Here is a 58702-nt window from a genome sequence, read left to right as displayed (position 1 = left end):
TTGTCCAGCTGTGTCTTCCCTCTGGATTGGAGCCCTAGGGTCTGGGAAGGTCTTTCAGGGCCTGCGAGTGACTCCCTTTGTCCAGCTGTGTCTTCCCTCTGGATTGGAGCCCTAGGGTCTGGGAAGGTCTTTCAGGGCCTGAGAGTGTGGCCCCTGCACCCTCCCTCTCCTGCACCTATGGGCCCTCCACCCCCGCAACCGAACCCTGCTTCTTCACTCCCCCCTCGCCTTCCTCCTGCCACCCTGCTCATGGACTGGAACTCACCCACTTCTCCGTGGCAGTCTAGGTTTAGGTCTAGGTCCTTTGTCCTGTGTCCTCTTCCCTGTCCCAGGCACCAAGTCTCTGGGGGAACCTCCTGGGGACTGACTTCAGGCCACAGAGGTCTCACATGTGCATGGTGAGGTCCAAGAGAGGAGCCCTCCTGTGTCCTGTGAGGGTGAGGCCTGTGTCCGATGAACCCTCGTGGGTCTCAGGAGCCTTCTGTGTGAAGCTGGAGGGGATGTGATGGAAACAGCCACAGTGGCTTCTGCTGCAGGTTGGTGGACCGAGTGTGGCCCCTCCTGTGCCACCACTGTAAGGAAAGGGGAAAGGAAATCCATCAAGAGAAGGGATAAGGATAGCATGGGCATGGGCAAGGGATGGCCTTTACGCCTTTACTGTCGAGGAATTTTTGATATTTCTAGAACAGAGAAAGTAGGTGGGTCACAAGGAGGAACAAGTGGAGACAGACAAAAACACTATTCAAATATAGTTCGAGAGGCCAAAACCATAGTACAATGAATAGGGCATTTGCCTTGCACATGGCCGACCCAGGTTTAATCCCTGACATCCTATTTGATCCCCCCAGTACCACCAGAAGTGACTACTGAGCACAGAGCCAGGAGCAAGCCCTGAGCACAGTTGGATGTGGCACCAAAACAAAACAAAATAAGTACTGTGTGAAAGTGAGAGAGAGAGAGAGAGAGAGAGAGAGAGAGAGAGAGAGAGAGAGAGAGAGACTCAAAGGCCAGAGGAAATGTGGAGAGTAGAAATGAATCCTGAGTGGCCGGAGAGATAGCACGGAGGTAGGGCATTTGCCTTGCATGCAGAAGGACAGTGGTTTGAATCCCGGCATCCCATATGGTTCCCCGAGACTGCCAGGAGCGATTTCTGAGTGTAGAGCCAGGAGTAACACCTGAGTGCCATTGCCAGGTGTGATCCAGAAAGAAAGAAAGAAAAGAAAGAAAGAAAGAAAGAAAGAAAGAAAGAAGAAAGAAAGAAAGAAGAAAGAAAGAAAGAAAGAAAAAGAAAGAAGAGAAAGAAAGAGAAGAAACAAAGATAGAAAGAAAGAAAGAAAGAAAGAAAGAAAGAAAGAAAGAAAGAAAGAAAGAAGAAAGAAAGAGAGAAAGAAAGAGAGAGAAGAGAGAAAGAGAGAGAGAAAGAGAAAGAAAGAAGAAAAGAAAGAGAAAAAAGAAAAAGAAAGAAAGAAAGAAAGAAAGAAAGAAAGAAGAAAGAAAGAAAGATAGAAAGAAAAAGGAAGGAAGGAAGGAAGAAGAAAGGAAAGAAGAAAGAAAGAAAGAAAGAAAGGAAAGAAAGAAAGAAAGAAAGAAAGAAAGAAAGAAAGAAAGAAAGAAAGAAAAAGGAAGGAAGGAAGGAAGGAAGAGAGAAAAAGAAAATGGATTCTGAGTGACAGCTGTCTCTCCAGCACCTATTGGAAGTGCCCTTCATGAGTGCCAATACCAATCAGTGCCCTTTGTTCATAAATATGAGTTTGTCAACAGGTCACCATATCAATAGGAAAATGAACAAAAAGCAAATAATGAAAGAAAGGTAGAGATGCAGAAGATGTCTCAATGGCTTAATGTGCTTACCTGGCAAATGCAAAGCCTGTAAGTTCAAACCTAGGTGCCACCACAATTATGAGGCACTCAGAAAAGCAGGTTGTTTCAATCCTGTGTAAGAAGATGACTCGGTGTCTTAAAGCGCTTATGGGACCACGAGTTCAAATCCCAGCACCTCCCACGAGAACTGAACCAATCTTGACTGCATGACTGGAATCCACAGGACAAAATGTCACCGCCACGGTCTAAAGTAAGCTTATCAAAAGGCCCGCTGAGAGGCCTCCCCAGTGCGAATGGCCGACCAGTCTTCCCTGATAGTAAGGCTGATATTTCTCAATCTTAGTTACAAACATTTATTCGGCCTAAATAGGAATCTTCCTTCTGCTGTACTAAATATGCATATATTTGAGCATTTGCCTCCAGTTATAAGAATTAATACAGGCAAATTAGCCTTGATTAAATTTCTCCTTCCCTGGAAAGCTCAGCACCAAGAGATACATAAAAACAACTTTAATCCTCATAGTCTTTTTAGAAGCCCTGTAGCTATAAGCAAACTGTTCTCTCAAACGAAAAGAATGTTTGTTTTGGGACATCTCTAAGGGACTCCCAGTGACTTGCTAGTTAATTTTTTACCTTGATGTAACATCCAAAGTTTTGCCTGGAAGTGGCCATCAGTTGTTAAGAAAGCTTTTACCAGGTAAAGATTTGCATCTCTTTCAAATAAGTTTGTCTCTTTTACTGACCCTTCTAATAAAAATTGTTTCTTAGTCAGACTTAGGAAGTTAGTTATCTGCGAAAGCCCTAAAAGCAAAAAACCTGTTCCCTCAGATAAAAAGGAACCTTGATAGGAAAACCTTGATAGGAAAATCTTGATAATCCTTTAATCTACATTGGATTTGACACCTAGGGCCTGACCAGAGAGGAAAAACCTTGATATGTTAAAATTTACCCTCTTTTGGACCAGAGAGATAGCATGGAGGTAAAGCATTTGCCTTACATGCAGAAGGATGGTGGTTCGAATCCTGCCATCCCATATGGTCCCCGGAGCCTGCCAGGAGTGATTTCTGAGCATAGAGTCAGAAGGAACTCCTGAGCGCTGCCGGGTACGACCCAAAAACAAAACAAACAAGCAAACAAAAAAAGAATAAAAAAAAAACAATAAAAAGTTGTGACTGGCAAAAATCCTGTATATATACCCGATGTATGTTGAATAAAACAGAACACTTTCTCCCGCACAACTGTGTGTGATTCCTGTCATTTATCATCTGCCAACTCTGTGCTACCACTTTCCTAGGGAACCCTGAAAATTCCCTGAAGTGTCCGGACCAACACGGTCGAGACAGCAAAAGGACCCAAAAGTGACTCTGTGGCATTGAAAGTGCCCGGGGCAAGTGTGAGGTCTTGAGCTCAATCCTTAGTTCTTGGCATGTGCCCAGGGAAGCCTGACCACCCCAGGGAAAGACATGTCTGGTAAGGGAAAGAAAAATGTAAATTGTTTTTGAGCCTGGGCCTGGCAGTATTGTAAACATTCAGCATTGCCTAGCTCACTTAATAACCATCTCAGCTAGGCACTGCTCTACCTCCAGTTTGCAGGAAAAGAAGAACAGAACTTTACAGCTTAGGGCTGCAGAGACAGTGCAACAAGATAGAGCTCTGTATTCAGGAGGCCAGAATTTGGTCACTAGCCTCACATGTCCCAAGAGCATCATCAGAAGTGATCACCAAGTACTGAATGGAGGGTACCCCCTTAGTAGTAATTTACTAAGGGGCAGAGAAAGGAAAACAGGTAAACTGTTTCCTGCACTGTCCTCTAAACCACTCAATGTACTCTTTTTTGTTTGGTTGGTTGGTTTTGTGTTATTTTGGGGTTACACCCAGTAGTGATCAGTGGTTACTCCTGGGTCTATGCTCAGAAATCACCCCTACCAGACATGGGGACCATATGGGATGCCAGGATTCGAACCTCCGTCCTTCTGCATGCAAGGAAAATGCCTTACCTCCAAGCTATCTCTCTGGCTCCAGTTCTTTTTGTTTGTTTGTTTGTTTTGGGGTCACACCCGGCAGTGCTCAGGGGTTACTCCTGGCTCTACATTCAGAAATCACTCCTGGCAGGCTCAGGGGATCATATGGGATGCCAAGATTCCAACCACCGTTCTTCTGCATGCAAGACAAATGCCCTACCTCTATGCTATCTCTCTGGTCAATGTACTCTTTAGTAAACTAGATCAAAGGTGAGTAAACTGAACCCAGAGGGGAAAAAAAACTAATTCAGTGAAAAAAAAAAAGCCCATTAAAAGGCAGGGGCTGTAGTAAGAGCACAGTGGTAAGGTGTTTGCCTTGCACGTGGCCAACACAGGATAGACCCTGGTTCGAATCCTGGCATCCCATATAATTTCCCCAGCCTGCCACTGGAGACTTCTGAGTGCAGAGCCAGGCATAGCCCCTGAGTGCCACCAGGTATGACCCCAAATCCTAAAAAATAAAAAGACTATAGGGCAGAGAGTGGCTAGAGAGAAAGCATAGTATTTGCCTCGCATGCAGCCGAACTAGGACAATGGTGGTTTGAATCTCGGCATCCCATATGGTCCCCCGTGCCTGCCAGGAGCAATTTCTGAACGCAGTCAGGAGTAACCCCTGAGCACTGCCAGGTATGGCCCCAAAACAAACACAAACAAACAAAAACCATAGGGCCAAAGAGATTGTACAGCAGGAAAGGCGCTTCCTTGGACATAGCAGATCTGGATTTGATTCCCATCATCACTACACATAGTAGTGTGTAGCTGCCCCCTCAGCACTACACATAGTCCTCTGAGCATCTCCAGGAGTCATACCTGAGCACAGAGCTAGGAGTAAGCCCGGAATATTGTTGTGTGTGACCCCACACCTAATTATAATAAAGAAAACCTTCTGCTACTATATTTATAAAACAAGAATTATCTATGAAACTAAAAGGAGAAATAACTCTGCAAATTTAAACTAGAATCAGTAAAAAAAAATAAATCCAAGAGCCAAAGAGATAGTACAGAGGTTAAGGCACTTGCCTTAATGATACAATAGTTTGATCCCAGGTACCAAACATGATCCCCTGAGCTCAGCCAAAGCCAGTGCCCTTCTCCCCAACAATAAATTCAATACAAAGGAGTGTAAGCATCTATAGTTGGAATGCCCAAACTTAACTCATTCTCTTTGGGTTAAAAAAATACTGTTTTGCCAAAACCTGCAGCTTGGGTTTTGAACTGACCCTCATTTCTATTGGTTTCCCCAAAAGACCAGACAGTTCACTCTAATACTGAGGGCAGAGAGAGAATACAGAGAATTCTGGGTGTTTTATTACATCCCTGGAGCCCCTGGATCAAGCCTACCTGAAGCTCTCTGTGTTCCCTGACCAAATCATTTAGGACTTTCATTGTCCTCACTTCAACTGTTTGTCTAGTCCTCAGAGGAGTCACCGTCAACGTGACCACCAACCCTTCAATAGTAGTCCCCCCCCCCCCAGTACTGAACTAGAGGAACATATACCTCACCCCTCTGAGGACAGAGCATCCGGTCCCCCAAGAGAAAGACCGGAGAAAGGAGCATAGCAGCAATGTGAGAGTAAGCACCTCTCACTAGACACACAAAGGCCTCTGCCTGGGAGGGCTGGCCGCAGACACTGGTGGTGACATCATAGGGATCACATCTGTTTCTTCTTTTAGAAAGCAAAAGAAAGTCAATTAGAAAACCAGAAACAACAAAATCTATGCCAGGGCCTTGAGATGAAGCAAACACATGTGTAGCTGGATCTTGAGCCATTAGTAGAGTGTAAGAAAGAGAATCCGCTTGACCTTCATTCACATCAGAGAGGGCAAAAGTGTTTCTGCAGGCAGCAGGGGAGAGGGGAGATGGGGGAAGGCCACAGTTCACCCTTCCCAGAGGAGCTGGTTTATTTCTTGGGTCTGCAGTCAATACTATTTATTTGATTGGAAAATTAGTTTGTTTTTCATGTTTCTGAATCAACCCAAAGATAAAGGTGCTTTAGTTATAATTGCAAGACAGAACATAGCTGTTAGAATTGTTGACCTTGGGGAAATGGAAAGAAAGCAGCAGCAGAAAATGAGGGTGCGGTGGCAGATAGCATTTGTGGAATGAATAGGATTGGGGGATTGCTCTGAGCCCATCCCTTGTTACTCATTGGTTGGAAACGTCTTTGAATGTTGCACCTTGGATTGGTGTTTAGACCATTGGTCCCACCTTCAGGTGTGTTCATTTCCCTCAGATTAAACACTTGGATTTTGAGGAAAATGCTTTCTTGGCATTTCTGGACCTCCATGGAGCTTGCTATTTTTTAGGAAATAGCAAAGGGCAAACGTGTGGGAACTCCTGAAAACCCACTTCTTCCATGCGTGTGCATATGAATTATTCTCTAGACCGCCATTTGCTTCCAGACCAGCATCTTTCCAGTGTTTCGGTTTTAGAACCTGAGTATTTAATTCTGTATAATTTGAAATTGGTCAGTATATTGCTGGTTAAATCTGTGTTCTATCTGCATGAATCTTTTTGTTTTGTTCTAAGCCCCACTACAAACAGAAAAATTTGTATCTAACATTAGTGGTTTAACATTAGTTTGCACGTTTCTGGGAAAATGCATACTATTAGAGTTTTAAAAGAGTTTTCTCAGTTATCCTAGTGAATGTTTCCCAATTTTTAGGATGTTTTATTGTGTATTATTATGTAGCAATTTATTCTCAAATTATGTCTGCAAAAATGTTCTAATCTCTTTGTCCACAGAAATCAATGAAAAGGAACTTGAATACTATAGACTCTTATTAACAGTGCTCATTATAAGAATGAAGAATGTTTTAGTAAACTTATTTTCAAACTATATATATATATGTGTGTGTGTGTGCATGCAGAAATGTTCTTGTGATTTTGTTTAGCAAAGTTTATGGAAAGGAACTTGGATGTTCTAGACTCAAGTTACATATAGTGCTTGGTGTCAGAATGTTTAAAAATTTTCAGATTGGGACTAGAGAGATAGCACATCAGTAGAGCATTTGATTTGCATGCATCCAATCCAGGACAGATGGTGGTTTGAAGCCCAGCATCCCATAGAGTCCCCCATGCCTGCCAGGAGCGATTTCTAAGCATAGAGCCAGGAGTCAGCCCTGAGCGTCACCAGGTGTGACCCAAAAACAAAACAAAACTAAACAAAATAAACAAATTTTCAAATTGAGTGTATCTGCAGAAAAGTTCTTTTTTTCTTTTTTTTTTCTTTTCCTTTTTGATTGATGCTCAGGGGTTACTCCTGGCTATGCCTCAGAAATCGCTCCTGGCTTGGGGGACCATATGGGATGCCAGGGGATTGAACGAAGGTCCGTCCTAGGCTAGCACCAGCAAGGCAGACACTTTACCATTCCATGCCACCGCTCTGGCCTCTGCAGAAAGGTTCTAATGTTTATGTTCAGAGAAGTCTAAAAAAAGTTTTGTGATATGTATAAAATATGGAAGGATATGAAAAAAGCTGATTGTTTTGAGAATGATGTATACAATTTAAACTTTGATGCTTTGTGTGCTGATCTGAAGTTCCAGCCTCTAGTGGAGAAAAGTAGAACAAAAGTTTTGTAACTTTTCTCATTTTTTTTTTTAATTTTGGGGTCACACCTGGCAGCGCTCAGGGGTTCCCTGAGCACTGCCGGGTGTGACTAAAAAATAAAAATGAATAAATTAAAAAAAGAAAAGAGAAGAAAAGGTGAAAATGTAAGGTGATACTACCAGCCCTAAACAAAGGTATTCCCCCAACTTCCTTTTTCCTTAAATCTCTTCTTTTGGTATATAAAAGCCCACCTGGATTACAGGACCTTCTTCTACTCTAGTGAATCTAGTTCTAGATAATAGAGAGAGAGAAGTTCTGGCTTGAGAAGGGGCAGAGAGAGTACAAGGCAGAGAGGCCATGAGCAAAATGTAGGCTGACTCCAATGAATATCTTTCTTCACTGCCTTGGTATTATTTCTCCGCTGCTACCCTCCTCCATCAGACCTGTCCACTAAGGGGTTAGAAACATAGTGCCTGGGATGACCTCACAACCCTTGGATTATTATTTTACATTCATTCTCTTCACATGGTATTGGAGATCGAGACTATCTTGGGTTTGATTCCTGATACCACATATGAATTCTCCAAGCCCCAGCAGAAATGATCCCTGAGCATAGAGCCAGGAGTCAACCCTGAGCACTATCAGGTATGGCCAAAAAAATCAAACAAGGGCCTGGAGAGATAGCACAGCGGCATTTGCCTTGCAAGCAGCCAATCCAGGACCAAAGGTGGTTGGTTCAAATCCCGGTGTCCCATATGGTCCCCCGTGCCTGCCAGGAGCTATTTCTGAGCAGACAGCCAGGAGGAACCCCTGAGCACCGGGTGTGGCCCAAAAACAAACAAACAAAAATAATCAAACAAACCAATTTTCCTTAAAGCTGGTGGGAGAGAAACTAAGTTTTACTTATTTATTTTTATTTATTTAAACACTGACTTATCTTGTTTCAGGCATTAACTGTTCCAATACCAACCCCACCACCAGTGTAACCTTTCCTCCACCGATGTCCCCAGTTTCCTGCCCACTCCACAACCCTCCCCCTTTAGCAGGCACAAAGAAATTTACTTCATATTGACTAGTCCAACAAAATGGCCAATGAAATCATCAGAAAATAGATCAATACTAGTCAATGCTATCATTGTTGTATCTCACAAAAATGTTATTAAAATCAGAATCTAGGAATTTACTGAGCTGGTTATTCCCGGTTGAGCCTTCTGTGCCTTTTTTTATTTTGTTTTGTTTTGTTTTTTTTTTGGGGTGACACACCTGGCAGCACTCAGGGGTTCCTCCTGGCTCTATGTGCCTGGCAGACTCGAGGGACCATATGGGATGCTGGGATTCGAACCACCGTCCTTCTGCATGCAAGGCAAATGCCCTACCTCCATGCTATCTCTCCAGCCCTTGGTGTGCTTCTATACAACTTTCCCATCAAATTTTTTGTGCACCTACAGGCCGTCGGTACTGTGAATTTTGGAAATGTTGATCCACATACTCTGGGAACTGTGGGGCTAGAATGAACCATTTAGATGTCAGAAGATGTCAGGCGTGGCAGGTAGCTGGTGGTATCTCCTGAGCCTAAGCCAGGTAGAAAGGGAATCTGCCCACCGCCATTGCGAGAAGGCCACAAAGTTTTCAGCCTGGAGTTCCACCTACCAGGGAAAGTTTGGTGGTGTGGTGGCATGATGAGGCTCAGCTGCAGAGCCGAGCTGTTTCTACCAGAGGAACTAAGTATTAAATATAGATTGTATAGAACTCGGAATAACATCAACATAGGACTTGGATAATAATACAGCAAAGAGCATGGGAGGGAGCTAGCAGAGAGCTTTAATAAGGAGGTATGCGCAGTTGCTTTTCTGAGTTGCTAAATCAAGAAACAGGTAGGTAAAGATTGTTCTTGAGAACTAGAGTGTCACAAACCTGCAGTTCAATGTAAGGGCCTGGGGAAGTGGTGCTGCTCAGGCCCTGCAGAGCCAGGGTTTACCAGGGCCACCCCAGCTGTGATCAGGGCCTCAAGGCTGCTCCTAGTGGTGCTCAGGGGACCATGTGGTGCTCGAGATCCAAACCCACGTTGGATGTGTGCTCAACATTCATCTTAGTCACTACACTATCTCTTGGTCCATGCTTTTCTGGTTTTGTTTCTTTTAAATACAAAGCACATCCATCAGTGCTGGGGATGTCTGTGGGACAACCCTCACTGCACGGTTGGCCTGATAGTTCAGAACACTTGAGCCATCTCCCTAACCTTGCTTTCAGTTGTACTCCCTCTATATAGGTTGGGTTTCTCTTTCTTTCTTTCTTTCTTTCTTTCTTTCTTTCTTTCTTTCTTTCTTTCTTTCTTTCTTTCTTTCTTTCTTTCTTTCTTTCTTTCTTTCTTTCTTTCTTTCTTTCCTTTCTTTCATTTGTTTCTTTCATTTGTTTCTTTCATTTCTTTCTTTATTTCTTTCTTTCTTTCCTTTCTTTCTTTCTTTCTTTCTTTCTTTCTTTCTTTCTTTCTTTCTTTCTTTCTTTCTTTCTTTCTTTCTTTCTTTCTTTCTCTCTCTCTCTTCCTTCCTTCCTTTCTTCCTTCCTTCTTTCCTTCCTTCCTTCCTTTCTATCTTTCTTTCTTTTTCTTTCTTTCTTTCTTTCTTTTTCTTTCTTTCTTTTGGTTTTTGGATCACATCCGGCAGCACTCAGGGGTTTTTCCTGGCTCTATGCTCAGAAATCGCTCCTGACAATCTCAGGGGACCATATGGGATGTCAGGATTCGAACCACCAACCTTCTGTATGCAAGGCAAATGCCTTACCTCCATGCTATCTCTCCACCCTCTATAGGTTGAATTTCTAGACCTTCATTCAGCACCCACTGACCTACTGTATTAACACACAACACTATTCCCACCACCTTCTGGTTGGTTGGTTCGCTTGTTTGGTTTTAGTGCTGCAGAAGTTAGAAAACTAAATTTGTACTTCCCAAACACCCTGAGGATTCTTAATTAGTTTCTTATTTCACCAAACTAGTCTCCCCACATCAAGACTAAAAGACACATTTAGCACCTACTTGTAACTGGACTGAGTGCAAATAAATTTAATAGCTGTGGAATGAGTCTATGCATAGAGGAAAGAATAAGTGAATATAAATGAATTCAACAGCAATTTGAGAGGGCTCAGAGAAATAACACAGTGATTAAGGCGCTTACCTTATATGTGATTCAGAATCTAGCACTGTGTAGGTCCCCTGAGCACTACCTGACCATAGAGCCAAGAATAGTCCCTGGGCACCACCATGTATGGCCCGCCCATCTCCCTACACACATGCAGAATGAGCAGAGAGATAGCCCCAAAGGGTTGAGAAAATGCTTTAAATGTCAAAAAAATCTGGGTTCAATTTCTGGCATCCTATGGGTTTTCCAAGCACCTATTGGGCGTATCTACCAATCACAGAGCTAGGATTAGACTGAACATCACCAGATGCAAAAAATTTGTTTATAAAGAGAATTTTTTTTTTTGGTTTTTGTGTCACACCTGGCAGCGCTCAGGGGTTACTCCTGGCTCTATGCTTGGAAATCGCTTCTGACAGGCTCGGGGGACCATATGGGATGCCTGAATTCAAACCACCATCCTTCTGCATGCAAGCAAATGACTTACCTCCAAGCTGTCTCTCCAACCCCTAAAGAGAATTTTTTGGGGGGTCATACCCGGCAGTGCTCAGGGGTTACTCCTGGCTCTATGCTCAGAAATCACCCTGGCAGATACGGGGGACCATATGGGATGCCAGAATTCAAACCACAGTCCTTTTGCACACAAGGCAAACATTCTACCTCCATGCTATCTCTCCAGCCCTAAAGGAAATTCTTTTTTTTTTTTTTTTTTTTTTTTGGTTTTTTGGGCCACACCCGTTTGATGCTCAGGGATTACTCCTGGCTAACTGCTCAGAAATTACCCCTGGCTTGGGGGGACCATATGGGACGCTGGGGGATCGAACCGTGGTTCGTTCCGTGGCTAGCGCTTGCAAGACAGACATCTTACCTCTAGCGCCACCTCACCGGCCCCCTAAAGGGCATTCTTTTTTTTTTTTTTTTGGTTTTGGGGCCACACCCAGCATTGCTCAGGGGTTACTCCTGGCTGTCTGCTCAGAAATAGCACTGCCGGGTGTGGCCAAAAAAAAAAAAATCATTCTGCAAAGAAGGAAGGAAAGAAGGTAGGAAGGAAGGAAGGAGGGAGGGAGGGAAGGAGGGAGTGAAGAAAGAAAGAAAGAAAGAAAGAAAGAAAGAAAAAGAAAGAAAGAAAAAGAAAGAAAGAAAAGAAAGAAAGAAAAGAAAGAAAGAAAGAAAGAAAGAAAGAAAGAAAGAAAGAAAGAAAGAAAGAAAGAAAAAAGAAAGAAAGAAAGAAAGAAAGAAAGAAAGAAAGAAGAGAGAGAGAGAGAAAAAGAAAGAAAAAGAGAAGAAAGAAAGAAAGAAAGAAAGAAAGAAAGAAAGAAAGAAAGAAAGAAAGAAAGAAAGAAAGAAAGAAAAGAAAGAAAGAAAGAAAGAAAGAAAGAAAGAAAGAAAGAAAGAAGAAAGAAAGAAAGACAGACAATTCATATTTTTGTTAATCAATAACAGGTTTTAGAAACAAATTCTAGGGATCAGAGAGATAGCACAGTGGTAATGCGTTTGCCTTACATGTGGCTGACCTGGAAGAGATCCGGTTCGATTCCCAGCATCCCATATGGGCCTCCAGCTTGCCAGGGACAATTTCTGAGTGCAGAGCTAAGAGTAACCCCTGAGTGCCACTGGATGTGGCCCAAAAACGAATCAGTCAATCAATAAATTAAAAAAAAATAGAAACAAATTCTAGAGGTCAGAGAAATACTGCAGGAGTTTAAATATTTGCCTTCTACACAGTCGATCCTGGTTCAGTCACTGAGCCCTATCAAGAGTGAGTCCTGAGCACAGAAAAACCAGGAGTAAGCGCTGAGCACCATTGGGTGAGACCCCAAACTGAAAATAAATAAATATTAAAATAAATTAAGGAGGGCCCGGAGAGATAGCACAGCGGTGTTTGCCTTGCAAGCAGCTGATCCAGGACCAAAGGTGGTTGGTTCGAATCCCGGTGTCCCGTATGGTCCCCCGTGGCTGCCGGGAGCTATTTCTGAGCAGACAGCCAGGAGTAACCCCTGAGCAATGCCGGGTGTGGCCCCAAAACCAAAATGAATGAATGAATTAATTAATTAAGGAAATAAAAATAAATTTCTTTTTATTTTTCGGGCCACACCAGTTTGACACTCAGGGGTTACTCCTGGCTAAGCACTCAGAAATTGCCCCTGGCTTGGGGGGACCATATGGGACACCGGGGTATCGAACCACGGTCCTTCCTTGGCTAGCGCTTGCAAGGCAGACACCTTACCTCTAGTGTCGGCCCCAAAATAAATTCCATTTTAAAGTTAATCAGCAGCAAGATAAGCACTTAGTGATATGCAGAGAAGAGTTCTTGCAGCAACAGAGGAAGGGAAGAAGATAGGGACAACTCCCTGGACACTGATCTAGTTCCATTTCCATTTTCAGGGTCTAGTGAAGCTCTGATGTAGAGCGTATGAGAGCCTGTGTCCTTGTCTTTAGAACCCCATGCTCAGCTGCTCAAATGAAGATTAGGTACTTCAGGAACTCACCCATAGCCATCATCCAAGAGGACTGTGAGTCTGGCAAAGTGATCACATCTAGCAACTGAAAAGTGATGCCAACAAGTGTCAAGTTCCTTGTTTCTTTGAATCCTCAAAGGAGTTCTCTCATGTAGCACATAATAACAGCGCACTCCCCCTTTCTTCTCTTGCTCCTTTCATTCCGTTCTAGGAACAAGAGACCTAGTTCCTTCCAGAGATACTCATATAACTCTCTCTTTTAAAAGAGTGGGTAAGGACTAGGGAGATAGTACAGCAGATAAGGTTCTTGTTTTGCACATGGACAACTTGGGTTCAACCCCTGACACTTCATATGTTCAAAAACAAAAACAAAACTAAATAAAAATAAAACAACAAAACTCTGCAAAATAATTTCCCTTGCTTCTAGTCCACACAGTTTTGGGGCCACACCTGGCAATGCTCAGGGGTTACTCCTGGCTCTGCACTCAGGGATCACTCTTATTTTTGTTTTGTTTTTTGGGGGGGGGTCACACCCAGCAGCACTCAGGGTTTACTCCTGGCTCTACGCTCAGAAATCGGTCCTGGCAGGCTCAGGGGACCATATGGGATGCTGGGATTCAAACCACCGTCCTTCTGCATGCAAGGCATGCCCTACCTCCATGCTATCTCTCCAGTCCCTCAGGGATCACTCTTGATGGGCTCAGAGAACCATATGGAGTGCCAGGAATAGAACCCAGTCTATTGGCAAATGTCTTATACATTGTACTACCTCCCTGGCCCCTAGCCCATGCACTTCTTATCTTTTTTTTTTTTTTTATATATTCCTTCCTCTATCCTGATTCTGTTTCATAAAAGCTAAAGCATGTTCTGGGGAGGCAGAGCCCTTTTGGTTAGAGAGGGGTAGAGGAAATCAAGTTCTGAGGCCAGAATCCACTGTGAGGATGAGGTGCACCGTCTCTTCCCTTCCCTCAGACTCTGCACACTCTCCTGGAGTCTGATCTCATCTGCTCTTGTGGCTCCAATTACTTCATCTGTGGGGAGGACTGCCAACTTTCTACCCACAACCTCCAAATTGGTTCCCACTCTACCTCTGTGTACCACCTACCTAGTCAACATTTCTACTTGAGATCCAATCAGATACGATTATGTTCTGCCATAAGCAACAGAGGATATAGAGTCCTAAGCAAGAGTATAGACTTCTTTTACATGTAAAAGTTTTGAAAGGACGCAGCCTGGGGTGCTGGTGAGGGAAATTTGCCCCAGGGACAACCTCTTTGTGGTCACTGCTCTGCTACTGCTAGATGTGTCTTTCCACCTTATGGTCCAAAATGGTGACTAGGGGGCAGGAGAGAGCATGAAGTAAGGCATTTGCCTTGCATGCAGAAGGTCGATGCTTCAAATCCTGGTATCCCATATGGTCCCCCGAGCCTGCCAGGAGCGATTTCTGAGCATAGAGCCAGGAGTAATCCCTGAGCACTGCCTGGTGTCACTCAAAAAAAAAACAAAAAACAAGCAAACAAAAAAAATGGTGACTAGTGCTCCAGTCATTCCATCAGCTTTCTAGGTAAAAAAGTGAAGAGAGGGCCCGGAGAGATAGCACAGCGGCGTTTGCCTTGCAAGCAGCCGATCCGGGACCAAAGGTGGTTGGTTCAAATCCCGGTGTCCCATGGGGGACCCCCCCCCCCCCGTGCCTGCCAGGAGCTATTTCTGAGCAGACAGTCAGGAGTGACCCCTGAGCATCTCCGGGTGTGACCCAAAAACCAAAACAAAACAAAACAAAAAGTGAAGAGAAGCAGAATAAGGAGCAAGGAGCAACAGTCATATACCAGCATGGTTTAAGGCTCAAAGACATACCTCACACTGCTTATATGCCATTTGTCACAGGGCTGCAAACAAAGTTGAGAAATCTATCCAAGCTGAGTGGGCACATGCATTGTCAAAAAGAGATTCTATTTTTTTTTTTTTTTTGGTTTTTGGGTCACACCCGGCAGCGCTCAGGGATTACTCCTGGCACTATGTTCAGAAATTGCTCCTGGCAGGCTTGGTAGACCATATGGGATGCCGGGATTCAAACCACTGACCTTCTGCTTGCAAGGCAAATGCCCTACCTCCATGCTGTCTCTCCGGCCCCAAAAAGAGATTTTATTATTAAAATAAAAAAAGAGTAGATGCCAGTGGGTAGGGCACTTGCCTTGCATGTGGCCAACCTGAGTTCAATCCCCAGCACCCCATACAGTCTCCTGAGCTCACCAGGAGTGATCCCTGAGAGAAGAGCCAGGAGTAACCCCTAAGTATCTTTGAGTGTGGCCCAAAACAAAAAGAAAAGAAAAAGAGAGTAGATGGGCCAGAGTAATAGTAGATCACCTTGAAGCCAACCTCATTCAATGTCTGGCACCACATACAGTCCCTAAGCACTCCCAGAAGTGACCCCTGAGTCTAGAATCAGCAGTGTGGACCAACGATGTGGTCCACAACACACACAGCATAGAGTAGCCTGGAGAAAGAGGGAAGCCAGAATTGTCTATACTACAGGCCCATCATCTCTTTCAACTTTTTTTGGGGAGGGCACACCAGGCAGTGCACAAGGGTTACTCCTGAATCTGAGCTCAGAAATCGCTCCTGACAAGCACGGGGGACCATATGGGAAGCCGGAATTCGAACCACCATTCATCCTGGATTGGCTATGTGCAAGACAAACACCCTACCTACAGCAATCTTTTTCAACTTCTCTTTCAACCTGATGAGATGGCACATTATCACCCCATTGTTGTCTTTTCCCTTAGAGACTTGGTCCTTGTCTGCACCCACATCCTTAGCAGAGGGGCAATGCTATAGGGCAGGAGCTAGAATGGAATATTGTACAAGTCAAGTGAAGGGTAAGCAGAGAAAGCATTCTGCAGCCAACTCAAACAGCCAGTGCTCTGGAATAGACCTAAGAACCTCCCTCTCCAAACGAGTACCCAACCAGAGCAAGTGGGTAAGTTACCAGCAAGAGTCTTCTTTGTAATGCTTGCTGATCTGGGACAGGACAGATTGTCCTTGGAAGCACCAGAATCAAGCAGGCTCAGCTCTGCATCCAGCTGGCAGCTAAGCGTGTTGATTCCAATCCACCTCCAAGTGCTCCACCCTCCAAGTATTATCTGCAGGCTCTCTCCTCAGAATGTCCTCCTCATGTTCTGTGGGGTTTATTCTCACAGTCATCTCTCAGGGGTCACCTCCTCTAGGAAGGCCTGCCACATTCATGATCCCATCACACAGGCTCAGAAGCTGAGAATGCGATGGTGTTGACGCAGAACTCCTGAGATAGCCTTGCTTCTGGTGCTGATTGTTTGGCTCTGTGTGTGTGTGTGTGTGTGTGTGTGTGTGTGTGTGTGTGTGTGTGTGTGCGTGCGTGCGTGCGTGTGTGTGTGTGTGTGTGTGTGTGTGTGTGTGTGTGTTGTTGCTGGGGATTTAACCCAGAACCTCACACATGTCATCCCCGTGCTCTCTACCACTCAGCCACTTCTCTCAACCCTGGGCTTTTTTAGTGCCTAAGAGACACCTGCGGCTGGGCAGGCGGAGACAGAGGACACCAGTCAGGAGCAGCCTAAAACTTTTGGCATTAGGCTGGCATTAGGCTAGCCTCACCCACCCTCTTCTCCATTGAGAAAAATAATGCTGACTGAGGCAGTGGGCCCTGGAGGGAAGTTCAGCTGGGCAGGGCAGGGCAGGGGGAGTAATTCCTGGAAGGAAACAAATGTGCACCTCTCAGGAATTCAGTAGAGGAAATTTTTGGAGTCCCAGGAGCCACCCACTTCCCCCTGTCCACAGGAAGGGAGGGACAAACATGGTACTGGGGTGCCTCTGAGAACCCAGACACCATCCTCCCCTCACCAGCTCCTGCCTCTTATGCTGTCCCTGGTCTGACAGGGCAGGGCACTGCTCTCACTAAGCATCAGGTTGACCAAATGTGAATGAGAGTTAGCCTGGGGGGGTCAGGGCAGGTTTGAGCACCCTAGAAAATGCTGTGCATGTCCTAGTGTGCATTTTCCAGTGGAAAAACATCAGGCACCACAGCAGTTATTTGCACCTGGCTGACCTAGGTTCAATCCCAGGCATCCCAAATGGTTCCTTAATACAGAAATAAGCCCTGAACATCACCAGATGTGGTCCTAAACAAACAAGACCAGGGGAAAATCTTCTGCCCACCTTTTCTAACAGCACTGGTGCTGGACTAGGTGAAGGCCTCAGCCATAACCCTGCTTCTACCTTACAAAGACACAGAAACTTCCAGAAGGATTATGGCCCAGGGGCTCTTCAGCACCCACAGTACCCACCACAGAGCACCTGTGCAAGTTCTTCACACTCAGGCCTGAGGAAGAAAAAGATGTTACTAAAGGCCAATTGTGCCCAGTGAGGGGGCTAGAGGTTAGGGCTGAGGCCCAGAGGAAACCATGGAGAAGAGAAATGAGGGTGATGGAGGCAAAGGGTAGAGTCGGGGCAGGGGTACTGGATGGGGCCCAGCTGGGAGTGAAGGCGGCACCCAGCCGAGAGAGAAGCTCCTGAGCCATTGCTGAGGAGAGGACATCCAGAACCTGGGAGGACCCACATAGAGGCCTGACCTTCCCCATGAGAAGCAGGAAGCCATGAAGTCAGTGGGTGGACCAGGCCTGGAAGGGGGAGAGGGGAGAGGAGGGAGGTGCTAGGGCAAAGGGGACAGGAAAGGACTTTCCTGTCATACCCACCTGCGCCCAGGCCTAACGCAACTGAATCGCATTTCCTCCCATCTGGAAGTAGAATTGGTGTGACTGCTGGCTGCCCATCTTTTCTGTCATGTTGGAAGTCACCTGGAACTGAGAGGGCGACCAGAAGGAGGTCATGAAGGGCTGGGAACCCCCACTCCCACACAAAAGCCCTCAGTTCTGATCAGAGCTGCTCCAGACCCTCAGAACTCTGGAGATGAGGGTGGAGGGAAACATAGGATCAAAGAGAAATGGAGGGGCAGGAGTAATAACATAGCAGGTAGGGCATTTGCTTTGCACATGGCTGACCTGGGTTTGATCTCCAGCACCTCATATCCATATGGTCCCCTGTGCCTGACAGGAGGAGTGATTTCTGGAGCACAGAGTCAAGCATAACCACTGAGCATAGCCAAGTGTGGCCCAAAAACCAACAGAGAGAGAGAGAGAGAGAGAGAGAGAGAGAGAGAGAGAGAGAGAGAGAGAGAGAGAGAGAGAGAGACATAAGCTGGTGGGTGCCAGAAGACCAGATTCTTGGCTCCATCTAATTATACACAGACAGTCCCCTTACGGACAGTCCACTTCACACAGATATTCCTGTAATATAGCTTGCACCAAATCTCACCTCCATTTTTTTTTATTTTAATTTTCTTTTTGGGTCACACCCGGCAGCACTCAGAGATTACTCCTGACTGTGCTCAGAAATCGCTCCTGGCAGACATGGGGGACCATATGGGACGCAGGGATTCGAACCAACCACCTTAGGTCTGCTGTGCTATCTCTCCAGCCCCTCCTCACCTCCATCTTAAGGCAAAAGCTTCTAGCCACTGTCACACTTGACTCACGCTCACACACACACACACACACACACACACACACACAGCCAAACATGTACACTGACCCAGTGACACACTCCCAGAATTCACAGAAACACTCAGAGACAATTACAAGCAGGTCAACAACTGCACAATCACACACGGGGCAACAGAGACAGAGATGGACCAACAGATGCACGCAACAGATGCACACATGAGAAAACACACACGGCCACACCAACACAGTTACACGCAACTACTCTGCATGGACACACAGTCCCACGAGGAAACACACCAATAGACAGATGCATACAGATGCATCAACAGGCGCACACACACAGGTTTACTGCACGAACATACAGTCACAGACACACAAAAACACACAGTCGCACCAACAGACACATAATCACCCGCACATAGATACATTTTATGGACACACAGTCACACAAATTTAGTCGCACCAACAGTGCCTACATTTCCACACTGGCTGCTGACTTGGGTGGTGGTGGGAGGGTACCAACACCCAGAAATGTCGGGGGCCATGCACTCCCCCATCCTTGAGCCTCTCTGAGCCAGGGCCTGAAGTAAGGGGTCAGAGAGTAAGGAGTCCACCTGGGAGAGCGGACATTAATAGGAGAGCCCTCAGGATGGACAGAGAAGAGGAAAAGTCTTCCAGGAGAGGAACATACACAGAATGGGGGTCACCGTGGGACTCCAAACATGGTGGTGGGGGGCTGAGAAGGTGCAGGCCTGAAGAAGAAAACCATGTGCCAACCCTGAAGTCCTGGGATGTGGGGCGCAGGGCCAGGGGAGGTTCTCTGCGCTGCTGATTTTGCAGGTCCCTGGATGGGGTGGGGACTCCAAGGGGCTCTGTCAATACCGTCCTCCAGGACGCAGCCCCCGTCCGGACCCCCCTGGCCTTGCCCACCCAAGTCTCCCCCTTCTGCGTGGCCTCAGGTGCGGAGACGCAGGGCAGGAAGAAGGCGGAGTCTCCCCCCAAGAACTGGGGGCGCCTTGTCTTCAGCGATTCCCCCTGCGAGGGGCCTCAGCGCGGTGAGCAGCACGTCCGAGGACCCCCGACTCGGAGCGAGGGGGGGAGGACGGGGCGCAGGATCCTGCCTATTTGCAGGATCGGGCCCGGGGTGCCGGGGAGGGCGGGCGTCTGCAGGGCCTGCGAGGGTCCCCGCGTCCGGGCCAGGGCCTGACCGATCGGGGTGGGCCGAGGCTGCGCCCCGAAAGTGGGCCTGCGGGGCGGGACCCGAGGGTCTGGAATTCCTCTTCCCCGCCTCCTCCCCTGCGCTCCGGGCGGGGGAGCGCGGGGGGCCCGTTGGGGACCCGCCCGCCCGCCCGGCCTCGCACATCTGGGCCATCCGGCGGGGGAAGGGGCGCGGCGGGGCGGGACGCACGTCGGGGCGAGGGCTGCGGGCCCGGAGCGCAGCCGCTGCACCTCCCGAGCTGTCCCCGCATCTGTCCCCGCGAGCAAGCCGGCGCGGAGGTGAGTCAAGGGCGGGAGGGGACCCCTCAGTGTCGCTGGGGACCCCCCCAGGCACACACTTCCCCGCGATGGCTGGAGTTGGCGGCACCCCTTTGCGCCCCTCTTCTCCACCCCGCGGAGCCTCCGTGGACTCGGGGAGGCAATGGATCCGGTCGTTCTCTGGGGATCCCGTAGGCTCTCCGGGTGGGTGGGTGGGTGGGTGGGGGGCTGGAAAACACGGCTGTGCGGTGAGTCGGGGGCTCCAGGAAGCCAGTGTGGATGGACACGGGGTGCCCACTCCGAAGTGGAGGTGGAGGGTCTGTTGTGTGGGGTTCTGGAGAGAGGGTCCCCAGAGCATGTGGCCTGCAAAGTGGGAGAGCGGAGGGTGGACTGATTTGGGACCCAGCCAGGCACCTTTGGGTTCTCTGTGAGGCCAGGTGGGGTGGGGGTGTGTGTGGAAAGGATGTGAAGCAAACTTATGTGGGGGCTAGAGATGGATTTTTGGGGTGTGGGAGCTCCCCGAAACGTGGTCGCAGCAGCCCAGAAGGTGAGGAACTGAGTGTGGGGGTGGCGGGCAGCAGGAGTAGGGCAGCCCACCAAGATTGTTGTTTGTGTGCTCCCTGGCTGGTCCATGAGTCCACCAGGAGGCCAGCAGGGTGGGGCAGGATGTATGGGAAGAAAATTAGAGGCAGGGAAGGCTTCGGGGTCTCATACTGGCCCAGGGCTGGATGAAATAGACCACCACCACCATTACACACACACACACACACACACACACACACACACACACACACACACACACACACACCTGCGAACCTTCTGAAACAGCCTGGGCCAGGGCTGGATGAAATAGACCACCACCACCATTACACACACACACACACACACACACAAGCGCGCGCGCTAGCACGCACACACACACACGCACGCACACACACACACACACACACACACACACACACACCTGCGAACCTTCTGAAACAGCCTGGGCAATCCTTTCGGGCTGTGAACCAGCAGCCTGTGGCTCAGAATAGTGCTGATGCCTCTCTGGGACGTGCCCAGTGGGGTGCCCTGTAGAGAATGCTGGAGGGAGGGGTCCACTACAGCCTTGGGGGACGGACAGGAACAGGTCTGGGTGGGCTTTTTGTCCCCACAGAGGACAAGTGTGAGTGGAGCCCCGAAACTCTGCAGCACCACCGGGCCCCAGAGCTAAAGTATGGGGGCACTAGTATACAACTTTTATCTGCAGGGATAGATAGCTAGTGAGTCCATGCTGGGGTGGGGGGTAGGGTCTCAGGTCCCTGCTCAACCCATCTCGGTCCCCAATGACTGTTAGGTCATGCCTTTAGGGGAGATACCAGGGCAGAGGGCCACAGGGTGCTGAAGATCAGAGGTCAATCCAAGGCCAAGGCTGTGTCGGACTGTACGTAGGGTTAAGGGCCCAGCTGGGAGCAGGAGAGGGTCAGGTTAGGGCCAGCATGTGTTTGTAGCCAAAGAATGAAGTGACTTTGTGTGTAATTCACTCTGCCCCACCTAATTATTCACACACCCATCATCCTCCCCATCCGAGTTTAGGGCAAATCTACTGCTATTGGCTTCCTGCTGCAGACTCTGCCCTGGACATATCTTTGTAAAGCTGAATTTTCTCTGAGTCCCCATGATTAGCCTTTTCCTTCCATGTTTCTGGGCGAGTGGGGAGTGTATGTATGAGTAAGGGGTATCTCCAAGACCTACTAGATGTGATTGCTGTTGGTACGGCTGCTTCCCTCTCCATCTCTCCAGGAATAGGCAGGTCTTCCTCTCTCCCCAAAGAACCCCAAAGAACTTATGTATCTATAAGACCAACCATTTCTATAGAAAATTCCAAAATAAAAAAAGAAAGAAAATTCGGAGGTCAGAGCGATAGTACAAGGGTGTGCATGGTACAAGATCGTACAAGATTGTGTACATTTGCCTTGCACACAGCCAACCCAGGTTCCATCCCTGACATCCTGGTTTTCTGATCACTGTCAGAGTGATCCTGAGTGCAGAAGTAGAAATAAGCCCTGAGCACTGCCTGGTGTGTGTGTGTGTGTGTGTGTGTGTGTGTGAGAGAGAGAGAGAGAGAGAGAGAGAGAGAGAGAGAGAGAGAGAGAGAGAGAGAGAGAGAGAGAGAGAGAGAGAGAGAGAGAAGAAATAAAATTCTGGATCCACCCATGAATGGAAAGCATAAATCTATTCTCAACCCTGCCTTGGGTTTGGGGGAAATGGTTCAATAGACTGGGGCAAAGCTTTGCATTTGGGAGGTGCAGGTTCAGTCTCTTGTCATCACATGGTCCCCTTAGCACACAGAGCTGGGAGTAAATCCTGGGCACCAATGAGTGTGGCTCCAAACCAAAAGCAAACACAACACACTGCCTCTTTCAAACACGTTCCTTCCCTGGATGTAATTCTCACCAGTTTCCCCATGTGACCCATTTTACAAGAAAGGGCACTGAGGCACAAAGAGGTGACATGATGCACTGCAGCCCTGAGATTCCCATTAGGACACTCATGTATCACACACTTGGGACACACTTGGAGGGGGCAGACACCAGGACACGCTCCAGACTTTGGGAAATGACAGCCACATTGCTTGAATGGGGAGTCCAGGTTATGTGATGACTCCTGAGTTTCTTTTTCCTGGTGGCTTTAAATTGTTTCTCTTCCCAACGCAATAAAGTAGCCTTGGTCTAGAAAATCCAGTCAAATATTTCCCCAGCACTTCGTAGAGAATCTGGCGCAAGGAAATGGGCTTTTGCACAAGAATCCAAACAATGGATAAACAGGATTGCCAACTTTTCTCTGTGGTCTCTATTGAGTGACTGGTCGGCTGGTCTATGACAGCCACTGTCCCGGAAGGATAAACCCTCACTTGTAGTGCTGGGGTGTCACTATTCCCACCATGGCTGGTTTCAAGATGCCAGTATCGAGTGCAGCTTTCTGAAGTGGCATCCAGAAAACATGTTAGCAAGCTGGAGGGAACCACCCCACACTGTCTACTTTATCCCAGCTGAGCTCCTGCTCCTGCCTCTCAAGGCCCAGGCTCTCTCACACATTTGTTTTCCCCTTTCTCAGCACAGCCAACCTCTCTGTGAGTATCCACACAGCCCTCTCTACCAGATTCTGAGAAGACAGCAAAATTGACTGTCTGGAAATCTTCATGGCGATTCTCCTGGGAGTCTCCTGGGCACATCTGGGCTTCAGTCCATGATGGGATTAGGTTTTGTGAACAAGGGTGTGTGTGTGTGTGTGTGTGTGTGTGTGTGTGTGTGTGTGTGTGTGTACACCTCTGTATCCACCACTGTTCTGTTCACACTACTTTCTGAAAGGGTCACTAGCCACAGAGAGGGAGGTGGGTGGTTCACTTTTGTTGAGGGAGCCACCAGACCCAGTAGTCTTGAATTGGGTCCAGGGCCTGAGTTTCTAACAAGCCCCCTGAGCCCCAGACTGGGCAGGAAGTGCCACCATGCCTCCTATCTGCACACTGTGGGACTGAGGACAAATGCAACTGTTTTGAGGTCACACTAAGATCAAAGTTCCCAGTGACCTGGAGAATGCTGCCTCTAGCCTGGTGGCCAGAACTTCACAGAACTTCAGACAGCAACTCCAGTGAACTCCAGCTTAGAAACGAAACTAAAAACCTATCTCTCCTTGGCGTTTTCCCTTCCTCCAGCCAACTCCTTTCTCACCTACCAACTCCTGATCCCAGGCTGATTTCTCAGATGACAGCCTCGTTCCCTCCCACTCTGCTGACACTCCTCTAGGTAGACCTAACTCCTGTCTCTCCTGTCTCCACCAAAATGCGGCCCTGTCTAGGAAATTGGCTATATCCAGGGGCCAGAAAGAGAGCTATATTGTTAAGGCTACATGAAACATGCAGCATGCAGTAGGACCAAGTTGAAACTCTCACACACCCCCATCCCCTGAGCCAGTGAGGTGTGACCATGGGGTCACCCACAAAAAAAATACTGGCAGGATGATTTGGTGGTCCCTGACACCTCATCCCACGCAGCACTGCATTCTCACACCCTTCTTCACATTGGACCACCCAGCCCGGTTGGCTGAGTAGAGGATTAAAGGCATGGTCCAGAGCTCACTGCGCACCACGCAGTTGTCCCATCTCGTTAACATTCTCCAAGGTATCTCACTTCCCATCTTTCTCTGATCTTCATGGAAACCCAGATCTCAGTTTCTTTTTTTTTTGGGGGGGGGGTCACAACCGGCAGTGCTCAGGGGCTACTCCTGGCTCTACGCTCAGAAATCACACATGGCAGGCTCGGGGACCATATGGGATGCCGGGATTCAAACCACCATCCTTCTACATGAAAGGCAAACACCTAACCTCCATGCTATCTCTCCGGCTCCAGATCTCAATTTCTTGGGGTAGTGCTACTTCTTCTGCCCACCTGCATCCTCCCTTCCATTCCTCACTCTTTGCTCATCTTCACCACATATGACAGTGTATTCTCAAATACACATTACCTGCCTTACTGCGCCTCTCTCTCTCTCTCTCTCTCTCTCTCCCTCTCCCTCTCTTTCTCTCTCTCTCCCTCTCACTCACTTTTTTTTTTACTGTCTCTTTGAACCTGGGCCACACAGCATCTTACTCCTTGGCATGTTCTCTGCTTGGTCTCTGTATTTGGGGACTGTCTTCCTTGGTTCATCTCCCCCACCCCCCATATACTCCATCATATGCCCCTCTCAACCCTGTTCCTTCTTTGAGCAAGACAGTTTTACACAGGGGCCATCGAGGTGGCGCTAGAGGTAAGGTGTCTGCCTTGAAAGTGATAGGCCAAGGAAGGACCGTGGTTCGATCCCCCGGCATCCCATATGGTCCCCCCAAGCCAGGGGCAATTTCTGAGCACTTAGCCAGGAGTAACCCCTGAGCATCAAACGGGTGTGGCCCGAAAAATAAAAAAAAAAAGACAATTTTACACAACCCCAGAGCCTCTCCACATGTTCTCCAGCAATCCTGCTAGGACTTTTTTTTTTAATGTTGTTGGTTTTGTTTTGTTTTGGTTTGGTTTGGTTTTTGAGTCACACCCGACAGTGCTCAGGGGTTACTCCTGGCTCTATGCTCAGAAATCACTCCTGACAGGCTCGGGGGACCATATGGAATGCTGGGATTTGAACCACCATCCTTCTATATGCAAGGCAAATGCCCTACCTCCATGCTATCTCTCTGGCCCCGTATTGTTGTTGTTTTGATGAGGAAATTTAATTTGGGGAGGAGGGGAGAAGATTGGGCTACACTCAGTGGTGCTCAGGGGTCACTCCTGGTGAGGCTTGGGGGACATATGGGATGCTGGGGATTGAAGTGGGGTTGGCCACATGCAAGGCAAGCACCCTACCTGCTGTACTTTCTGTCACTGTCCTACCGATGTGAATCTCTAACTGCGTCCTTTGGCCTCCACTCTGGCTGAAGGTAATCAAGCTCCTGTCACTATCACTTAGATCTCTGCTGAAAGAACCCTTATTTCTATGTTGTCCTGAAAGCCCACCCACAGGGTCCAGAAGGATTTTTCAGATGCAGTTAATCCAGCCCTTCCCTCAACTTTCCCTCCTTGAACCTTTTTAATGAAGGCTGAGGGGCTTACTCCTGACTGTGCTCAGGGATCACTCCTGGATGGTGTGATAAGGGAGGGTGCTAAGGGTCAAAACAGGTTGCCTTCATGAAAGGCAGGTGTCCTACCCAATGTACTATTATTGCTTTGGTCCCTCTTCAAGCCTTGTCTTTTTTTTTTTTTTTTTTTTTTTTTGGTTTTGGGTCACAGCCGGCTGCGCTTAGGGGTTACTCCTGGCTCTATACTCAGAAATTGCCCCTGGCAGGTTCTGGGGACCATATGGGATGACGGGATTCAAACCACAGTCCTTTAGCATGCAAGGCAAATACCTTACCTTCATGTTATCTCTCCGGCCCCAAGCCTTTTCTTAATTTATTTTGTTTTGGTTTTGGGGCCACAACTGGATGTGTTCAGGTCTTACTCCTGGCTCTACACTCAGGAATCACTCCTGGTGGTGCTTGGAGGGCCATATGGGATGCCATGGATCAAAACCAGGTCGGTTATGTGCAAGGAGCTCTGGCCTCTCTTCAATCCTTTTAAGATGTTGTGTTGTCCTTCATGTAATAGTGTGTGCAGGGTGAGCCCAGCCCAAGCTAATCCCACTCTGCAGCTTATGATCTGCTCCTCTTTCTGTGCAGCTGGGATCCAGCTGTGACCTCCACAGCATCTTCTGTCACCTCAATTCTCTTGTGTGATCATCCACCAGAGTCCCTGGGGCAAGAGCCAGTGTCTCTTGGGGTCACTGGTGTCTGCCAGCATCTGGCCCAAAACAGGCACTCGAAACATTTCACAGCCTCCTGATCCAACACACAAAGATATCATTGAGACACACTGTCCAGGACAGCAGGATGGGAGTCTGAGATGGGATTAAGGGATTATTGCTCATTTTGGTGATGGGGGCAAGTTTCTTTTAAAAGTAGTTGTTAGGGAGTCAAATTGAAGAATTTACAAGATAAACAACACAAAGCCTGGGAGGTGCTTCAAAGGACTCCGGCCAAAAGTAAATAAATAGAATAAATGAACATTCAGTAAGGACATGAGGGAGCCAATCAATGCCATTCTGCCTGTTTGTTCCCTCTTCAGAGACAGGGCCTGCAAGGATGCTGGCTGTCCCGGAGATGGGCCTGCAGGGGCTGTACATCGGTAAGAGCCACTTCCATACTCGCCCATCAACTCACTCAGGTTGGCATGGCAGCACCCTTGGTCTGTCCAGGGTAACTGCCCCAGAAGTCCCTGAGAACCATTTTGTGTGTGTGTGTGTGTGTGTGTGTGTGTGTGTGTGTGTGTGTGTGTGTGTGTGTGTGTTTTCGGGGGCTGTGTTCACAGGATTGTGCATAGTCTGCATTCTTGAGTTGCGGGCGTGCGTGCTTGCCTGACTGTGGCCAGCCTGGGATCAGCTGTGGGCGATCTGTGGGGTGGGAAGCCAGCGGACGCGCCTCAGGAAGTCCATTCACAAAGACCTGGCAGGCTGGGCCCTTCCTTCCTGCCTCCCTTCCCAAGCTCATGCCGTGGCCACTGAGCCTCCCAAGCTGGACCTGGTGGCTGGGCCTAGGCCTGCACCAGCCATCTGAGAGCAGAGCACCCTGAGACTGGCCTTTCACATTCCTGCCTCTCATACATGTTCCCAGGGTGCGCCTAGGCCATAGAGGATGAAGACCTCTCCAAGGTTCAATGGCTGGGCCCTGGCCAGGGCCTGAAGCCAAGCAGGCCTGTGATTGTCTGTGGTCTTTACGCCAGACCCTATTTGACCTCCTGTCCTGCAAGAGAGGGAACCCTTTGCTATGGGCCTTAGCAAAGCCTACAGTGGGGGCATCAGCTCTCTGCTCTTGCCCTCCCCCTCAAGTCAAGGCTTGCTCCCACCAGATAGCTGCAGGGTTCACTACTCTCAGAAGCTTTTGAACACCCCTCGTCTCAGGACTGAACTGGGGGAGAGCCCCCCACCCCTGCCTCTTGATCCTCGCCAGGCTGCCAGCTGGGCCTGCCGTGGCCCCTGTGGAAAGGGAAGTGGGGACTCCTTCAGGTTCTAATTAGAACCATGTGGCTGAACTGGGAGGGGGCTGCCCCAGCCCCCACCTTCTCCTGGTTCCTTCAACCTCGACCCCCATCTCTCCTGCCTTCTCTCTCCGGACTCAGTCCCCTCCCACCAATGTTTCCCTCCTGCTGGGCTGGAAGGGTACCTGGGGAAAGAAGAAGAGACCCGTTTAAGGGTGCAGTTTCCCCTTCCAGGTTTCCTCTAAGTGGTAACAGGCTTTCAGAACCCCTGCCACTCCCCCTTCCCCAAAAGGAAAGCCTGAGGAGCCTTCTCAGGACCAGACCAGGGCCCCCTTCTAAGCCCCCACCCAGAGTGGCTTGTCCTGTATTTACAGGCTCCAGCCCAGACCGATCCCCCATCCCCAGCCCACAGGGCTCCCCAAGGACCCAGGACAGCTGTGGCATTGCCCCCCTCACACCTTCGCAGTCTCCGGTAAGTAGGGCTAGGGTTAGGGGGAGGTGTGGGTGGCTTGGATGGGGGTCCTGCTGTTCAGACAGAACCAAAAAGGCCACCGCCAGATTTCTGGCTGCTGTTTCCCAGATTTCTTAACTTGAGGTCAGCTCGGTTCTAGGGGTGAAAATTCTCCTAAAGGGAGCCCAACACTCCCCTCCAGGGACCATGGCTACTGATAATCTCAGGCAGATGTACTTATGTTTTCTAGGGAAAAGACACACCCAGTAGTGCTTTGGGGCTCCTCAAATCACACTGCTCCTTGGTGGCATGTGAGGGTTGGGGGAGTCTGCCATGAAGTGCTCTGAGGGAGGGGTCTCTGCTAGAATGTCTTCCCTGCCCACCCTCTTGCCACAAGTCTCTCTGGGAAAAACTTCAGTTTGCTCCAAAGTAGATTGGAAACAGAGGTTGATGTTTGGGGGTGATAAGACAGAACACCCCCTCTTCCCTGGGTCTCCCCACCAGGATGGCCTTCCCCTAGTGATCCAGCTTTGTCCTTAGGGGATCCAGGCCTGGCCTAGAGATGGCAGGGACCTCTCATCCGGGCCCAAGTTGCACTGAGGGGCCAAAGCAATAGTACAGAGGGAAGGACACTTGCCTTGCAACACAACTGACTGGGGTTTGGTTCCGGGCACCTCATATGGTCCCTGAGCACTACCAAGGGTGATTCGAGTGCAGAGCCTGGAGTAACCCCTGAGCACCTCTGAGTGTGCCCCAAAATCAAAAATTAAAAGTTGGATAGAGGCTGCTCAGGTCACTGGGACTTAGAACCACCTAGACACAGGCCTGTGTGTTTCCAGGGTTCCTGGGCATCAGTAAGGAAGTGACTTAAGGCTGAGGCTGAGGCAGCCCACACAGAGGGCAGGTAGAAGACAGGAGCTTCAACTCCAAACAGCATGGGGTCACCTGAGGGTTCAGCCTGGGAGTGAAGAGGGGGATCCAGGCAGGCAGCAGTGGAGGTGAGCTACACTGGTCCCAGGGTAGTCAGTTTACCCTAGCTCACTGGCCACTGATTCTAAGCCTTGCCCTTGCAGAAGCCTGAGGCCCGAGTCCCCCAGCCACCCCCCTTCTCTGTGGTGGTGGCCATCGACTTTGGCACTACATCCAGTGGCTATGCCTTCAGCTTCACCAGTGACCCCGAGGCCATCCACATGATGAGGTGAGAGCAGTCGGGCTGGGAGTCTGGGGAAATCCACATACTCTGGGCCTGGTCCCAGAAATATTTTATCTTAAAACTCCTTTCAGTCTTGGGTTCCTGAATGCAGACTAGAGCCCCCAGCCTTAACTGGATCAGTTCCCTGAGAAAGTGTGGCCTTTAAGATAGATAGATAGATAGATAGATAGATAGATAGATAGATAGATAGATAGATAGATAGATAGATAGATAGATAGATAATTATTAAATCATGGTGAAAAACAGTTAAGAAGTTGTTGAATTTTAGTCATACAATGTTCCAACACATCCCTTCACCAGCGTTCATTTCCTGCCACCAATTTTCCCAATTTCCTCCTTTCCTCACCCCCACCCCCAGCCTACCACTAGAACAAACCTCTCTCTCTCTCTCTCTCTCTCTCTCTCTCTCTCTCTCTCTCTCTCTCTCTCTCTCTCTCTCTCTCTCTCTCATTTTCCTCCAGTTTTTCCTTTTAGGCACTGTGGTTTGCAATATTGTTTCTGAGGGGTATCATGATGATCACTTTACTTTTTTTCAGCACCAGTTTTTATCCAGAGCAGTCATTACCAACTATTATTGCCAGTGGTCCCTTCTCTGGGTAGATTTCTTTTGTGTTCTTTCGTTTGTGCGAGGTTATGCCTAGGAGTATTCAAGGGCTACTCCCAGCTGGCTTGGTGTTCAGGGATCACTTCAGTGGCACCCCAGACACGATGGTACCAAGATCAAACCCAGGCCTCCTGCATGCGAGCATGAGCTTCCTCATTCTGAGTCTTGCCCCTGGCCTCTGGGCTTTGTTTTTCTTTTTATTTATTTATTTATTTATTTATTGTTTTTTTGGGTCATACCCAGCGGTGCTCAGGGGTTACTCCTGACTGTCTGCTCAGAAATAGTTCCTGGCAGGCACGGGGGACCATATGGGACAACGGGATTCGAACCAACCACCTTTGGTCCTGGATCAGCTGCTTGCAAGGCAAACGCCACTGTGCTATCTCTCCGGGCCCTATTTTTTTTATTTTTAATAGAAAAATATAACAGTTTGGAGAGATGACTCAAAGGGCAGAGCCCATTCTTTGCCGTCAGGAAGCCCAAGCTTGAGCTCTGACACTACTGGGGCCCATAAGCATCCCTGGATGAGGCCCCAAAAACAAAACAAAGAAGACAGAGGGGCTGGAGAGATGATATAGTGGGTAAGATGCTTGCCTTGCATGAAGCTGATTCAAGTTTGATCCCTAGTATCCCATATGGTCCCTTGAGTCCAACAGGAGTGACTCTGAGTAAAGAGCCAGGAATAAGTCCTGATCATCACTGGGTATGGCCCCCAGATAAAAAAAAAATAGACAAATCTCATTCTAGTTTATACATAAACACATATACCTATGTACATAGTTTTTAATTAAAGTGGGATAGCCACCTTGCCTTATTTTGCAGCTATTTTATATCAGTACCAGAATGTTATGACTTTCGAACAGCTGATTCAGTGTCTCCATTCCATTGCCCAGAGTTTAGGGTCTTAACTGTCCTCTAAATTTTCCACTCTTACACAATACAAATTCTTCTGTGTATTACTCAAAAATAAATAACCTGCTTTGAAAACTTGTGCTGGGGTTTCCAGGGGGCATTCCCAATGTGCAACATCTCAAAAAAAAAAAAAAAAAAAAGGAAGAAGAATCATAAGATCAGAAGGTGCACTGAGAGAACAGCCACCAACATTTTTGGGAAAAGATGTTTAAAAAACCATTTTCGTGAGGCTGGAGCATTAGCACAGTGGTAAGGTGTTTGCCTTGCACGCATTCAACCCCAGATGGACCCCGGTTCAATTCCTGCATCCCATATGGTCTCCCAATGCTGCCAGAAACGATTTCTGAACACAGAACCGGGGGTAATCCCGGACCATCTCCACCAGGTGTGACCCAAACCCTCCCCCATCAAAAAAAAATCTGAGGGTTTGGAGTGATAGTAAAATGGGAGTATAATGGGTAGAGCAATTGCCTTGCACACAACTAACTGGGTTTGATACCTAGCATTCCATATGGTCCCCTGAGCACTGAATGTGGAGCCAGGGTTAACCCTTAAGCTTCACCAAGTGTGGCTCGAAAGCAAGAAAAACAAAAACCCACTCAATGCTATTTAGTTTTGTTTTTTTTTTGTTTTGTTTTTGTTTTGTTTTTGTTTTGTTTTGTTTTTTTGCTAGTTTTGTTTAACTTATTTATTGGGGTTACAACCTCTCAAGCAGTGCTCAAGAGGCCAAGGTTGTCAGTGCAAAACTCTGAGGATGGGATGCTGCCTGGGTCCTGAGGTGCCAGGAATACCCAGGCTACATGATGTTGGTGGTGGTCTCCAGGGCTGCCCCTAGTGATGGTCAGAGGTCCATGTGGTAACAGGACTGGAACCCACATAGAACTGTGATACTATTTCCTAGTCCCATGAGTTTTGTCCCCCTGAGACTTTTTGTTTGTTTGGCTGTTTTTTTTTGTTTTGTTTTGCTTTGTTTTGGTTTGGTTTTGGTTTTTGGGCCACACCCAGCGGTGCTCAGGGGTTACTCCTGGCTGTCTGCTCAGAAATAGCTCCTGGCAGGCACGGGGGACCATATGGGACAGCGGGATTCGAACCAACCATCTTTGGTCCTGGATCGGCTGCTTGCAAGGCAAACACCGCTGTGCTATCTCTCCGGGCCCGTTTGGCTGTTTTTTATTTGTTTGTTTTTGGGGCACACTCAGCGGTGCTCAGGGGTACTTCTGGATATCTGCTCAGAAATCACTCCTGGCAGGCACAGGGGACCATATGGGATACCAGGATTCGAACCACCTTTGGTCCTGGGTCATCTGCTTCCAAGGCAAATGCCCTACCACTATGCTATCTCTCTGGACCTCTCCCCTGAGACTTTTAATGTATCTGATGGAACTGCAGTAATAGAGATGTAAAAGATCCCAGAGCTCCCAACTCAGACTGAAATCATGGACCTTCCCTGGGGCATGGGAGATTGTTGACAAGAATGGAAAGAGAGATTGAAGGGTCACTGTCTCCAGAAGATACTAGGGGCTTCATTTGCGTGAGCTTGGCCTGTCCTTTCTCTGCTCCCTTCACATCCACCAGGAATTTGCAACCCTCAAGGAGCAGCTGGAAGATCACACACACACACACACACACACACACACACACACACACACACACACACCAGCATGGTTGTCAGCACACAAAGCTGAAGCCAAGCTGTGGGGGTGACAGCACATGGGAACTATTGTCACCTCTTCCAAAGCCCTGCCTTCCAGCCTGACTAGCCAACATGTCCTGTTATTTCAGTGTCCTTAATATCTCTGAATCATGGGCCAGAAAGATAGCACAAGAGTAAAACCCTTGATTGACATATGGCTAAATCCCTGAGCACAGAGCCAGGAGTAAGACTTTAGTATTGCAGGGTATGCCCCCCCCCCAAATCTAGAGATTTCTACAACAATCACCCTTCAGATCAGCCCCCATCACTATCCTGGATCGGTGGAATATCCCCCATCTACTTTTCCTTCTACTTCTTCCCTCCTCTACAGTTTGCTTCAGAGGGTACCAAGGATATTTCTAAAGGCAAAAATAGTCAGTCACACTTAAAATGCACCAAAACAGAATTCAGATTCACCTTTCAGGGGTCTCCTTATCTGTTATTAACATTCCTGTCTTCCTTTTTCTCCTGCTGCACACGGAAGCAACCTACAACCAGTCCTCCCTGCTGGTATCTTCCATACCTCTGATCTTTGACACATGCTGTTTCTCTGCCTGGATTCCCAGCTTGTGCCACCAAAAGTAACCACTTGGCTCGGAGTGTCTGGGTATCAAAAAAGGGAAGGGTTTACCAGGACATGGAGCCAGGTTGGAAACTCTGAGCAGGGGCCTCGAAGATTCCTATTGATAAGGAGGTTTGTATTCTTAGGTTTTGGGGCCCTGCCAAGAGAAGCAGTGAACTGGAGAGGTGGGGGAAACAGTGATTGGGAAAAGACAGGAAGGAAGTTGTAAGGGCAAGAGCCCTAGAGGAGGGTGTCTGGTTGGCTGGGGATCCAGGCTTCCTTTTCTAGTAAAGAATTAGGGAGATGAACTCCAAGAAAGTGAGTACCTCACAGAGGAAGGAGGAGTGGGGTGCCGAGGAAAAGGGTGTGTGTGTAGAAGGGGTCCCCCTCCCAAGCATCATTTATGGACATCTAAGTAGACCTGAAATGCCATCTTCAAACATTTGAGTCCCACTTTATAGTTGGGAGGCTGGAGGCCAAGCAGCCTGTGCACATCTACAGATCTCTGGGTCCGCGCCCCAAAAGGAAAAATATTGTCAGCACTGACCATCCGCTCGGTTCGCGCCCTGTTCATCCGCAGGAAATGGGAGGGCGGGGACCCAGGCGTCGCCCACCAGAAGACCCCCACCTGCCTGCTGCTGACCCCGGAGGGCGCCTTTCACAGCTTTGGCTACACCGCCCGCGATCACTACCACGATCTGGACCCCAAGGAGGCCCGGGAGTGGCTTTACTTCGAAAAATTCAAGATGAAGATCCACAGCGCCACTGTGAGTTCCACTGCGACTCGCTGGATCCAGGACTTGGCCAGGACCTGGGAGCAGCAAGATGTCAGGGCTCCCCGGGTGGGCGGGGCTCTTGTGGGCGGGGCTACGGGAAGAAGGAAATCTGGTTGGGCGGTGCTGTGGATGGGGGCGGGTCTTGTCTGGTTATGGGCGGGGCTTGGTCCACACTAGCTGGCAATGCAGATGCTGGGAGTCGACAGGATGGGCATCCCTGGGAAATGGGGCGATTTTATGAGAGAAGCCAGAAAATGGAGGAGCGTGACAGCCTCCTACTACAGAGCCCTCCTGTATCCTCCACCAGGATCTCACCTTGAAGACTCAGCTGGAGGCAGTAAACGGAAAGGAAATGCCTGCCTTGGACGTGTTTGCCCATGCCTTGCGCTTCTTCAAGGAGCATGCCCTCCAGGTGCGTTGCCCAGGTGGGCTGCACCCCCAGATTCCTTTGCACCTACCCACTTCTGCTCAGCTCAGCCCCTCAGCCCACTTTCATCCGTCTTCTGGCTATCTGCTGTCAGAAGTCATCTACAAGTGGGACTCTTCCTACCTGTCAGTGCCCATATCACTCCATACATAGGGGTAGAGGGAACTGTGAAGAGTGGAGGGGCGCTGTTAGAGAAATTTTTTTTTTGGTTTTTGGGTCACACCCGTCAGCACTCAGGGGTTCCTCCTGGCTCTACGCTCAGAAATCGCTCCTGGCAGGCACAGGGGACCATATAGGATGCCGGGATTCGAACCACTGTCCTTCTGCATGCAAAGCAAATGCCCTACCTCCATGCTATCTCTTCGGCCCCCCGTTAGGGATTCTCTCGACTTAGCTGGGAACCCCCACCCAGGACTTGATAACTTCCCTTAGCTCCTACAAAGGGCTAGAGACACCCCCCCAAAAAACCAAGTCAGCAGTTGTCCCTAACTGACCCTTCCTGGTCTAGGAGCTGCGTGAGCAGTGCCCATCACTGCCAGAGAAGGACACGGTGCGCTGGGTGTTGACGGTGCCCGCCATCTGGAAACAGCCAGCCAAGCAGTTCATGCGGGAAGCTGCCTATCTGGTGAGGCTCTGCACTAGATCTGTGACCTCTGCTCAGGAGGGCCCTGAGAACAGACCCCACACCCTATTGCCCTTGAGACCAGAGTCATCCTGAAAAGTCCTCCAGGTTCTCCTCACCGGAGGGATGTTGCCATTCAGAGAGGTGTGGAACCTGCAGGAAGAGGTTAACAGGGCAATGGGTGCAGTCCTGACCAGGTTGGCCAGCACCTAAGCCAGCTGCAGAGCCCAAGAATAGTGGGGTGGGAAGATTCTCATCCTGTGAACTCTGGCTCTAACAAGAAAGGAGAATAATGGGAGCAGGACAGGAGAAAGAACTGAGTGGGGCTATGGTCTCAATCAGAGACTAACCTCGTGGAGCGCTAAGGGGGTTGGCCATAGTAAGGTCAGGGAGAAGATTTCTGTGTATCTTTACCAGTCTGTCCTGATTACTGGCAGAGCTGATGAAGGCGAATGAGGGGGCCTCTCCAAGCTCCCCTTCAGCTTAGAGTTGAAATTCTCCAAAGAAGGAGTAGCTAGGAGTCCCTGGCATCCTTCACTCCCAGTGGCTGTGTACTATTTATGACACTAAAATACCCGCTCCTCTGGCATCTGTCTTCACAGGAACCCTGCCAGGACAGGGAGTGGTGGTGGAGGAGGAGGGAGGGCCATGCCCTGGAATTTCTTGGGCAGAGAAAATAAGACCATAAAACTATGCAGGGAGGAGACTGTCATCGATATTTGTTGGTCTTTCTGCCATCAGAGCTGTCCCAAGGTCTCAAGAAAAGAGGGGTGCAGCTCAGTCACCCTGTACTCCAGGGGACTTAGGGGTAACAGGTAGGAGATAGAACTTTCCAAAGCAAGTCTCAGTGCTGGGTTATTCTAGGACCTCCTACAGGAACCTCAGGCCTCAGAGGACCCCTGCCCCCAAGGACATCAGGACCTCAACCCTCCATCATATACCTGTTGGCTAGGCATACTTCCTTCAGAGACCAGGATGAAAGCAAGGCTGTGCCCCACTAGAACAAACACTGCCCCCCTCAGTGCTCTCCAGCCAGTGTACCCACCCTGCTTCCTCCCACACTGTTCCCTGCCTGTCTGCTCAGGAAGGGCTGGCCTTGGCAGGAAGTGGACATGCCCACCCCTTCCCATCCTCCACCTGGTCTGGACCTGAGGATGACAACAGTCATGACTACCTCTCATGAGGGTCCCCCCCCCTTTACCTGGAACAGAATCTATGCCTGAGAATCTCCTCCTCATGGGTCTGTTGTGGTGCTGGGAATTTCCCCTTTTTCTTCATTTTCTTTCTTCTTTCCTAGAATAGTGTCCTGACAGGGAAGGCCAGACACACCCCAGACCACACTGTTTAGGGTTTTTAGTTTTCCCTTGACCACACACTGCAGTGCTCAGGAGTTACTCTGACCTTGTGCTCAGGGGTCACACCTGGCAGTATTGGGGAGACATGAGGTGATGATAGAACTGGGGTTAGCTACATGCAAGGCAAGCACTTTAATCTCAGTACTATCTCTCCACCCCCTGAATATTATCAAATACAACATATTTTTATAGGGGAAGAGTTAGAGGGACTACACTTTATGGGGCTCAGAGTTACTCCTGGCTCTGTGTTTGAGGGTCATTCCTGGAAGAATTCTGGGGATCATATACAGTGCAAGGGAATGGGACCGACATCAGCTGCATGCAACTCAAGTGCCTTAACCATTGTTGTGTCTCTCCAGCCTGCCCAAGCAAACACTGTACTAGTCTCTACCCTCTGCCCAACTGTACTTTGCTGGGCCCTGACCCCCCCCCCACTGAACTTTTGGAGGGGCACTGTAGGTTTTCACTATGTCCAGGGCCTCTTCCTGCTATGTGCCATCCTTGGCCAAGGTCATGGCTCTCCCAAGCCTTTTGCCACATTCAGTGATGTAGTCTAGAGGGCTCTGAAATGCCCAGGATGGCAGGGTGTGCTGCAGGGAAAGTGGGGCCCCAGAGACCTCGGTCCCAGCTTAGGCAAGCATCTTAGGAGTAACAGCCCCTAAAACTCCATCTCCCTCCCCCCGGCCCCTCATCCTCAGGCTGGCCTAGTGTCCAGAGAGAATGCAGAGCAGCTCCTCATCGCACTGGAACCCGAGGCGGCCTCTGTCTACTGCCGCAAACTCCGACTGCACCAACTCCTGGACCTGAGCAGCCGGGCCCCGGGCAGCGGGCGCCTGGGTGAGCGCCGGTCCATCGATTCCAGCTTCCGCCAAGGTGAGCTGCCCCAGGGCCCTGGCGAGACTGGGGGTGCAAAGAGGGGCACAATGTCACAGAGACTGGTTCCTGGTATGCAATCTGAAGGAGGAGGCACAACCATAATCTGGGCAGTGGGGTGGGATGGGGATATCTGATGGTGAACCTTTCTCAACGGGACCACTATATGCACAGTGAGATTCAGTCTAGCGCAGAGTCTAGGAGTGAGGAGAGACACCCCCAACCGTGGAGTGAGGCGCCAAGGTGCTGATAGAGGGGAACTGGTCCACACTCAGCCCAGAGAGATCTCCAGTTTATCTCCCCCACATTTGTTTCATTTGGGCCACTCGCAGCAGTATTTAGGTTTAGAGATACCTCTGTTTTCAGGAATCATTCCTGGCCGTACTTTGGGGACCATATGGGGTGCTGGAAATTGAACCTACATTGGCTGTGTGCCCCATACTATCTCTCTGGTCCCTCCAGTTTTCCCTTAAACAGCCCCAGAATTAGCTGCCCTGAGCACCTAGTGCCAGGACCTTCGTACAGCTCTGCCAATCCTGGTCACTTTCATAGCTACCCTGCCACAGCACCTCCAAACCCTCCTTACCTGATTGGCCACAGCCTGAGCCCTCTTGCATTTTGTTTGTTTGTTTGTTTGTTTGGGGACACACACAGCAGTGCTCAGGGGTTACTCTTGGCTCTGCACTGAGAAGTTACTCCTGACATGCTCTAGAGACCATATGGGATGCTGGGATTGAACCCAGGAAGGCAGCGTGCAAGGCAAAAGCCCTACCTATGGTGCTATCGTCCGGCCCTGCTCTCCTGCTTTAAGATAAGGTTGGACTGGGCCAGAAAAATGACTGAATACATGCTTTTTGCCTGTGGAACTCCAAATTCGATTTCCAGCATTGATTATGATTCTTTGAGCACCTGGGAGGGGCCCTGAGCACCACACAGCAGGTGTGACCCAATATTTAAAAAAACAAAGGAAGGGGCCCGGAGAGATAGCACAGCGGTGTTTGCCTTGCAAGCAGCCGATCCAGGACCAAAGGTGGTTGGTTCGAATCCCGGTGTCCCATATGGTCCCCCGTGCCTGCCAGGAGCTATTTCTGAGCAGACAGCCAGGAGTAACCCCTGAGCACCGCCGGGTGTGGCCCAAAAACCAAAAAAAAAAAAAAAAAAAAAAAGGAAGGAGCAGGTATGGCATTTGCCTTGAACATGGCAGATACGGGGTTGCTTTTTTTTTTTAAACTTTATTTACTTATTAATTGATTAATTGATTGGTTTCTGGGCCACACCCAGGGGCACTCAGGTGCTACTCCTGGCTCTGCACTCACAAATCACCCCTGACCCCTGCCAAGAGGGATTTCTGGGGCCAGAGGGCTGGAGAGATAGCATGGAAGTAGGGCATTTGCCTTGCATGCAGAAGGACGGTGGTTCAAATCCTGGCATCCCATCTGGTCCCCCGAGCCTGCCAGGAACGATTTCTGAGCGTAGAGCCAGGAGTAACCTCTGTGTGCTGCCGAGTATGGTTCCCTAAACATCCCTGAGCACAAAGCAAGGAGTAAGCCCTGAGCACAGCCAGGTGTGGACCAAATTATAAAAAATTAAAATGGAAGGCAAGATCCAGTATCCCCCCTCCCCAGCTGTCACCAGCAAGTGTTTCTCCAGGGCGACTAGACATTACCGTATTGTGTTTCCCTGGCCCTCTTGGGGTTCAGCACTGAATCCTTCAGTTAGGGAGAACAGGTTTCAGAGGTACTGGCTGCTCCAGGTGTTCTTGGAGGATTTTGGAAGGATTATGGTGTTAAACGTGGTGGTTGAAAGGACAGGAGATGGTGGAATGAGCTCCAGAGCATGCTTTGCCTGCGGAAGGCCTGGGATTGATTGATCCAGGAACTATAGTTCCTGGAGCATCTGAGTAGCATCTCGTATAAGGCTTGAGCATCGCTGAGTGTGAGAAAGAGAGAAAGAAAATGAGAAAGTGGAAAAGGGAGCAAAGATGGGAAGGAAGGATAAAAAAGGAGGGTAATGATTCCGGAGTGGTAGGAATAAAAGCAGGTAAGGTCTTTCATACAATAGACCCAGGTTTAAGCAATCCTCAGCACTCCATATGATTCCCAAGTCCTGCTAGGATTGATACCTGAATGCAGAGCCAAGAGTAAGCCCTGAACAACAAGTGCAGGCAAAAAAAAAAAAAAGAAGAAGAAGGAAGGGAAGGAGGGAAGGAGGGAGAGTGAAGGATGGAGGAAGGGTTGGAGGGAGGGTAGAAGGAAAGAAGGAAGGAAAGAAGGAAGGAGGGCAGGCCTGTCTATTCACCATCATGTTCTCAACTCCCAGCTCGAGAGCAGCTGCGAAGGTCCCGACAGAGCCGCACGTTCCTGGTGGAGTCGGGAGTTGGAGAGCTGTGGGCTGAGATGCAAGCAGGTGGGGAGGTGGGAGGGGGGGAGGCAAGGGGTGGTGGTGATAAGAGAACATTCTGGAAACTAGCTCCGGCCTAATGAGACCAACAGCCTCAGCCCCACCCCACACATAGCACATTCCTATCACCCATTCCTCCTGGAGTGTGTGTCTCCATGGATGCAGATACAGAACCTGAAGTTAACTCTTCAACCCTCCCAGTACACAGAGACAGAGACACAGACAGACACACACACACCTCTGGCCAATCTGAATCTGTGTCCTGCTCACCGCAGGAGACCGCTACATGGTCGCCGACTGCGGGGGAGGCACGGTGGACCTGACGGTGCACCAGCTGGAGCAGCCCCACGGCACCCTCAAGGAGCTCTACAAGGCCTCGGGTAAGTGTCAGCAGGTCGCCCTGTCTCTCCACCGTCCCCTGGTGGCCGGACTGGCGCTGACCGCTCCCTCCGCTGGGACCCCACCCACCCCCAGGAGGCCCCTACGGCGCGGTGGGCGTGGACCTGGCCTTCGAGGAGCTGCTGGGCCGCATCTTCGGGAAGGACTTCATTGCCACCTTCAAGAGGAAACGGCCGGCCGCCTGGGTGGACCTGACCATCGCCTTCGAGGCCCGAAAGCGCACGGCAGGGCCACACCGCACCGGGGCACTCAATATCTCGCTGCCTTTTTCCTTCATTGATTTCTACCGCAAACAGCGTGGCCACAATGTGGGGACAGCGCTGCGCAGGAGCAGGTGGGCCCCGAAAGGCTCCGGAGGATTGCTGACGGGGGTGAGAGTGTGGTCCCGAGGGGGAAGAAACATGCGGCACGGTTCATACTTCAGACATACTTCGTAGCCCGCACACTCTATAGTCCACACCTAAACTTCATATTCTGCACATATATTCTATACATACACTCTATATAAATATAGTCACATTCAATGCTCTTGGCTCTTCTGCCTCAGACGAAAAGAGCCTTGTTTCTCACGCCAAGAGCAGGCACAGATTAAAACCTTCAAAAGAGGGAGATTGGGTCAGATCCCAGGCACCTTGGCAGACCCTGACCCCAGGTCCCTGCCCCTTCGACTCCCACAGCGTGAACTTCGTGAAGTGGTCCTCCCAAGGCATGCTCAGGATGTCCTGTGAGGCCATGAACGAGCTCTTCCAGCCCACAGTCAGCAGCATCATCCAGCACATAGGTGAGCCTCTCTCTCCCCTTTACCCCTAACTCAGCTTCCAGCCACACACCCACACACTCCCCTTTGGAACTGGGACTCCCATACACCCCTTTGCTGGAAGGAAACCCAAAATACTCTGGAACTCCTGGAAGAGGCAGGGGAGCAAGGGTATCAACTTTGGGGGCCCTGGGCATATCCGGGAACCTCTTGCTGGTGCCTCCATTTCCCTATTCACACAGTGGAGTTTTAGCATAGATTCTTCCAAAACATATCACTAAGGATTTATCAGTAAGGATCAGTAGGCAAGAGTACAACCGGTAAAATACTTGCCTGGCAGGCTGTCAACTCCGATTTGATTTCTGGCCTCACCTAAGATCCCCTGAGCACTATCAGGGATCTCTCCAGAGCAAAGAGCCAGAAGTAACTGTTGTCTTAATATAAATTAAAGAGTCTTGGGCCCGGAGAGATAGCACAGCGGCGTTTGCCTTGCAAGCAGCCGATCCAGGACCAAAGGTGGTTGGTTCGAATCCCGTGTCCCATATGGTCCCCCGTGCCTGCCAGGAGCTATTTCTGAGCAGACAGCCAGGAGGAACCCCTGAGCACCGCCGGGTGTGGGCCTCCCCCCAAAAAAAGAGTCCTTGGTTGGTGTGGTAATGGTGAGGCCTTTCTCAGGTAGGCCCAGCTCCTGTAGCCCCTATAGTCTGTCCGGACGGTCTGAAGATCACAGGGTGAGGGCGGAGAGATTCCCAAAGCAGTCAGATGAAGCTGCAGGAGTCAGCCAGCTTTATTTCACGGTCCCTACCGCCATGCACAGCTCCTCACCTGGCCTCTATACTAAGCCTTTTCCTAGCAGCTACTTTTCTACTCCTTCTGGCTCTCTCGGCCTCTGTCTCTGTCAGCTGCTTTTTCCAGGTTTCCTAACTGGCTTCTAGGCTAACCAACTAACTCCCCTTGGCGATGCCAGTTAACTCCTAACCCAATGAGCACAGTTCTTGACACACAGCAAGCCAGCACTGAATAAGCCACTTAACTTCATAAGCGAGGTCCTCCACCCTGTGGATGATGGGCAGGGAGGAGAAAGGCAGAGCCCACCATGCCAGCAGCCCAGAAGACCGGTCTCTGGCCATCCATGGGGCTGGCTCCCTTTCGGGCCTGCCCTCTCTTCTCTGCAGGCACCCCCGACTCACCCCCTCTTCCTTCCACCCTCCCCTGCTCCCCCAGAGGCCCTGCTGGCCAAGCCCGAGGTGGAGGGCGTGAAGCTCCTGTTCCTGGTGGGCGGCTTCGCCGAGTCGGCCGTGCTGCAGCAGGCGGTGCACTCGGCGCTGGGCCCCCGCGGGCTGCGCGTGGTGGTGCCGCACGACGTGGGGCTGACGATCCTCAAGGGCGCCGTGCTGTTCGGCCAGGCGCCGGGCGTGGTGCGGGTGCGCCGCTCGCCGCTCACCTACGGCGTGGGCGTGCTCAACCGCTTCGTGGCCGGCCGCCACCCGCCCGACAAGCTGCTGGTGCGCGACGGCCGCCGCTGGTGCACCGACGTGTTCGAGCGCTTCGTGGCGGCCGAGCAGTCGGTGGCGCTGGGCGAGGAGGTGCGGCGCAGCTACTGCCCCGCGCGCCCGGGCCAGCGCCGCGTGCTCATCAACCTGTACTGCTGCGCCGCCGAGGACGCGCGCTTCATCACCGACCCGGGCGTGCGCAAGTGCGGCGCGCTCAGCCTGGAGCTCGAGCCCCAGGGCGGCGCCCCCGAGGCCCCCGGCCGCCGCGAGATCCGCGCCGCCATGCAGTTCGGGGACACGGAGATCAAGGTCACCGCCGTGGACGTCAGCACCAACCGCTCGGTGCGCGCCTCCATCGACTTTCTCTCCAACTGACGCGGCCGGCGGCTCCACGGAGGGACCCCCGCCCCGACGGCACTGGGGAGCCGGCCTGGCCTGGGGGTCGGTGGGGCAGAAGAGCGGCTGAAGGCAGAGCCAGCCCCTCGCCCCCCACAAGAGGTCACTGGATCGTGGTTGGGGGAACTGGACCCGGGTCAGACTTCGGGCCTAGCCAAGGATTGAGGTCCAGGAGATGCTAGGGTTTGTGGGAGCCCGTGATCCCCTGAGGGCTGGCACGAAGAACAAACTCTGGCCTCACCTGGGGAAAGGGACAGCAGGAGGGGACTGAGTGGCCCATGCGAGGCCCGTGTAAAGAAATGGCTGTAAGAGGGTTTAGAGGCATGGTACACACACACACACACACACACACACACACACACACACACACACGCATGGTGCCCATGGTGATCAAGAGTGACACACACACACACACACACACACACCAGGCATGGTGCCCACCACTCAAGAGTGCCCTGTGACTGTGGAAAAGGCAGCAACAGGCTCAAGGATGGGGCGGGGCCCAGGAGGACAGGGGCGAGGGGGCTTCCCTTAAAGACGAACGAGCCATCTGGGAAGGCCCCACCGCCAACTTGACCAGGACGACCTTCCAGCCTGTTCCAGCCACTGAGGGCACTGGGGATGGGGGGAGAAGGTGGCTGGTAACAGGCCCACTGGCCAACAGGGACAATAAAGCATTTATGCCCATGATAAAGCCATGGCCTGCTAGTACCTCATTGTGAGGACCCAATGGTGGGGTGGTGGAAGGGCCCAGGAAGATGCCTCCAATAACTAGCCTGCAGCCTTTGCATGTAGGAGCCTCGGATTCAATCCCCTCCCATTTCAGGGATGTCTGAGCACCATGGCGTGTGGCCCAGAAATAAAAATATTTTCAGGGGACCAGAGTGATAGTGCAGTGGGTTGGGTACTTGCCTCGCACATACATAGCCAACCAGGTTTAATCCCCAGCATCTCATATGATTTCCTCCATGTACCACCAGAAATGATTTTTTTTTTTTTGGTGCACCATTCCTGGAGGTACTGCTATACCAGGTCGATGCGTGGAATGAACATAGCAAGCTCCTATTCCAGTTCCTAGTGCCCAAAATCCATTTAATATATTGTCGTTGGATAGACGATATTAAACTGATAAGAACAGATACTACACTTGATCTTAGCCAAAAGGCCGAGAAGCAATAGAAATGATTTTTTTGAGTGCAAAGCCAGTAGTAACCCCAGAGCACCACTGGGTGTGGCCCCAAAACAAACAAACAGATATATCCCTTCAGCTCTGCAGAAGGGAGCTGGACCCAAAGACCACAGTGGTCTTCCTACCAAGAATCCAGAACAAAGCTCCCAGACTAGGTGAGCAGTCAGGGCAAATGGCGTCTCTCCACTCAAATTCTCTATTTCAGCTATTGCCAAGCCGAATGCCACTGTCCACAAAAATCTTTGGGGACCTGAGACAGGCTCTTGTCTCACTGATCAGGGTTTGATGCCAGTACCTCAGATGGCCCGCTGAGCACCTCCCAGGAGTGACCCCTGAGTACCCTAAAGTGGGACCCAGCCTCCCCAATATGCATATGCTACCCACTGCCCTGACCAAAGAAAATTGACCGAAATGATCCCTTGGTCTGAGCAAAGGACTGGGCCTTCTTGGAGCCCAAGAGAACAAAAACCCTCGCTGGCCTCTGGTTGCCACTGAAAGTTTTATTTCTTTAGGGTTTTATCCCAATCGCTTAAAAACCAAATAACAGACTTGGAGGTAGGGCTGGGGGCCGGGCCTCCCTCCTACTCACCATGGACAGCAAGGGGGCAGCGGGCACTGGAAGGGGGGGGAGGCTAAGCAAGGCAGCAGCAGCAGCAGCAAAGAATGGGGCGATGGCATTACCACCAGTGACTCCTCTTCCAGGGCCCTGGCTGGAGCCCCTTTCTATGGCTTGAGGTGTGGGAATGGGAGAAGCCGCCAGCAGAGCTCTCGCCCCCTCACCTTCGCAGACAGCCCCCCCGACAGGGCTTGACCCATTTCTGCAGGCAGAAAGGGTCCCTGAGGCACCCGAAGAGGAGGACGTGGGAGAGGCAAGGGGGTGGCACAAATGAAGGCAGAGGTGAGGGGCTGAGGGCGAGTCCCTAGCCGAGAGACCTCCCGGACACCCCACCCTCACCCCTTGGCCCCTGGGGAGGGGCGAAGAAGCCACAGCGCCAGGCAGCATTCGGGGAGAGGAGGTGGGGCCTTAAGGCTGGGGGTCCCTGAGGCGGCGGGTCGAGGGTGTCAGTCGAAGCCATGCCAGTCGCTGTGCTCCGAGTCGTACTCCAGCTCGGCCCCCACACATTTGACGCCGTCCAGCAGCATGGGTGTCCCGTGGTGGCGATCTGTGGACAACAGTGTCTCTGCAGGCTGCACCCGCACACCTCCCCGGGGGTGGGGAACTTCTCCAAGGTGGGTCACTCTCCCCCCCCCCCCACGCAGCCCACAGGACCCCTCTCTCACCCATGACGCGAGCCTGCACCGTGACACGCACGCGGGCGCCGGTGCCTCCCTCGCAGGCCAGCAGCATCTCCTCCCTGAGGACGCCCTCCTTGTGCGCCGAGTACTCACACTTGATGGTGTAGCCTGTCGGGCACGGGGGTAGGTGGATGGGTGGGTGGAGAAGCAGTCAGCACCCCACAGCCCCCCCAGCCCAGGCCAGCCAGCCCTCCTTCCGAGGAACCCCTGCCCCACTCCCCGGCCACCCCGTCCTGGCTCCTAGGGAAGGCCCGGGGAGAGGCAAGTGGGTGCAAGAGCAGGAGGACAGCCCTGTTAGACCTACAGAGAGGCCTTAAATGCTCAGTCCCTGAGGGCCAAGTCCAGAAGTGGGAGAGAAGGTGAGGGCTGCCATTAGAAAGAAACTGGGCGCTGAACCCTCTGGCCTCTGCAGGCACAGGGAGGCCTGCGGCTTACAGCACAGTGCTGCTGAAGTTGCAGCAGACTTTTCCTGAAGGCAAAAGGTTGAAGGTTCAATGCCCCCCCCCCCCACCTTCCAGGTGCTCAGCAGGTGAGGCCTGCAGGTGAAGCCTGAGGCAGGACACCCCAGAGGCTGCCAGACTGTGAGCCTTAAAGGGGCAGTGGCAGAGAGACACACCCCACACACACATCCCTCTCACTAACTTCCACTCATGCCCCCACCAGCCTTCAGGCTCCAGAGCTGAGACGCACCTTCCGGGCTGGGCATGATGCTGAGGAGCTTGAGATGCAGGCTAGGCATGGACAACTGCCGTATGTCGCTGCTCAGCCTGTGTACAGGGGGCAGAGTGAAGGTGATCTCGTACCTGTGCAGGATCTTCAGGAAGCCGACCTGCAACAGGGAGGCACTTCACTCACCACCTGTCCAGGGACGGCCACCACCCCAGCAGGGACCCAGCCCCTGCCTCTCCCCAGTGTCTCTGGGCCACACCCTAGGAGGACCCCATCCCCAGAGTGTCCCCACTGCCTGTGGGCCCAGAGCTGCACTGAATAGACAGAAAGTCATCATTCAGGGAATTCAGGGGACTGGAGGCCAGGATAAAGGCCTCTGAAGAACGCCTGGGGAGTGCCCAGGCAGAGCTCAGGCTCTCTATCTGCTCCTATCAGCACAGGCATGGGGCTGGAGAGATAGTATGGAGGCAGGGCGTTTGCCTTTCGTGCAGAAGGACGTGGTTTGAATCCGGACATCCCATATGGTTCCCCGAGACTGCCAGGAGCGATTTCTGAGCATAGCGCCAGGAGAAACTCCTGAGTGCTGCTGGGTGTGACCCAAAAACCAAAAACCAAAAAAAAAAAAAAAAAAAATCACAGGCAACACCAGGTTGCACAGGAGGAAGGAAAGTGGGCAGAAGCCCCCAAAAGATGAGGATAATAGTCAGTCCAGACCCGGCATGGGCCACTGAACACTGACTCCTGCCTGCCTGAAAGCCCCCTGAGCCCACAAGCCCCGACTCATACTCCCAATGGTTTCTGTTGTTTTTGGTGCCCAGAAATTGTGTCCAACTGTGTCGCAGACATGCCAGTGGTACCACGGGCCACAAGCTGGTCAGTAGGCACACGAGGATTTGGTGCGCCCCCACTGCAGCTCATGGGGGCACACTTTCTTAATGACCGTTGCAGGAGCTGGCCCAGGGGGCCAGCTGGGATGCTGTCGTGAGGCACTTCAGCCACCCAGGGTTACTGGGCAGGTCACCCCACAGATGTTGGAGGCCACATAGCCCCACACATGGCTGGGTTCAGGCATGCATCTCTAGAGCTTTCTCCTTTGTTTGTTTTTTTTGGATCACACCCAGCAGCGCTCAGGGGTTACTCCTGGCTCTACACTCAGAAATCGCTCCTGGCAGGCTTGGGGAACCATATGGGATGCAGGGATTCGAACCACCGACCTTCTGAATGCAAGGCAAAAACACCTTACCTCCATGCTATCTCTCCGGCCCCGGGCTTTCTCCTTTGAATTCTGCTTTTATTTATATAATTTAGGGAGAGGGGAACACCCAGTGGTGCTCAGGAGCTACTCCTGACTCTGCTTAGGGTCCGGCCTGGCAGTATGTGGGGGCCATAAGCATGCAGTACTGGGGAATGAACTCTGATTGGCTGTGTGTAAGATAATGTTTTCATCCCTGCACTATCTCCAGTCCCTCTCTCAGGACTTCCTGACTGCACCTGCCAAGTGTGATACTGTAACCCAGACATACCTCATGCGGAAATTTCCAGGGGAAACACTCCGAGGTGTGCCCCAGAGTACTCCTCTCTGTTTTATTTATAACGGTGAGAAACAGAAGCTGCCGTGAAACCAGGAATAGGGAAGCACCTACAACAGCCATGCTGTTCATCATGAACTTGCAGGTGGTTTACTAAAACTAGAGGCATCAGTGAAAATAATGTGTACGCTGTGATTCCAGCTTTGTTTGAGGAAGCAAAGCTAACGAAACCTAAAATAAAACCATAATCACATCCAATAAAGCTGGGATGACACACATCAAAAATGTGTGTCCCTTGGGGACAAAAAGTGGGTAGGGTGCTGGCCTAGCATGGCCAACCTCATTTCATCTCTAGCGCCCAATATGGTCCCCCAAGCAATGCCAGAAGCGATCCCTAAGCATACAGCCAGGAGTAAGCCCTGAGCATCGCCAGGTGTGGCCCCTCAACAAACCTCCCCATGCCTAGGGCCAGAGTGATAGTATAGTGGAGAAGATGCTTGCCTTGTGCATGGCTGCCCTGGGTTCAATCCTGGGCATCACATATGGTTAACCACGCACTGCCAGGAGTAACTCAGGAGTAACATGAATGCAAACCCAGTAATAAACTCTGAGCTACTACTGAACATGGCAAAAAAAAAAAAAAAAAAAAAGGTTATTTCTGGAGCATAGAACTGTGGGCACTTTTTAAAATCCTAATTTGGGGCCAGAGAGATAGCACAGCACTAAGGCATTTTGCCTTGCACGTGGCCAACCCAAGATGGATTTGATTCGATTCCCGGCATCCTTTCCTTTATCGTCCCCATAGCCTGCCAGGAGTGATTTCAGAGCCCAGAGCCAGGAGTAATCCCTGAGTGCAATTGGGTGTGGCCCAAAACCCAAAAAATGCCAAGGAGGGCTGAGTAGGACCCTACTGGCATACTGAGCCCTACACCTGGGGAAGCCTCCCATTTCATTCCCCCATTCATCCTCACCAACATTCCCAAGGAAGCGGCAGCATTCAAAGTCCCACAACCAGAGAGTAGGTCTAGGGACCAGAGCCACAACCATCATCTCCATTGCTGGTGGGACGAAGAGGGCTCCACTCACCCTGTTCCCAGCCTATTCTAATTGCACTCCGGCATGGCCACATCTCCACCTCCCACCTCACAGCTCAGGGAGACTGTGCCTGCGGCCAGCTAAAAGAAAATGAGCCTGGGCTAAGATGCCAGGGGGGGCAGTGGGGGAACATGCACAGACCTTGACCAGAAAGCTGCTGTCATTCTCCTGGGTGACCATTACCACTGAGTCATGCAACTTCTCGTCAAAGTGGACATGGCCCTGGGGGCCTTCCGCTTCGTGACCCGAAGAGAAGCGGATACTCCGGACTCTGGGCTTGTTGCCTAGGGAGAGATGGGATGGTTTCCAGGGCTATGCTCGCCCCCCCCCCCAGAATCGCTTCCATGCTCCCTGACCACCCCGGCTGCTGTTGCCGCCCTCGATGTCACACCCGGTGGGGCTCCTTATGAGGCAAGGCCATGCCCTAGGGCACATGGGGGTCACAAGGCATCAGGTCCTCTCCAAAACACTGACCATCTTCCCACTGAAAAAGACCCACCCTGAGACAGAAGGAGAATCCAAGCTTGGCTGACATGACCCTGCAAGAGACACAGGAGGTACCAGGCTCCATGCGGAGCCAGTGCACCTCCCCATATCCTCTCCAGGTCACATTGAGAGATGGGGTAGTGGGGCAGACACAGGCTCCCTGGGATCTGTTTAGGGATGTGAGCAAGAGAGGAAATCCACTGGGAAAGGCAACAAGCAGCTGCCTCTGCCTGTACCTTGGCACTTACCACTGCCAGGTCTGTCTACAAAACCCTTCCTGTCCCTCCCGCCTCCAGGCCCTTGTTAGTGGCCCATGGTCAGGTTCTCCATGACCATAAGGGCGGGGGTGAAGACAAGCAGAGCAGTGGAGGTTGATGAAGAGGGAACTCCATCTCCCCGAGAGCATGACCCTCTCATCCTCTCTGCCTCCCAAGAGCCCACTCCAGAGGCCCTCTGCTGGATGAGCCTGGTCAATTTGACCTGGCCTCTGAGAAATGCAATAGAGACAAAATGGGCCGGTCTGACATATTCACATTCTCTGTTGAGTTCCCCAGAGCTGGTCTTCAAGTCTAACCAGACTTCCCCTGCCCAAAACCGGATGTGAAACCTTCTGAAGGAAGAGTAAACTTTTTTTTTTTTGGTTTTTGGTTTTTGGGCCACACCCGGCATTGCTCAGGGGTTACTCCTGGCTGTCTGCTCAGAAATAGCTCCTGGCAGGCACGGGGGACCATATAGGACACCGGGATTCGAGCCAACCACCTTTGGTCCTGGATCAGCTGCTTGCAAGGCAAACGGCCGCTGTGCTATCTCTCCGGGCCCAGGAAGAGTAAACTTAACAGTCTTAATGCACCCCTCAACCCTGCTATGGAAGAGGGTGCAAGGGGAGGGTACACACAGCTCCACAGACCAGCATCCCCTAGGAGGAGCCAGCAGAGGTCCCCCAAGACTGCAGCTGGCATAGACACCAGCCAGTGGATTACTCAAGCATGCATGCATGCACGCACTCATGTACACGTGCATGGGACCTTGTAAGCAGCAAGGTACCCCCCCACCCATCCCAGGTGCTCACTCTTGTTAGCTGTAGCCATGGACGCCCTCCTGGCCACGGGCTGTCACGCTCCTGCCAGACACCACGTTGCGTACTCAGCAGCCTCCCATGCTCCAGGGACACCAGCAGGAGCCTGAAAGCAGGGGGTAGGAAAGGCAGGGGTCATGGCTAGGGAAGAGCAGAGGGTCTCAGTCCACAATCTCCACCCCAGCTAACCCTCCCCTGGGAGACTTCCCCCTGCTGGCCTTCCAACTGGCGAGTAGGTGCCAAGCTGCAGCTTCTGGGGCACCGAGGGCAAGCACGGGACTCTCATGTCCGCCTGCCTGAGACGAGTAGGAAAGGCAGCCTGGAAAGAACAGGGGACTTTGGGACACTTTCCAGGGGCCAGTTCTGGCCCTAAAGATACCACTGACTGGCCCAGCCGAGTCCCGCAGGCACAGTATGGCAAGACTGCCTGCCATTAAGATGTCAAAGCTCGGGCCCAGAGAGAGAGCACAGCTGTGTTTGCCTTGTAAGCAGCCAATCCAGGACCTAAAGTGATTGGTTCGAATCCTGGTGTTCCATAAGGTCCCCGGTGCCTGCCAGGAGCTATTTCTGAGCAGACAGCCAGGAGTAACCCCTGAGCATCACCGGTGTGGCCCAAAAACAAACAAACAAACAAAAAAAACAAACAAAAAAAAAGATGTCAAAGCTCGCCCGCCTGGTGATCAGTCAGGACCATACACAGAACAGATGCCCACCGAGGACAGTGACCCCCTCGGAACTCACTATGCAGGCTAGCAGTTCCCAAAGGAGGCCTGAAGGTGGGAGAGAGGCAGGAGGTAGGAAGGGGGGCTAGTGCCAGGCAGTGAGGGAAGGGAGTTGCTGAGGGCCATCTCAGCATCAGAAAGAATGTCACCAGGGTGACAGCTGGAACATACAAAATCAGGGCATTCAAAGATGACAAAAGGAGAGAAAGCCAAACCCACTCACCCACCCAAACCTCATTTGTCACCGGGCTGGAAGCCACACCCAAGCTCTTTCTTTACTCTGAAGTCAGTAATAAAGAGAAATAATTCAACCTGCTGCTTGACGTTTCCTGGACCAAATTGCCCTGGTGCTTGGAGGACTGTTATTCTTTAGAATTCTTGCTAATAATAATAAGGGAACCACCAACTCTAAGTACTTCTGTAACACCACCAACAACAACAACAACCCACTTCCAGAAACAAACACAGTAACAGTGGAGAACCAGGAGCCTTGAGTACCACCAACAGCGTCTGAGAGCTTAGGGAGAATGACTTGTCGGTGGGCACAGGGCTGTGCTTCCAGCTTGTCTTGCCCCACTGCTCTCCTCTCCCTCCCAGAGAGCCAGTCTGAAGCTCGAGACCTGCAGTCACAGCATCAATGTCCTGCCCAAAATGTCTTATCTCGCTCTAACAGCCACTCTCTCCAACTTCCCTCCTGCTAGAGACACAGGCTCGGGGAACTAACAAGTCCATGCTTCTTCTGGACAGCAAGGAGACAGGCCAGAACGCAGCATTCAACAGGGCACCAACCTGTTTTTAGATTTATTTTTATTTTCTCTCCAGATGGCAAAAAAGAAAATAAAGGAGAGGAGTTTGTCCTAGCAGCTGAAAAAAAAACTAAGGTAATTGAGGGAATCAAGCTTCCTGGGACCCAACAACATGCGTTTTTGAGTTGCCAGGAGGGCAAGTGCCAAAAATGAACCTCCTGTGAGTGGCTGGCAGAGCTATCACAGAACATAAAAGTCTTAAATATTTTAGCATCTGGCCTTTCACCCGCAACCTTTGCCAACTGCTGTTCTAGACTCATTTACACGAAGAGCAGGTGGTAGGATGCTCCCTGGGGCCATGGAGCCTGCTTTTTTCACTAAATCAGTTGCATTAAGGAAAATAAACGGGGCCGGAGAGATAGCACAGCGGTAGGGCATTTACTTTGCACTCAGCTGACCAGGACGGACTCCTGGCATCCCATATGGTTTCCCGAGCCTGCCAGGGGCGACTTCTGAGAGCAGAACCAGGAGTAACTCCTGAGCATTGCTGGGTGTGGCCCAAAAACAAAAATAAAAACAAACAAAAAAAAATGAAAATAAATGTAGGGACCAAGAGATAAAGCCCTGCCAGAAGTGATCCCTGGAACAGCCCCTGAGCACTGCTGGGTATGGTTCAACTCTTCCTCCAACCCCCAGCCCACCAAGAGGCACTTGGGGGCTAATGGGGAATGAAACAGGAAATGACAAAGAGCTGAGCTAGGAACACTGTGTGTGTGGACTGTCCCTGTTTTTATGAGATAGACACTGATTAGTCTCATGAGTAACACTGGCTAGTCCAATCAGGGAGAGAAGGAGGGTTGGGGGTTGGGAGAAGGCTTGGTCAAAGGTCTGAGAGGGATCTGTGGATATAGAGAAAATAAAAGACAGCGTGGGGATGATATCCGAGACAATAGGAATAAGGATTAGGACTAGTCTGGGGACCCGAGAGATAGCATGAAGGTAAGGCGTTTTGCCTTGCATGCAGAAGGACGGTGATTCGAATCCCGGCATCCCATATGGTCCCCCAAACCTGCCAGGAGGAGCGATTTCTGAGCATAGAGAAACTTATGAGCATAGCTCAGAAACTTTCGAGGAGTAACCCTTGAAAGTTGCCGGGTGTGACCCCAAAAAAAAAAAAAAAAAAGACTAGTCCATGGTAGGAAGTAGAGAAGGGTCTACTATGAAAGGGACATGTATGACATCCCCTCATTAACAGTAGTGCAAACCAGTGTCAAAACAGGAGGGAGGGAGAGAGAGTGAGAGTGAAATAAAATGCCTGAGGGTAGATGGGAGGGAAGAGGGCATCAGGGAGGATGAGAGGGAAAATGTTGACAGAAAATGCACACTGGTGAAGGTTGTTGTACACTACATGACTGTAACAATCAAGAACTTGATCTGTGGGGAAAAAAACTGCAGCATGAATGACCTTGTAAAAATATTATTTTTAAACAACATCAAAGGCCTAAGAAGAACAGGGCAGGACAGAGCCAAGTTCTCAGAGCATTGGGAGGAACTGACCCAGGCCTACAGGATCCCTGGAGGCTACATAACCCTGTCATCCTTCTCTGAGACAATACCGTGGGGTCAGTGGTTAAAGAGCAGCCTTTGGGGCCGGAGCGGTGACCTAGAGGTAAGGCATCTCTTGCAAACGCTAGCCTAGGACAGACCACAGTTCCATTCCCAGCATCCCATATGGTCCCCACCAAAGTCAGAAGCGATTTCTGAGCACAAAGCCAGAGTAACCCCTGAGCATCAAAGGGTGTGTCCCAAAAACAAACAAAAATAAATAAATAAAGAGCAGCCTTTAAGCCCTGGAAGAATGGTTGTCCCCATACCCCCACCCCTAGAACCCTCAGTCACACCCTGACACTATGCTCAGAGCCTAGACAAAGGGACAAGAACAAGGAAACCAGACATAGGAGCCAGAGCGATAGTACAGTAAGTAGAGCACTTACCTTGCATGCAGCTAACCAGGGTTTGATCCCTGACACCCCATATGGTCCTCCCCCTTGAGCACTTCAGGAGTAATTCCTGATAGCAGAGAGTAGTAACCTGAGCATTATAGGGTATGGCCATAAAAGAAGAAAAATAAGGGAACCATGTTTGCCCAACCCCTGTACAGCTCCTCTGCCACCACTGCAGCTAAGCGGGAAGGCCAGTCACCACACCCAAGGTCCTCCTGGGTCCCTTTCTGGAGGTCCTGTGAAACTTGACACCAGAGGTTGCTGTCACACACACACCACTGCCTGACTCAAGACCTGCACCCAAGACCCTGCATACCTTACCCTCTACCCAGAGAACTGTTGTTTTGTCAACAAAACACATCCTGCCCCACCCCTCCATCTCAAAGGGGCTAAGGAAACCACATACAGACACAGGGACTGAACCAGGGTCAACTGTGTGCGAGGCATAATACTAAAATCCTGTCTTTAGCCCCAGTGGTTATATTTGTGTCAAGCTCTGCACCAGAATATCCAGCCCAAGACCAGGCAGTGTTCATGCTTATTTGTGTTACAGGGATAAATGGAACTAAGTAAAGGGAATCTACTCATAGACCATAAGAAAACATCAGCCTTTCAAGGACATCAAGGACCCCATTATTTTGAGACCAGAAGAACTGCAGTCCCCACCCTACCCAGCATGTCTCCCCATCACATCCTTAAAGATTGACCATATCAGCCACTTTCTAGAGAGTGCTTGGCCACATCTCTGCAAGAATGAGCAATGCCAACACAGAACCCTCCAGCAACAAGAACACAGTGGAGAGACAAGTAACTTCAAACTCTACAAGCTTCTTAGGGCAAGGGAGACAGTTCACAGGGCCAAGTATCTGTTCTGCCTGTGGGAAGTGGGGTTCCTGAGTATCACAGGATGGGGTCCCAAACTCCAAAACAAACAGGTCTGCCTACTCCAGCCTCGCATCCACACATGGTCCCTCTGTCAGAGGCGGAAGACAGCCAGGTTCCAGCCATCTCTGTGGGGTCCTTTAGGGCCCTTGGAAACCCTCAGGGCTTCCTCCATTGCCAGCCAAGTCCTGGGTCTTCTGAGAGATGCAGAGATTTGAGGAGCAGAGCCAGGCTCACAATCAGACCCTGCATCTGTTTTGTTTTGTTTTGTTTTTGTTTTTGGGTCACACCCGGCGGTGCTCAGGGGTTACTCCTGGCTGTCTGCTCAGAAATAGCTCCTGGCAGGCACGGGGGACCCTATGGGACACCGGGATTGGAACCAACCACCTTTGGTCCTGGATCGGCTGCTTGCAAGGCAAATACCGCTGTGCTATCTCTCTGGGCCCCAGACCCTGCATCTGAAGGGTAAGAGACTTTACATCTCTAAGACAGGTCAGGTCTCTAAGTCTTCACTAGCAGAGATCAGCTGCGGCTTCCTCCTTGGAGGGTGGCAGCGCCCCTCACCCCACCCCATTCCAGAGGCCTGGTTTCTGAAGCAACAGCCCTTCGAGCAGCAAGCAGAGCAGCAGGGCAGGTCACGTCCCTTAGAACATTAAGGACGGCCCTGGGGCAGACCCCAGAGATTTGGGTTTCTCGGAAAATAGCTCAAGGATAAAAGACCTCTCCCTCTCCGCCCAGTCCCTCCTCCAGCCTCCCCTTTCCCCTACTCCCAGATCAGTCAGCTCCCCAGGGATCTCCAGAGAGCAGACTGTGGGGAGCCTGCTATGAACCCCCACAGGGAGAACATGGAGAGTGCACATCCTATGAGACTCTAAAGGTATCCCCTCACCGCACACACACTACAGGTCGGGAAGGGATCATGGACAGTCCTAGTATTGAATACTGGGGACAAACGTCTTCACAGGATCCCCTTTAATGTTACACAAAGAGAATGGAGGTAAGGGGATAAGAGGAAAAGATAGAGGAGGAGAGAAGAGGAGAAGGAAGGAGAGGGAAGGGGAAGGAAGGGAAAGAAGGGGAGGGGAAAGAATAGCTGCTTCAAGGGGCCAGGGTTAGGTTAGTACCTGCCTTGCAAATGTGAAGCCTTGTGCTCAATCACTGACATTCACACACACAGACACACACAGACACACACACACAGACACACACAGAGACACACACACACACACACACACACACACACACACACACACACACACACACACACACACACACACACACACACACACCCCAAGTACTAATTTTGAGAGCAGTACTTTAAAGAAAAAAAAAGAAAGGCTGCTTAGAAGAACCCATCCAAAGCAGGGTTCAGCAAGGTCAAGTGAAGCCTCTGACATGGAGAAGAGGCCCAAGGACAGGGTAAATGAGCAAAAAGACTCAGCTACCCAAGAACCCAGAGTTCTTGGCCTGCTAGACTCTTGCCTACAGAGTACTCACAGCTATTTCTGAGTCCAGGGTTCTAGCCTGCACACACACACCAGCATCACCAAGAGTGAGCCCTGAGCAGAGACCAGAAGTGAGTTCTAAGCACCGCTGGGTGGGGCCCCCAAAACAAAGAGAATCTGTCCAGGCAAAGTGGAGCTTCACAACCTACCACTCATTCCACCTCCCCCTACCCCAGCTCACAGCTCAGGGCAATCCCGGCTTAAGACCCGGTCAGTCCTTCAGAAAAGCATAAAACAAAATAAGACAAGGGACATAAGCAATAGCATAGTGGGAAGGGTGGGTGGGGCGTTTGCTTTGCATGCTGAACCAAGTTCAATTCCGGTATTCCATATGGTCTCCTGAACCTGCCAGGAGTAATTTCTGAGAGCAGAACCAGGAGCAACTCCTGAGCACTGCAGGGTGTGGCCCAAAAACAAACAAACAAACTAAAACCACCTTACTAACCTGTTGGTGAGGGACCCAGTGAGGATCTCCCAGTACCCGAAACAGACAGCAAAACAAAGCTGGAGATCAGGGTTGTGGGTGTGGGACAGCCTAGTTTATCCATGTTCAGTCTATCCCTGACTTCATTACATTCATCTCTTTCTGGCAGATCAAAAAGCGTAAATGCGAGCGGGTGCATTCTCCTCATAACAGGTGGAAGTGGGGGGTCTGGGAAGGAAAGGATCCCTAGCCACATCCACTGTCCACTCTCCCCTCCAACTAGAAGATGTCTGAACCCCTCCAGCCTGGCTGCTCCATTGAAGCCTCTCATGATCTGGATGCAAGCCCCAGGAAGAAAGAAAGTCCAGAGGTCCAGAAGGACATTTCCAGACACCTGGGCAGAGACACCCCATCCTCACCCCTCACCCCCCAATCTTCACAATCCAAGCTTCCAGAGGAAGATAAACCCTTGACATCTTCCCTTTCGAATACAAAAGGACCCCAGCTCAGCCTGGGGGGAACACAGGGACTGAACAAAACGTTGTGGGGACAACAAACAGGAGGCACCAAGGACCTGGGTGCAAGACCCCGTCAGTGTTCATCCCCCAAGGGTGTGGCACCCCCATCCCCACCCCATCCCCATCTTCTCCTTCCAGAGGATGGATGAGATGGGTCACCCCGCCGTCAGGCCTCCCTTCCCGCACTGCGAGGCGAGGCGTCTGCTCGGGGCCCCCCAAAAATCATTCTCTGCTCTGCTGTCTCCCCACCCTCTCACCTCTGCTGACGCAGGAGCCTCAGGGGCCCCCCTCTTCCTCCTCCTCCCCCTCCTCCTCCTCCTCCTCCTCCTCCTCCTCCTCCCAGGGGGCTCGGAGAGGCTGCGGGCCAAGGTCAGCAAGCCAGGCGAGGCAACAGCCTTGGGATCTGGGGGTCCGGGGACGGTGGGGGATGCAGACCCCATGCAGACAGCCCCAGGCCGCAGCACCCAGCCCCTCCAGCGATCGACTGATCGCTCGATCGCCTGCCCGCCCGCCCGCCCGCCCCAGGCTGGGTGTCACATCGCCCGGCCCAGACAGCGGTGTCCTCGGCCGGCCGGGGTGGGGGTCCCCGAACCCCTCGAACCCGGGCGGCGGTGGGGATCGGGACGCCATCTCGGGGAGAGGGGAGAGGGGAGAGGGGAGAGGAGCCGCCTCACCGTGCGGGGCGAGGCGGGGCGAGGCGAGGCGAAGCGGACCCCAAGCTGGGCCGGGCCGGGCCGGGCAGGGCCGACGGCTGAGACGGCGACAACAGCGGCGGCGGCGGCAGCGGGGGCTCAACAAGGAGCATGAGGCTGAAGCCCCGCGCCGCCGCCGCCACGCCCCCGCCACGCCCCCGCCGCCGCCCATTGGGCGCCCCGGGGGCGGGGCCCGGCGCCCCGGACCAATAGGCGGGCGCGACAGGGCGGCCAATGGGCGCGCCGCTCTGGCGTCACGTGCCTGGGGCGGGGCCCAGCGAAGTGTCGCGAGGAGCGCACCGAGGCGGCCGCGGAAGTCGGCTGTAGGGCGCGCCCGGTGCGGAGCGGGTGGCCCCCGGCAGGCCGCCTGCCTTCCCCCGAGCCTCCCAGCTCCCGGGGATCGCGGGTGCTAGCCTGGAGCTTCGGAATACGGAGACATCCTCTTATTGGGTTTTGGGTTTGGGGGCCACACCCGGTGACGCTCAGTGGTTCCTGCGCTCAGATTGCCCCTGGCAGGATGCTGAGAATCAGACCCCAACCGCTGTGCTACCTCTCTGGCTCCTGGAATAGAATGCTTTGTGTGTGTTTTGTTTTGGTATTTGGGGGGAGGGTGGTTCTTTTGGGGGGTCGCGTCCAGCAGCGCTCAGGGGCTCCTCCTGGCTCTACGTAGGCTCAGACATCGCTCCTGGCGGGCTCTAGGGGAGACCCTATGGATGCAGGGGTCCTCAAACTTTTTCAACAGGGGGCCAGTTCACTGTCCCTCCGACCACTGGAGGGTCTGACTCTAGTAAAAACAAAACTTAGGAACGAATTCTTATGCACACTGCATAGATCTTATTTTGCAATGAAGAAACAAAACAGACACAAATACAGTATGTGGCCCGCGGGTCATAGTTTGAGGACCACAGCATGCTATGGGATTCGAGCCACCGTCCTTCTGCATTCTAGGCAGATGCCCTACCTACCTCCATGCTTGCTCTCTGGCCCCAAGGAATAGAATATTTTAAAGGAGGATGGATGCCTGGATGGGGCAAACTTTCTTGTCAGAGTTGAGCAAGCTCTCTCTCTCTCTCTCTCTCTCTCTCTCTCTCTCTCTCTCTCTCTCTCTCTCTCTCTCTCTCTCTCTCTCTCTCTCTCTCTCTCTCTCTCTAATTTTTATTGTGAGCAAAGTGAATTATGAGTCTTTCACATTAATATTTGAGATACATAGTGACATTGAATCGGGGGCCTTCCCACCACCAACCTTGTCCTCCCTCCACCCCTGTCCCCAGCATGCATCCCATATCCTCCTCTTTTGCACCCCCCCCCCCGGCTGCTAGTATAAGTGGTCCCCTCTGTGTCTAGCTTTGTTCTTCTTTTTTGCTTTCT

At 51.1% G+C, this 58702-nt stretch overlaps 2 protein-coding genes and 1 non-coding gene across 3 annotated transcripts; 1 reads left to right on the top strand and 2 right to left on the bottom strand.

Annotated features, from left to right (window-relative positions):
• Positions 1 to 26665: 26665 nt before the first annotated feature.
• Positions 26666 to 42496, top strand: HSPA12B (heat shock protein family A (Hsp70) member 12B). Its single transcript, XM_049779456.1, has 12 exons — positions 26666 to 26721; positions 27945 to 28042; positions 29095 to 29219; positions 33586 to 33772; positions 34089 to 34193; positions 34717 to 34833; positions 36884 to 37058; positions 39378 to 39464; positions 39734 to 39838; positions 39933 to 40191; positions 40535 to 40638; positions 41839 to 42496. The coding sequence occupies exons 1-12, from the start codon at positions 26679 to 26681 to the stop codon at positions 42480 to 42482; spliced, it is 2049 nt and encodes a 682-aa protein (XP_049635413.1). The 5' UTR covers positions 26666 to 26678; the 3' UTR covers positions 42483 to 42496.
• Positions 42497 to 43498: 1002 nt separating this feature from the next.
• On the bottom strand, positions 43499 to 43680 carry LOC126019536 (U2 spliceosomal RNA). Its single transcript, XR_007499205.1, has one exon. It is a non-coding gene; the product is annotated as a U2 spliceosomal RNA (small nuclear RNA).
• A 773-nt stretch (positions 43681 to 44453) lies between these two features.
• Positions 44454 to 49950, bottom strand: ADISSP (adipose secreted signaling protein). The gene is made up of 5 exons (XM_049779400.1): positions 49837 to 49950; positions 48423 to 48565; positions 45679 to 45817; positions 44974 to 45096; positions 44454 to 44855 (listed from the first exon to the last, which is right to left on the bottom strand). Exons 1-5 carry the CDS (start codon positions 49853 to 49855, stop codon positions 44755 to 44757), a joined length of 525 nt encoding a protein of 174 aa, XP_049635357.1. The 5' UTR covers positions 49856 to 49950; the 3' UTR covers positions 44454 to 44754.
• Positions 49951 to 58702: the final 8752 nt, after the last annotated feature.

The sequence above is a fragment of the Suncus etruscus genome, chromosome 9 (assembly GCF_024139225.1).
Source record: "Suncus etruscus isolate mSunEtr1 chromosome 9, mSunEtr1.pri.cur, whole genome shotgun sequence".
NCBI lineage: Eukaryota > Metazoa > Chordata > Mammalia > Eulipotyphla > Soricidae > Suncus > Suncus etruscus.
The sequence above is the reverse complement of the archived record's forward strand: the minus strand, read 5'-3'. Positions and strand labels throughout refer to the sequence as shown.

Coding starts and splice junctions, on each gene's coding strand:
- HSPA12B (XM_049779456.1), top strand. CDS start 26,679: ATGCTGGCTGTCCCGGAGATGGGCCTGCAGGGGCTGTACATCG. Junction 28,043..29,094: donor TCACACCTTCGCAGTCTCCG/GTAAGTAGGGCT, acceptor TTGCCCTTGCAG/AAGCCTGAGGCCCGAGTCCC. Junction 29,220..33,585: donor GAGGCCATCCACATGATGAG/GTGAGAGCAGTC, acceptor GTTCATCCGCAG/GAAATGGGAGGGCGGGGACC.
- ADISSP (XM_049779400.1), bottom strand. Junction 45,818..48,422: donor ACAGCAGCTTTCTGGTCAAG/GTCTGTGCATGT, acceptor TCCCTGTTGCAG/GTCGGCTTCCTGAAGATCCT. Junction 45,097..45,678: donor CATCATGCCCAGCCCGGAAG/GTGCGTCTCAGC, acceptor CGTGCCCGACAG/GCTACACCATCAAGTGTGAG.